A 72,089-nucleotide genomic window follows, 5' to 3' on the forward strand; every position below is an offset into this window, starting at 1 on the left:
ATGGCCACCCTGCTTCTGACGGAGAGGGGGCTTAGATCCCATGGGGCAGATGGACGGAGCTATCTTGCTTGCAGTTTTAGATATTCTGTTTTGGGGAATGGGTGTTGTCCATCATCATCATTTTGTTAGTTGTCCTGGGTGAGTTCAATGACCTGGAGAGTAGGTGTTGACTGCAACTCTGCTGAGATCCAGGGCTCAATTGGCACATGAACAGCCAGAAGATTTAAGTCTCTGGGACCTATATTTAACAGGTATAGTGCTAATTATAGGTTTAAATAACATGGCAGAAGAGCCATGAGTAGGGAAATTATAAATGAGTCTAACTCTGATACACTGGGGAGAGAGGTTAACATATATTCCAAGGGAAGACCCACTGACAGGGAGTTGGTTTCCTGGTGTTCTCTGCCCTGCCTTGGGTGTCCAGATGCCTCTAGAGCCCTCAGGAACACCCCTGCTATTTGAGGCACAGTTACCATGGCCGTCAGGGAGATCCTCCTGAGATGTGCGTAAGCGTAACCTCTGGAATGACCTCCAGACTCACTCTGAAATCTCTTAGCCGTGAAAACTCTTGTATTTGATATTTCCCCCTTTGGTCAGGGGCCTTCCTGGCACCAAGTGCCAACTAGTGATACAATTGGAAAAAGAATAGAAGCACATTTTTATAACTCCTACTACCACTAAGTTATGAGGTTGTAGCCAGTAAAAATAAGGATTTTGGAAAATATTCCAATACATATCTCTATTATGTAGAGATACTCACTACATAATAGAGAAGAAGAACACATTCAAAATGTAGGTATCACATAACCATAAAGATCTCTCTCTCTCTCTCTCTCTTCCTATCTATCTATCATCTATCTATACCATATCTTTGAAAATATACTAAAACATTTTTTCTGGGTTGTGGGATGACGAAAGTTATTTCTCTTTCATTTACACAGTCCTATATTTTCCAGGATATTGACACCGAATATGTATCATTTTCCAAACAAGAATGAAATGCAACAAAACATGAAGATCTATGTTTGACACCTATAGCAGGTTCAGAAAACTGACGCCACGGGGTGGACGGCTGAGCTCTAGGCACACTAGCCAGTTGGTCTCACCCAGTCGTTGCATCAGAAGTGCTGGGAGGTTCAATCCGACACAGACAGCCAGGCCGCATCCCAGATATTCTGACTCGGCAGGCCTGGGCTGGGGCCTGCGAGGTCACACCTCTAACAAGCTCCCGCCTCTGCCCTCGCTGCTGCTCCGGGTGCTCTGAGAACTGCCGATTTGGGCTTCACGGGTGCCAGGCTCTTTCTTGGCAGTTAAACTAATGGCACGTCTCACAGATCCACCCTGAGATTCCCATTCCCCTCTCTTTGAAATCTCACATCTCCCAATTGTATTGCCTCTATTTTATGAAGCATGTTCTTCAGGAGCTTCCCGAGCAGGTGTTCAGAGGTCTTTTTTAGTTTTTTGGAGAATTCTGCAATTTTTAACTCATTGCTATATTGTTTTCTGGCTTCTGGCTTTGCTGCTGAGAGGCCCTACATCCGCGGGGTTTCCAGTCCTTTGTAAGGTGACCTGTTTTGCTTACGGGAGGCTTTTCAGATTTGCTCTTTATCTGTGATGTGCTGAAATCCCACACTCAGGATTTCTCATGTGGATCTGCTTCATTCAGTTTTCAGTCTGACCAAGTTCTGCGAATAACCCCCTTGAGAGTCTAATGATAATTATTTTTAATTTATAGATCAGTTTGGGAAGCATTAGCATCTTTACAATATTGAGTCTTTCCATCCATGAACACAGAATAGATCCTTGCATTTATAGATTCTTTAATGATTTTCAGTAAAATGTTTGATAATTTCCTCATGAACAGCTTTACATTTCTTTTAGATATATTCCTAGGTTTCTTTCACATTTTGTTCCTATTGCAAGTGTATCGTTTAAAGAGGACTTTTTTTTTAAAGGAGGTACTGGGTATTGAATCTGGGACCTCGTACATAGGAAACAGGAGCTCACCACTGAGCAACATGTGCTCCCTTAAAGAGGACATTTTATAATTGGTTTTTGCAGGTGCATAGAAAAACTACTGAATTTTGTATACTGATCTTTTTTTTCTTGTCTTTATGTTTTGTTTTGTTGTGTATTTGATGTTTGATTTATCAAAGTTGTTGGTTACTGGTAAGTTTGAATATTTTTTTCTGTGAGGTCTCTTTGATTTCCTTTGTAATCAATTTCATAATCTACAAATAGCAATTTTGTTTCTTTCCTTCTAATTGTAAATCTATTATTCATTTTGATGTCATTCTGTTAGCTAAATCAGTGTTCCTGACTTTGAAGGCACTGCTTCCATTACTCCAATACAAGGTGTGCTAATTGCTGGAGGTCTTTATAGATATACTTTATCAGGTTGAAAAAGTTCACTCCAATCCCCAGTTTGCTAAGTATTTCATTTTTTAAAATCACAAATGGATGTGTCACAGTATCAACTGCTTTTCCAGCATCTGTTATGGAGAACATACAGTTTTTCTCACAGTTCTCTGTTAAAGTGAATTACATTCATTGTTCTTCTGATCCTTGCAGCGAGAGAGTAAAGCCTCACTGGTCAGAGTTTTGCTGAGCGCCTTGGGAGAACCATCCCTCTGCCATGCTCAGCAATACCTTTGGATGGTCTGGATCAACCAGAAGTGGGCTTGAGTGCCCCTGAAGAGATCTCCTCTCCTGTCCCCACTAGCCATCAATAAGTCTGTTCTGCCCATCACTCAGTTACCAGAAGAAGACCAAATCTTCTAGATCATCTTCCACCACCTAGACTCTCTTCTCTATATGACTATATGTTTCCTTGCATAACTCGGACCTTCATCTCCCTCAACCTTACAAATTCTTCCATGAATTAGCATGGAGTTAGCAAAATGCACCACATTCTCAACCTCCTCTTTGAACAGCCCCTTTATCTTCTTCGTGTAATGACATTTGCTCTTTTCCCTGAGCCTCTCTTAAAGGGTGGCTGTTTTCTTTCTACACTCCTACAATGGATCCCGGAGTTAAGGTAGGTATCTGTGGCAGAGTGTAGTTCCCAAAGATGGCTACAACAATATCTATCCCACTGCACATGCTCTTCCTGGGCTATGACACTAACACTCCTGCTCTGAGATGTTGGCTCTATCTTCCCTTCCCTTGAATTAGATGGACCTTTGTATCTCCTTCAATCGATAGAACGCGGTGGTATTACCACGTGACTTCCCAGGCTCTACAGCGTCTGCCTGGCCTCTCTCCCTCTGGGGCTGCTCGCCCTTAGAACCCAGCCACCATTTGGTGAAACAGCTCTCACGAAGGGCTTCTGTGGGACAGCAGCTGCCAGCTCCAGCCTGACTCACAGCTAACTGTCTGGATCAGGAGAGTAATGAGCCTTCAGATGTTTCCAGCCTTCAGGCTTCATGTTTTCTAGGTGAGCCCCAAACACTAAGGAATAGAGACAAGCCGTTCCAAAGTATGCTTGGACTGAATTCTTGACTCATGGAAACTGTGAGAGATAATAAATGAGTACTGTTGTTTTAAGCTTTGAGTTAATTTGTTATGCAACAATAGATAACTAATACATGTCCTTAATGTTTCTCATTACTGTTTCCAGATCATTATCCCTCCATACAAAAAGCCAAGAGTCTTCGAAGCTCACATTTTTAGCATATATCAAAATTACTCCCCTTGTCCCTTGAATGTTTGCCTCCTAATTTATCACATCCTTTTACAACAACTCACCTTTCGTACCTGTTGATTGCATTATATTCCCACAGAAAATATTTCCAATGCCCTGCTGCCTCTCATTTCCTTGAGCTTCCTACTTCCAGTGACCTTGTCCACCCTCAACCTCAGCTGCCAATGTTCCCTCCTCAGTGCTGTCATTACCAGTAATTGCAAACCCTCCACAGCCTCAACTTTAAGGAATTAACCCTCTGACCACAAACCTGAATCATTCCAATGCATTCCCTCTATGCTTCAACTTCAACAACATCTGATTCCGCTGGGTCCCCCAATAAATGAACCCTAACCTTGTTGTTGTCCTTGATCGCTCCCTCCCGCCTACGTGCCCCACCCCTTCTGACTTCCATTCCAAGCTTACGAGTCCTTGGTCGATCCTTGTCCTCACTTTGGTATCCCTTACCACACTCTTCCTTCGTTCCTGGAAAAATTTCACACCTAGTTAAATCCAATTCCACATCCAACAAGGTGAGGATGACCAAGGAAAAATACATGGTGATACTGACTGGTCTCACTAAATTCATGACCAGAATTTTTCAGAGACTTTCTGGTGCTTACTGCCAATCATCCAACATTTCTTGTATCTTTTCAATCTCTCACACTCTCAAAAGTCACTTTTAATCTCCAAAGCTTCCTTTCCTCTCCTCAGTCTCAAGTCATGACTTTTTTCCTATTTCTATTTCTCTGAGAAAACATGGACATCAAATGAGAACTTTCACAGCTCCCACCCCAATCTGCCTGAATTTGTGCATTTGTATTCTGCCTTGCCTTCAGTTACACTGAGTGAACCTCCATGCTCCTAATGTCAAGTCCCTCCATGTGTGTCACTTCCGTTTCCTCTTTTCAACTCAGGGATGCTTGAAGCATCTCTCTGCTATAACATGAAAGCTTTTCTCTTGACTGGACCATGTATGCTTGTTTAAAAACTTGAAGCATGGCTGTGGATCCCATGTCTCTGCCAGCAATGCCTCACTTTTGTCACCCTTTTAGAAGACTTGCTTGAAAATGCTCCTTATACTTGTTACCTCCATTTCATGTTCTCTCATTCTGCTTGAACTACTCCAACAAGCTGTCACTACTTCTACCAATTCACACAACCCTCACTTGACAAGATTGTCTAGATCTCCATGTTGCTTATTCCAACGACTATTTCTCAGTCCTTATCTTCCTACGTAACACAACATATTCCTCTGTTTTTGTTTTTACAAGTTTCTTCTTACACGTGGGGACTCTGTACTCTTTGCATGATTTTTCTGTAAGCCTGTAGCTCATATAATAAAACATTAAAGGCAAACAAAAAAGTTTCTTCACTTGGCTTCTGGTAATGATTTAAACCAACTCCCTTTCTCAGTGTTTCTGCCAATATAGATTCTCTTGGTGGAAAAATCCTTAGCAAGCACCTCTAGGGATTTCTTTAAGAAAGAGGCCTTTTTTGTAAGTGCAAATTATCTTTATTCTTATAAATGGAGCTGGTGAACAAGCATCAATTATTTTTCTCCCTCTCAAAACTCTCATTTGCTCATCTATCTCAGAAATGGAGCATTTTATGGTCTGCAAAGTTCTCCTTGTTTTACCAAGGCAGTGTTGTTTTGTTGTTTTGTTAATCAAAATTAAAGTGCATGCTAGGTTGTAGTCAATGTTTTCTAATTGGAATGTTCAGAGGACCTGTACCTAGAGCATGAATAGCATTGGGTGGACAGGGGGCCTCCCTTGGTGACTGTCACCTGGTCCCACTGTTTATTTACACATGCAACATATTTTTCCATGAAATATTTGTGGCAACTGACAAAGGCAAATAAAAACCAAGTAGATAATACACATTAAAAGTGGAAGTGACAAAAAGAGAATAAACCATGGATGGGGACATAAAATGGTGCCAGGAATGAGGCAAAATTGAACGAACTCGGTCAACCATAACCTTTTCAGCAGACAAAGTGGAAAAGGAAAACTGTTATTTATTTAATTCACTGTCCATGCACTGAAAATAAAATAAATTTTCAGAAGACGTACAGCAAATCTTTTATGAACACCAGAGAGGACTTCCTCACACGGTAATCACTTCGTGCTGTACATAAAACTGTTCTTGACAGCCTCATTTACATAAGCTCCAGTAATGTGTTCAGAGCTTCTTTATTTTTCACACTGACACTCATTGGATATATATTTTATTGCATTAAAGTGAACTAGAATATGAGCAAGGCTTCTTGGCATTATTGTCACATGGTCCGAATACCTAGCCTTCAATCTCCTTTGATGTAGAGATGGATGGTAAATATTTTCAGGGGAAGATAGCAATTCTTCCTCAGTACAGATATCTTAGCCAAGCTTTCAGTAGATATTGGATAGCCATGAGCTCAAGGTTGTATGTTCCAAAAGTGGCTTCTATGTTTCCCAATCCATATGACTTTACAGATACTGCCTTTGGAAAATTTGAGAAGCTTAACAAGCCTAAACAGAAATATACCTTCAGCCATTTCAATGAAACTCTCTCTTACACATGGGCAAAGAGATCAAGAAGACCAGGAAGACACCAGAAAGCCTGATTCATCAAGTAAGAGCAGAAAGTTACAGTTCTGTCAGGACAGAGGGAATGAGCTGAACAATTTAACATCTGCCTAAGATCACGGAGAACATTCAGTCCACAGAGGAGTTAAACATTCCACAGGAAAGAGCAGGATTCCAACATTATTATGGAAATGTACAATGTTTTGGGGAGTGCTAGATGGCTCCAACTTAAAATTGGGTGCCTTTTCTCCTTAGGAGTCTATAAGTGTCCTAATGTTTCCATCATCCCATGTCCCATTTATTTTCAGATACATGTAAAGCAGTTATTGTGAATGTGTATTTCTAACACTGGAGTCTTCTAGATCATGTTCAATTAAATAAATCACCGGTGCATAGCAAACAGCCTCCAATCACATAAAATCACTCCTGCCTTGTTAAAACCTCGTTTGTTATAGGAACTCTTAAAAACGTAAGGTGCCTCGGAGGAAAAATTATTACTACTCATATTGCAACAGGAAATAATGCTCCCTATAAATCAATACCAGCAGGGATGTTCTTATTAAAAAGGGATCCATAGGTCAATTGCTAATTTCCAGTCGACAGCATAATTTAGTAAGGCACACTGTTGCCTTTATGGTGGCCAGTGATCATTTTCAGAAAGAGCAGGGGTTATTTTAGCAAGGTTCTGATAGAAGCAATTTGCAATAGAAATAAAATAGAACCAAGGATTTGCATATCAACTTGTTCTGCAATATTTTCTTTAGCATTGGGTTTGAAATCAAACTATGGCAGTATTAGAGACCGGTGATTGTCATGGTCAGGCCAAGTTTGGTCGCAGAAGAGTTTCACAAAGGAAGGGCTCCTGAAGTCAGAGGACGGCTTAGCTCTCAGGGCTGTGTAACAAAGCACCACGGTCGTGGTGACTCACAACAACAGCAAAGCATTGTCTCACAGTTCTGGAGGCTAGAAGTCTGAAGTCAAGGTGTCTATAGGACCAGGCTTCCTCCAAAGTCCCCGGGGAAGCTGTCCTGGGCTTCTCCCTGGTTTCTGGCTTGCCTGCAATTCGTGCATTCTTCACTTCACTTGTCATGTGGCCTTCTCCTGTCTGCCCCTCTGAGGAATCCAGTTTCACCTCATCTTATCTAATCATGTCTTCAAAGATCTTATTTCCAAACAGGGTCACAGTCACAGGACTAGGGTTAGGGCTTGGAAATGCCTTTTAGAGGGGACCCACTTTAAGCCATCATGGAGGCCTAGGAGAGCCAGCAAGGAGTGACAGCACGTGCCGCCAAGCCTCAGACCACTTAGTCAAGATAAGGCATGTGGTGAGCCACGCAGCCTATTCTGTGCTGCCGACCAGCCCCTCTCAGGTAATGTGCATGCAAATCTCCTGCAGAGATCCTGCTAAAGTGCAGATTTTAAGTCAGGTGAAGGAGGACTGAGATTCTGCTTTCCTAACAAGCCTCCAGGGGATGCTGATGCTTCAAATTCAAGGAGCAGACTTCGAGTCTTGAGGCTCCAGACTGTTCTTTATGATTTTCAACCAATACTCCTTCTGTACTGAGGAGCTCCCATTTCATAATAGGACATTGTTAGGAAGGCATGGTGTCTCCTTTTTAATTGTCTGTTATTTTATCTCCCATGGAATAAGAGTAGGAATGTTTCTTGAGCACTTAGGATGTACCAAGTGCTATTGTCTAAGAGCCTTACATGCACATGGCATTTCAGTTACTTTACCCTTTATTTAATCTTTAAAACAGCCCTATGAGATTGCTGCTGTTATTAACTCTAGTCTCTGGATGAGGAAAATGAGACATGGGGTTTAAGTAAACTTCCCCAGGCTAAGCGGTCAGTGGTGGGATCTGGACTGATAAAGTGTGGATGCTTGAGCTTCTGCTCATGACACATGTAGCAGTTAGAGATTATTTATGAATACCAAAAAAAGAGAGATATTGATTAGGTTTGTAAACTAGTCTGTTCCTCGGGGTATGATACCCTTTGATTGTATTAAACCCTAAGGCTTTTATGCTTACTTGATTAAATTGAGATTAGGGCTTTGATTTGCCATTAGGGCATGCCCTCTTGGTGGATTATGTAAACAGACTTTCAATCAAGGACACAAAAAAGTAAGTACACAGAAGAAGATGGAAAGGGAGCTCCAGAGACATGGACGAGGATCCTGGGGTCCCAGGAAGGGAGATGAGCCATTCACCTAACAGCTATAGCTGACTTCGTGAAGAGACCAGAGCAGCTGAGTCCAAAAAGAAACGAGCCTTCCAGCCTATAGCTCAGATCAAGAGGAGCTTGGGCCATGGAGCCTTAAGAGGAGAGAGGAAGCTGGACGTCACAGGCTTTGCCCACCATCTCACTTCAACACGTGGCAAATGACTTTGGGTGAGAAAGTGCCTCTTATGGTACCTTGAGTTGGACTCTTTAGGGTCTTGTAACTGTAAGCTTCTACCCCAAATAAATACCCTTTATAAAAGCCAACAGATTTCTGGTACTTTGAATCAGCACCCTTTTGAATGACTAATATAACATGTGTTCTTTGTTAAACTTCCAAGAGATTGGTGATTTATCTTCACATTAATTGCATAACTCTTGAATTATTTTGCACAATTTACTTTAAGTTTTTCTGTCTGTTTCACTTATCTAAAAACTATTACTGAGTTTACCCTTTTACTCAATTTGATTTAAAGCATTACTTAGATTGCTGATATTTTAATATATATTTAGCATAGACATTTTAAAAATACAATGAAAAGAATAAAGAAACCTTAAATAAAAACTTTAGTCAACTTAGTAATAGCTCATCACTGAACTTACATACTTCTTTAACAGTAATAAAATCCATTCAATTCTGGATTTGCTAAACAATTGTACTAAATGGTGTCTTTCGTACTGTTTATATCCATTTTGTCACCTGCATATGTATAGATGTATAGTAGCAATTAATTTTTTATTGAAATGATCTTACTTTTTCATTTTAGAATTAATGTGCTGTTTTTTATAATTAAAAATTGCTTAATTGAAAAAAAATTCTATGAATCTCCTTGAATCCCCTATCTCAAATCAACCATCAAGCATTCAATAATATTTTGGTGTGTATATTTCCAGAATTACTTTATCTATCTATCTATCTATCTATCTATCTATCTATCTATCTATCTATCTATCTATCTATCTATCTATCATCTATCTATCTATCTACCTACCTACATGTATATGATATACATTTATTGTTAATATAGCATAATTATTATAAAATCCTGATTCTGCCACATACTTTCTCTATGTTATTAGTAACTTACCTGAACTCTTTGAACTTGTTTCCTCATCCAAGAAAGAGAAGAAAATAACAATTCTTACTTCATATGTTTATGAGAAAGAAATGAGTTTATATAAACAAACATCTTTGAAATGTACTTGACACATAATAAACAATAGCATTAATTAACATCATCATTTTCATCATAATTTGAATAAAATTTTGTGTTTTGATATTTTTCAGAAAATTTCTTCCCTAATGTCACAGAAACGTAAATGTCCTTTTCCACATCAAATAATGGTCTGTTTATATGAACTAAACTAGTGTAGTTTTTTCCCCCATGTTTGGAATTATTTTCTTAGAATAGACTGTTTAGGAGTGGTTACAATTAATTTTAAGACTTTATATATCATTACATTTATTTTAAAAAATTATCACATACATCTGATTGATTTTTCTTGTGATCAACCTAAGTTCCCTTTATTTAATTCTATTGGTTTTGATTTGTTTTTCAAGTTTTAAATTTATTTAAAATTTTTGGGGGGGTTTTCAATTTAGTTATACACAGTTTTCTTCTTTTAAAAAAGATTTATTTATTTATTTATTTATCTATTTATTTATTTATTTCCCCCACTGCCCTCCGTGCCTGCTCTCAGTTTCCATTCGCTGTGCATTCTTCTGTGTCTGCTTGTCTTCTCTTTCGATGGCACCAGGAACCAATCCCGGGAACTTTTAGAGTGGGAGAGAGGTGCTCAGTCGCTTGCGCCACCTCAGCTTGCTGGTCTGCTGCATCTCTTATTGTCTCTCCTCTGTGTCTCTTTTTGTTGCATCTGCTGCACCAGGTCTCCATGCCAGTCAGCTTGCCATGCAGGCCAGCCCTCCTGTACAGGCCAGCATGCCACATGGGTCAGCATTCCATTTGGGCTAACACTCTGCGTGGGCCAGCTCTTTCCTCAGGCCTGCTCTCCGCTCGGACCAGCTTGCCATGGGGGCCAATTTGCCTTCACCAGGAGGCCCCAGGAATCAAAACACTGGACCTCCCATGTGGTAGACAGGAACCCAATCACTTGAGCCACATCTGCTTCCTGGTGTTCCTCTTTTTGTAAAATTTGAACTGATAGAGCTCTTTCAAGGTCTGCTACTTGCTATCAATATTCTTGGATTGATACCAGCCCTGGTCCTTTGTGAAGCCAGCTTCAGTCCATAGCTGCTGGACAAGCAAAGCCCCTATGTCAATATGTTCTGCTGGAGTGAGGCGGGATACTCTTCAGTGCCGAATGGCTGACCAGTAGACACTGAAGTGATGGTGGCATAGACACAAAGTCACTAGCCCAGACTGCTGGGACATCTTGGCTTTTTCTGTCTTCCTCCAGCCTGCTCCCCTGATTGGGATGTAGTATCCTCTGGCCACATCCAAGGCAGCCGCGGGTCAGTGGGGTGGAGCTGCTCTTCTGTTCATAGGCACAACTCTGTGATCTATGATTTGCAAGAGAGAACATGGAGGGTTGTTCTGTTTCAGACCACCAGGTGCCATTCTAAAATCCAGCTTTACTGATGTTGTAGATAAGATAAAATCCTTGCCATAAACACATCTTGACACATATAATAAAATGACTCTAATTTTAAAAAGATAAAATCCTTGCAAATTCTGGCAAAACATTAACTGTAAATCAAAGCATTTAAAATGGAATGAGCATTCATGAGTTTTCATAGGCAGTACTTTGGAACTTTCTAATGAGACCTCAGTCTAATTTAGACCCAAATGATTTTCTTACTCAAAACCCCAAGACATTGTACTTTCAGGAAAAAACTTCCAAGAATTCTTAAACATTCTTCAATCTTTTGCAAGTTTGCTACTTCTTTTGATGTCTTAAAGGCCATTTTAGTTAGAAATTGGAAAAGCATGAGTCATACATCAGTTTAAATCCAAATCTTTATTCAGACCCTACTAGGGACTGCGTGATTATTTAGTTTCACAATTTTGTTTCATAGTTGGGAAACATATGGGTTCCAACATCTTTCATTATTTGCTGTAGTATCACATACGGTAAAAGGTTAAAGTCCAGCTTTGTGTTTTTGTTGTCTTTTTGATCTGAGGGTTCTTCAGCTGTCTTCCATGTGAAGATAATAAAATGACACTTTTAATTTTTTATTAGCACTTCAGCAATCCTTCACACACACTGTCTTACGTGCCCCTCACAGCTGCCATGTGAGGTAGGCAGGGTAAGACTCATAACTCCCACTGACAGGTGAGGAGATGGGGAGCAGACGCGGTAGGCGGCTCGTCAAGCTGTGCTGAAAGGCGGCTTGTGGACAGGAGCAGGGTGGAGGGGAAAAGACACTGGCTTAGGACACACTTCTGTCTTTTCCTGTCTTCGATACCTCCCCGAAGTCTGCATCTTTAAATAAGGCACATAATTGATCACAGAAAATAGCAGTAGCGCCTTATTTACCAACCCATTAGGCTAATTAGAAGCTGAGGATAATAAATGTGATGAGAAGACAGTGGTGGAGAGGGTAAGGGATGGCCCAGGCAAACGGAGAGGAAAAGGTGACAAGACAGTGTGTCTTAGTCTTCCAAAGCTCCCATGGCAAATACCACCCCATGGGGTCGCTTGGACACTGGGAATTTACTGGTGACGCTGTCTGCCCAAAGCCTGGAAAGTGCTGGTGCTGGCTGCCAATGCTCCTTGGGTTTTCTGGTTTGTAGCCCTACCTTTCATCGTAGGGATGGGGCTGAGACCACAAGTGAGCCCAGCTCTTGAGGACATCTTGAGGACATCTTGAGGACATCAGCCCATTTACGTAATTTATGCTCTATCGGCAAACGAAAACATTGAAAGGTTTTGAGCAAAGTCATGCTGTGCGTTCACTGGGTCCCATCTGAATTGAAGAAACCAAGCAACTTTTTAAGATTTCAACTATTTACAGTATATTGTTTGTACGCTGCTAAATGATGTATTTATCCATTGGTTTGTTAGATGCCAACAAGAAATATATAGATGTAGCAACATATAAGCTAATATTTGTGATAATGGTGAAATTCTCCAATGTTTAAATTCCCTACCATATATTGTGGGAGAAAACAGAACTGAACTTAAAATGAATAGGACTACTTGAGTGTTTATTTCAAATTCTAATTTTGCTGAGAGTTTAGCAGTGGCGTACTAATGTTATATCTTCTAGTTCTCATAATATCATTTTTTTCTACAGATTTTTTTTGTTGGTTTCCCAGGGTTCCATTGCCAACAGCATGGCCATCTATTCCCATTTTTATTTCTTTTTTCCCAATGCCCAAGCATATACATTCTTCTCAAATTTGTTAGAGTTTATGTTTTCCACCCTGCTCCTCCTTGAAAACATAGAAGGCTGATCAAATTCTTATGTAACAGAAAGATTTTTTTCACTCTCATCTAAAGGAAAATTCAAAGTTTCCAGAGTTAGTTGTAATTTCAGAATTTTGTACAGATCAGTTTCATTCATGACCCCAAACCACAAATGATAAAATGCAAGAATGCCTCACAGGAAACCTTTAAGATGCAGTAATAGTTCAGTTAGTTCATCCCAGTGTGCTGTGGTTCTAAGAAAGGTTTGTGTTAGAGCTAAAGAAAATGAGAAGATGCACTGATGCTGCCAATTCACAAATGCAATGAGTACATTTAGGCATTCCTGTCATAGTACATGAAAATATTTTAAATCATGCCAGCCTTATTCTAACCGTCACTGAAGCAAATACTATAAGAAAAACCTGTATGAGGTAGAATGAAAAATGAGCCCAGTTGCAAGGCCACTAATGGTGCATCTATCACTTCCTGCAAACTTCTCAGAAATGTGAAAGTAAGTCTAGTACAGAAGAGTTAGAGTATCTCTGTGATTCCCAGAATTCCCTGCAATGTCCAAAGACTGCAAATGCATGTGAACAGTTACTCAGAGCTCCATCAAGCCTAGATGATAAATTCAGGCGTTTTCATAAACAGCTCATGCTTTGCTTTTCACTTTTCCTCTTTCTTTCTTTCTATGCATGTATTGCATTTCTACTTTAGGCCAGAGCCTAGACTTCTTCTGGGAATTTAGAGATGAATAAATCGGGGGGGGGGGTGGGGGTGGGGAGGGTATCAAATTTACCTCCAGCTCCTACTCATTAGTCTGTTATTCACATTTTCAAATCTTTGAATTTGAGATGTAGGCAGAATGAAAATACATATAATGTGATGCTTTAAGGGCCCATTGCTTATATTATAGTTTTCTTTTCATAATTATTATCACCATAACATTTTTAGTAGTCTACAGTTTTAATGTATACTTTGTATCTTTGTGTGTGAAGATCTAATTGTTGTTTGGCTTGATTTTTAATTGAAGGTACTGACCTTATGCCTGACCGAGTAACATTGGCACCCAGTTTTAGAGTTATAAGGGTAGTAGCAGAGTGATTGTTAAAAACCTATAATCCTTGACCTCAGTCAAGCTGAGTCAGTCTGTGGTTTAGAGCATCTTGATATTTTTAAAACCCACTAAAGTGGATTTGCATTTTTTAAAGCATCAGAGACATCCTTTTTTTTTTTAATTAGAAAAGATGTGGGTTTACAGAACAATCATGCATAAAATACAGGATTCCCATATACCACCTTATTATTAACACCGTAGTATGGAATATTTTTATGATTGATGAAAGCACATTTTTATAATTGTATTATTTATAATTATACAAAACCCTGGTTTAACTTAGGGTTCACTGTTTGTATAGTGTAGTTCCTTGGATTTTTTAAAAATTATTGATACCATGTATACAATCCAGCATCTCCCCTTCTAACCACATTCGTATATATCATTCAGTGCTGTTAATTATGTTCATAATTTTTGTGCTACCATCACCACTATCCATTCCCAAAATATTTCCATTGTTTCAAATAGGAACCCTGAACATTTTAAGTCTTAACTCCCCATTCCCTATCCCCAATGCATCTAGACTCTGACTCTGAGTTTGCTTATTCTAATTATTTCATATCAGTGAGATCAATCAATATTTGTCCTTGGTAGTGTCTGGCTTATTTTGCTCAGCATAATGTCTTCAAGGGTCATTCATGTAGCATGTACCATAATGTTTTTTATTAATAATATTTATTTTTTTAGGTTTACAGAAAATAGAGAGTTCGCATATACGTATCCCTTCTCCTTCCTATTTCTTAACATCTTGCGTGAACATGGTATATTTGTTCAAATTGATAAACCAATACTGATACTTATTAACTAAAGTCTATAATTACCATTAGAGTTCATTTTTTGTGTTGAGCAATTCTGTGGATTTTGACAAACGTGTGATGCCATGTTTCCACCATTACTCTATCATACAAAATACTTTCACATCCCCGCTCCTCGACCCATTCATTCTTTCCCTCTTTTCCACAATTTCATATAGTTGGGATCATACATTATGTAATCATTTCAGAATAACTTCTTTCACTAAGCAGTATGCACTTAAGATTCTTCCATGCCTTTGGGGGACTTGATAGCTCATTTCTTTTTAATCACTAAAAAATATTCCATTGTATGGATGTGCCACAATTTGTTTATCCATTCACCTATTGAAGGGAATCTTGTTTGCTTTGGTTTTTTTTTTTTTTTTGCAATTATGAGTAAAGCTGTTATAAACATTCAAGTACAGGGCTTTTTGTGGGCATATTTTCAGATCATTTGGGTAAATAGCTAGGAGTGTGATGCCAGGTCATATGGTACGGCTATGTTTAGCTTTGTGAGAAATTGCCAGGCTCTCTCCCACTGTAGTTGCCCTATTTTGCATACATGAGTGTTCCCGTTGCTCTCATCCTTGCCAGCAGTTGGTGTTGTCAGTTTCGTCACTCCAATAGGTGTGTAGAGCTATTTCATTCTTGTTTTGATAGGCAATTCCCTAATGATTTATGATGTGTGACATCTTTTCCTTTGTTTATTAACCATTTGTGTATTTTCTTTGGTGAAGTCTCTTCAAATCTTTTTCCTATTTTTAAAATAGATTTTTTTCTGATTGTTTTTTTTTAAAGATTTATTTTATTTATTTATTTTTCTCCCCTTCCCCTTGCCCCAGTTGTCTGTTCTCTGTGTCCATTCGCTGTGTGTTCTTCTGTGTCCGCTTCTATTATTGTATTGTTGTCAGCAGCACCAGGAATCTGTGTCTATTCTTGTTGCATCATCTTGCTGCGTCAGCTCTCCATGTGTGCAGTGCCATTCTTGGGCAGGCTGCACTTTCTTTTGCGCTGGGCAACTCTCCTTACCAGGCGCACTCCTTGCGTGTGGGGCTCCCCTATGTGGGGGACACCCCTGTGTGGCAGGGCACTCCTTGCATGCATCAGCACTGCATGTGGGTCAGCTCCACATTGTTGAGTTTTAAGAGTTCTTTGTATTAGAATGGTGTTTTGCAAATGTTTTCTCTGTGAGTTTTCACTCATTCTCTGAACAGTGTCTTTAACAGAATAGTTTTTTTTAAAAAAGGAATTCCAACTTACCTATTTTTCCTTTCATAGATTGATCTTTTGGTATTGTATGTAAAACCTCATCATTAAACCACAGATCACCTAGATTTTCTCCTATGTTACCTTCTATGAATATTTATAGTTTTGAATTTTACATTTTGTCTATGATCCATTTTGAGGTAATTTTTGTGATGACTGTAACGTCAGTGTTTAGATTCATTTTTTTGCAGTTGTGTCAGCACCATTAGTCAAAAAGACTCCTTTCTCCCTTGAGTGGCGTTTGCTCCTTTGTCAGAGCTCAGTTGGCTAGATTTGGGTCTATTTCTGGGCACTTTATTCTGTATCATTGCTCTTTGTATGCATTTGCTCATCAGTACCACAGTGTCTTGATTAAAACTTTAGGCTCAGGTGTCCTCAACTTTGTTATTCTTTTTCAATATTTTGTGTTGGCTTGAGTAGTCCTTTCCATCATTTGTATTGTGCTTTGCCAAAGGTGGATTCAGCCACTGTGTCAGAAGATGAACCTCAAACTGATGACACATAAATGGAGTTTAGGACATTCCATGAAGTGACCTCTTCATCAAGGGTAACAGTAGAATGGAATATATGTTTTACATCCAATATGGGCCAGGAGTTGGCAAGGAACTTTTAGAACTTTGTGCAATGGCAGGTTAAGGAGAAATGCCTATCAACAATTCACTGCCAGACAAGTGTTCAATGATTTTTTGCAATGGATATATGGTTCCTATATACTTTTGGATTTATTATGAGTCCAGACTTTAAGAAGGGGAAAATTTTCCTCCCGTAGGATTCCAAAGCTTTTATTATATCCTCCAGCAATAAAAATGGCAGAGAGCAATGATATTTTGACAAAGATTGAACAGAGTAGTTGGGTGAGACAGAAATCACTTCAGAACAATTTTTAACTTTAAGGATAAAAATAGATCCTGATACACAACAAAAGAAAAGTTAGATAATTAGGACCTCCTTAAATTAAGCACTCTGTACCTCAAAGGACTTTGTGAAGGGGGTAAAAAGGCAGCCGACTCAATGGGAGAAAATATTTGGAAATCAAATATCTGACAAAGGTCTAATATCCATGATATATAAAGAGATCCTACAACTTAACAATAAAAAGACAAATGACCTGATTTTTTAAAAAAATGGGCAAAAGACCTGAATAGACATTTTTCTAAAGAAAAATAAATGTTGAAAAAACACATGAAAAAATGCTCAGCATCACTAAGGATTAGGGAAATGCAAATCAAAGCTACAATGAGATATCATTTCATACCTACTAGAATGACCACTATTATAAAGACAGAGAACTTGTTGGGGAAGATGTAGAGAGATAGGGACCCTTGTTCACTGCTGGTGGAATGTACAACAGCACAGCCACTGTGGAGGACTGTTTGGTGTTCCTAAAGAAGTTAGATATAGATCTATCATGTGACCCAGCAATACCATTACTAGGTATATGCCGAGAACTGAGGGAAGTTTCACAAAGAGACATCTGCAAACCAGTGTCCATAAGGACATTATTCACAGTTGCCAAGAGATGGAAACAACCTAGGTGTCCATTAACTGACAAATATATAAACAAACTGTGGTACATACACACAATGGACTATTATTCAGCTGTAAGAAGAAATGAAGTCATGAAGCATATGACAACGTGGATGAACCTGGAGGACATTATGTTGAAAGAAGCAAGTCAGGCCTAAAAAGACAAATATTGTATGAATCCGCTATTATGAATAAATATAATGAGTAAACTCATGGAGTTAATAGCTAGAATGTAAGTCAGCAGAGAGAAGAATGTGATTAGAGAAAGGAAAGCTGAGGCTTAATCTGTGTAGAACTGGTAAAAAGTTTTTTTAAAATGTTTGGAAATGAATGGAAATGGTGATGGCACATCATAAGATTTGTAATTAGTAGTGCTAACAAATAGGTACAATGGTGGTTTTTTTTTTTTGAGTAATGAAAATGTTCTAATATTGATTGAAGTGATGAATGCACAACTAGGCAATTATACTAAATCCACTAATTGCATAAATTGTATGGTTTATGAACAAACAAAATATTAGGGTGGGTTGGGGGAAACACACACCAAATGTAAGATATGGACTAAAGTTGGTAGTAATATTTGACTGCGTTCTTTCATAACTTGCTACAAATGTTTCACAAAAATTTAAGGTATTTGTGGTGGGGTGATGTACAGGAGCCCTGTATAATGAAATGCATATTTGTTTTGTAAGTTCACAACTTTTACTACATACTTATTTTTTATGAATGTTCATGTATGAATGATATACTTCAATAAATGTGTTTTTGGACTATTGTTTCCAAGTTGTCTTTAAAATTTTTCTTTAATTACAGAAATTTTATATTTGTATGTAGTATATTTCTTTGTAGTATAGTATAAATTTTATATTTCTATGTAGTATATTGATTCTTTTCTTTTATCGTGTATTTCTAATGCTTTTTGTGTATTTCTAATGCTTTTATGCTTAGAAGTTCTCTTCTCATCAAGTTTTTCACTGCTTGCCCCACTGAATTGTTTAATCCTCTTGGAATGTGTTTAGACCCATTATTCCAGTGACTATGCAGCCACCTTTTTTAAAAAAATCAAGTCCTACTGAATAATCAACTGATTGAATAATCCCACTTTCCCAGTTGTTTGTACTTTTCACTATTATCATATATGTCTTAAGTACACTTGCATAATTTCTGGCACATTCATTGTGTTTCATTTATCACCCTGTCATTTTTTGGACCAGTATCACATTATTTTAATTATTGTACTTTCATTATCTAGTAGGTTAACTGTCCATTCATTAGTCTTTTAAAAATTTTCTTGGCTACTTTCCCTTATTTCATCTTCAAGATCAAGCTTAAAGTAATTTGGAAAAATTCCAAAATAAAGAAAAAAATAAATAAAAGAACTAGCTAGGGTGTGATCTGGAAACATACAACTTTGGGAAGGATAAAGAATTATTCTGAAATGTGCTATCATTTTCCAGTAATTAAATTCTTTGGGTCCTCAGTAATATTTTCAATTTTCCTTCATGTAGGTCTGACGTCTTTCTTATATTGTTATTCTTGATGAATTTGTGTGTGTTCTTATTGTGAATGCATTTCTATTTCCATTATGTTTTTCAAACTGACATAGATGAAAGTGCTATTATTTTGTATATTGATGTTTTATCTTTTATCATATCATAGCTCCTAACCCTAAAATATGTGTTTACCCTCTTGTTCTTTCCAACAGATAATTATATTACTTGCAAAATATGATAATTCTATTTTTCTTCCCCGTTTTGTTTTTCATTTCTGTCTTTTGCACTGGCTAGATCATCAGATCAATGTTAAATATTAAACAATCGCAAGGATTCTGATTATGTTTCTAACCTTAATGAAAGTGTCTACAGTGTTTAAATGTTGTTTGTTGTTAGTTTGAGATAGATTTCCTTCATCTTATTGAAGAAGTATCCTTCAAATTCAAGGTGCTAAGAATTTTTTAAAAGTAATTTTGAACCTTATCAAATACAATTTGTCATTTATAGTGGTGATCACTAGTTTCTTAACCATATTGCAATCTTGTATTATCCTATTTCATCTGAGATATATGACTGGGCTCAACAACATGGACTTGCCCTAACTAAGGGTGCTCTGGTTCTGCAGCTGCTGGGTGCCCAAATTGCCAATAGCAGGAATCAGTGCTGAGCCCCCAAAATGGCACCCCTCCAGGGGACCAGCAAGTCACAGGATAGGAAGTTGATTACACTGAATTTTTTCTATCATGGAGGGGAAAACATTAGCTGTGTCTGGAACACACAGGCATTTTGCATATGGATTTTCTTCCCTCTTGGAATGCTTTTGCAATTATCATCACCCAAGCATTGACTCTGATTAGGGAACTCCTTCCACAAGTGTGGCAAAGGGTTCATCCCATAGAATAAACTAATGCTACTACATACTCCATCATCTGGAAACAGCTGGCCTGATAAAATCATTGGAATCAACCACTGAAGATTCAGGGGTACCCTAACTGGTTGCAACACCCAGAAAGAAAAAGGTTCTATCTTAAAGATGGGATATGATTTGGACCAGTATCTGATAGATATGTGATGCTGATATATTTTTTTTTTCTCTGTAGCCAGAATACATAGGAAGAAGTTGGAGTGGCTTCTCACATTATTATATGGAATTACCTGCTCACGGAATGTTTGCTTTCTGTGACCTTCAAACTACTAGTTTGGAGATCCATGGTTCTCAAGGAAAATATGCCTCCAACAGATGCCACAACAATGGTTTCATTGACTTGGAAGTTGAGATGAACACCTGGCTATTTGAGCTCTTTGTGCCACTGAACCTCTTGTACGACACTTCAGAAATGAACTTTACATAATTTTAGGTTTTGTCTCTTTTTATGAGACTTAAATTTTCCTTTGATTTCTTCCCCTTTTTTTTTCTTGAATATATCATCCAGGTTTTGCCCATTTTATTATTACTTCAATCAACTGTCTCATATTTGTTCTTTAAGGATTTTCTATTATCTAGTTCATTACTTTCTGCCTTTATCTCTATTGTTTCTTCTTATCCCCTGGTTCGTTTGAGTGGTAATTTTACTTTTGCAGGTTGAAACTAGATTTTATACAATTTCTTTCTTCTTTGATAATAAAAACTTTCAAGAAATCCATTTTTCTCAAATTTAGATTTCTGGGTACTAAGCATTGGTTTCATTGTATTAAGCTTTCCTTCAGTTTTAATGAGGCTGAATATCTTCAAGTGTGTTGTCTATTCTTACCTTGAGAAATCATATTATTTGCCCACTTCTTTTAAACTGAAGTGTTTTTCTTTTGCTTACTGATTCAAGTTTCTCTGCATATGTACAGATATTGATTTTGATCTGTCAGATGTGTTGAAGTGTTTTTCCCCTCAGTTCATCTTTTAAATTTTGAATATTTACCTACATAAATTTTAGTTTTTCTCACTTAAACTTTATCTCACTTGAATTTTTCCTAAATACTTAATAAATTATTCTATGGTCACTTATGGAACAATTCTTCACCCAGTGATTTAGAATGCTGATTTGATCTTATACTTCCTGATCTACACATTATATATGTACAGATATATACACATACAATTTTGGTTGTCAGGGAATCTGCTATTAGATATTTCAAATCAAGTTTTACATGCCCTCTATTTTAAAAGAAGGGAATTTTCTGCTTACAAAGTTATCCATCTGTGAGGTTTCAACCTCTTTTTTCATGGAAAACTAATTCCTCATGATATTGTAATGTGGATTAAGGGGAATTAACCATGTGGAAGGGAGAGGGAAATGGAGAGTGCAATTACTTGTACCTTCAGACCCTTCTCAGATACTGTCTGACTTCTACTTGATGGCAGACTGTTGTGGGATGCCAGATTTTATGGGTAACACCAAATGTCAGAGCTTGAATTGTGCCCCTTCAAAAAAAAAAAAGGCCCAGATTCGGCTCCCAGTCCTGTGAATGTGAATTTCTTTGTAGAGAGGAACTCTGAAGGAAATTCAGACAGAGATGGAGAGCAAGCCAGGGAGAGAGAGAGGACCAACACAAACCGAGAAGAACCGTGGAGCTCTGGCCACCCACCAGAAGCTAGGGCCGAGGCATGGAAGGATGACACCTTGATTTTGAGCTTCTAGCTTCCAGAGCTGTGTGGTAATAAATTCCCATTGTTTTTTGTGTTTTTTTTTAAAGCTTTTTTGCCTTCCCCTCCTTCTCCCCCTCCCCGCCCTGCTGTTTTTGCTGTCTGTGTCCATTCACAGTGTGATTTTCTATATCTATTTATCTTTTTGTTTTCTCTTCTCATCTTTCTCCTCTAGGATTCACCAGGATTCAATCCTGGGGACCTCTGATGTGGAGAGAGTTTCCCTGTCAATTGTGTCATCTCAGTTCCTGGTCTCTGCTGTGCTTCACCTTGACTCTCCTCTTCATCTCTTTTCTGTGGCATCATCATCTGGCTGCATGACTCACTCGCGTGGGCACTGGCTCACCATGGGGCACTTGGCTTGCCGTGTGGGCACTCGTGTGGGCACTCGGCTCACATGTTTGCACTTGGCTCGCCATGCCAGTACCCACATGGGCACTCGGCTTGCTGCACAGACACTCAGCTCATACCTTGGGCACTTGGCTCGCCACGCGGGCACTGGCTCGCCACATGGGCGCTGGCTCGCCACGCGGGCACTGGCTCGCCACATGGGCGCTGGCTCGCCACGCGGGCACTGGCTCGCCACATGGGCACTGGCTCGCCACTGGCTCGCCACATGGGCGCTGGCTCGCCACGCGGGCACTGGCTCGCCACATGGGCGCTGGCTCGCCACGCGGGCACTGGCTCGCCACATGGGCGCTGGCTCGCCACGCGGGCACTGGCTCGCCACATGGGCGCTGGCTCGCCACGCGGGCACTGGCTCGCCACATGGGCGCGCTTTCTCTTCTTCTTTCTCACCAGGAGGCCCCAGGGATTGAACCCAGGTCCTCCCGTATAGTAGGCAGAGGCCTTATCACTTCAGCCACATCTGCTTACCAAATTCCCATTGTTTAAGCTAACTAGATTGTGGTGCTTGTGGCAGCAGCTCTGGCAAATGAAGACACCAAGTCACCTTGGATACATGGTTGCCTGGTGTCCCATCTTTATTTGGTCTCTGCTGGGGAACAATGGTGAACTGCTTTTAAAAATACAAGAGTTACTTGTCACAGAAGCCACTCTAGTGACTTTCACAGTGATTCTCATATCGAGATTTTCAGCACATCCAAACAGTGTCTTGCAGCTTAACCTTTGGAAAAGGTCCTTTGGAAAACATTGGCCCAAAGAACAGAGCTACTTTCATTATGGCTTGCCCCAGATGAATGGCCTTCTCTTCCTTTGGGTGCATGCAAAGGTACAATCAGAACCACACATTTGGTTAAGAAAATCCAAACAGGTCCAGGAAGCATGTGCCTCTTTTTCAGTGTTAAGACCAAGGTGTGATGCATTTCCCCATTTTGGACAGGATTTTCCAGCATGCTACAGAAACAGATTCAATTTTGCCTGCTCCTGAACTTCATTTAAATGGAATCCTACTGCATATATTTTCTTATGCCTTTAATCACTTATGGTTATTTTTCATCCATGATGTTGTAAATAATCCTTATGTAGTCATTCTTTTTGCTGTCCAGTGTTCCTTTTTATGAATATACCAGTTATAGTCTACTACTAAAGGTCATTTTTGTGCTTTACAATTTTGGGACTATTAAAATGCTGCTTTGATTATTTTTTTTGATAAATAGATGTGGGTTATTGGGTATTCTTGTCTTTTTAAAGGGAAAACATTCAATATGTATCAATTAAGTATGTGAGCTATAATTAAAAAAAACAAAGACAAAAACAAAAGTGATTTGCCAGGGCAAGGAAAGACCTCTCTCTTCTTAGTTTCCTAAGAGTTTTTAATCAGAAATGGATGTCGAGTTCCATCAAATTCATTTCTTTCATCTCCTGGCACATATGTATGATTTCCTATTTTATTCTATTTATTACAGTTGTAGCAGGAACTCCTGTGGCCATATCAAGTGGGCCTTGGCACTGTAGTGTGTTCACGCAAATTTCCAACTGCAGATACCTGTAGCTCTTCCCCTTGGGCTGCCTTGGCAGCTACAGAAGGCTGTTCTGCCCATGCTGAAGCTTGAGTGCCTAGGAATTCAACTACTCACAGCCCTCACCCCTGTCCTAGCACCAGAAACACTCAATCAACGACTGAAAGGAGTTAGTATTTAAGTACTCCGGCAGGGTATTTACTCAGAGGTGTGTGTTTTAGACCATTTGCAGAGTGGACTTAAAATTCAATTGCTTACAATGGTAGCTGGCTTGGTAATTCACTCTCCTTTGTTAATTGTCTTCTCACCATCTTACTTCCCCCTTCCCTGCTGGCAGTTTCTGTACCTCCCAAATAAATTAGACTGAAATCCTTGTCTCAGGGTCTGTTTCTGAGGGAATCCAATCTAAGACAGCTGTGCATGATAAATTGGTACATTGCTGATTTTTTTTATCTGTCTGACATTATTCTTCGGATGATATTTGCACCTATATTCCTGTGTTAAATTGGTCTGTACTTGAACTTTCATTCCCTGCTGTTGTCAGGTTTGCTCTCAAGTTAATGCTAGCCTCAGAAAATGAATTGGAGAGTGTGATATGTATTTTTCTATTCATTATAATAGTTTGGGAAAGACTGAAATTTTTACTTCCTTGAATATTTAAAGGAATGCTTGAAGTCATCCATGGCTCTTATTTTTTCTAGAGTTTATCTTCTATCTTATTGTGATAGAGTAGAAAATTACTCAGTTATAAATTGCATGTAGGTGTCAGGATCTTTGCTAATTTGCCCCAGTAGGTACCCCATATTTGGACTCCAGGTACGATTGTACTCAGCACCTAATTACGCTTATTGATTATCCAGGTCAAATATTCAGCTGCTCTCTCATCTACCAAAGGACAGAGGTAAATGCTTTGTATGTGACTTTGACAGTGGGACTTATTTCTGCCTTTTCTCCAGGGATGAGGTATTGCTTTTTATTGACTGTTTTGACACAGAGGAGAAACTCCAGGACTTTCCTACACTAATAGCCATTAACTCACAGGACAGGAAACAATGCAGAGTTTCTTCCATTGTTTTTTTTTTAAATATTTCCTTCCATTTTGTAGATTGTCTTTTTTTTTTTAAGATTTATTTTATTTGTTTCTTTCCCCTTCCCCCTCACTCCAGTTGTCTGTTCTCTATGTCCATTTGTTGTGTGTTCTTTTGTCCGCTTCTGTTGTTGTCAGCGGCACAGGAATCTGTGTTTCTTTTTGTCATGTCATCTTGTTGTGTCAGCTCTCCGTGTGTGCGGTGCCATTCCTGGGCAGGCTGCACTTTCTTTCGCGCTGGGCGGTTCTCCTTATAGGGCGCACTCCTTGTGCGTGGGGCTCCCCTACGCGGGGGACACCCCTGTGTGGCACGGCACTCCTTGCGCGCATCAGCACTGCATGTGGGCCAGCTCTACATGGGTCAAGGAGGCCCAGGGTTTGAACCGCGGACCTCCCATGTGGTAGACGGACGCCCTAACCACTGGGCCAAGTCCGCTTCCCTCTTCCATTGTTAAGGTACATATTTCAACATATTTACGTGTTTTTGGGTGCCAGGGGACTGAGAATGGGCACAGGTAAATATTCAGTTCATCACCTACCCCTTAAGTCTTAGATGAGAGCACTTCAGGGGCATTCTGTGACTCCAGGAAATAGTGTTAGCTCCTAGCCATTGCTGGATGACACAGCAATGGCCTGATACCACAGCAGGAAGTGGGCATTTATCGTCCTTTGACACACCCTCTGGCAACTGACCTCAGTTCCCTTTCGGGAAGTCTGGAAGTGCCATTCCCAGTGTGCACTAAATGCTGTTGTTGGGACCAGCTCAGTGGCACTCAGCCACAAAGGGACTCTGACTCTATGGACTGACTCGGGGGATGGAATCAGAGGCCGGCATGTGTGATGACATCATGCAGTCTTGAAACTCTGTATTTTTCAAGAAATGGAGGACTTCTTTTAAGGTTCTACAAATCAAGAAGGCAGCCCTCCAATTTCCTGTCTAGAGGCCCCAGGGCAGCGAATCCTTCAGAACTGGGCTGGAGTGTTCCCTTCACCTCTCCTGGTTGACTTCTCTTTACAATGGCCAGGCATATATTTCCTCCTGTGAGGAAATGTCGCTACTTGACTTCTGCCAACACCCATCTCCATTGAGGGGCCTCATTTAAACCCTAGTGTCTTCCCTGGCATGGTTTTCACATATCCTGGCATGCCATTTCCCACAGCTTTCAAAAGGAACTGTCTTCTCGACCTCACTGGGTGTAACTCGGGGCTGGGATACCTCAAACAGAGCAAGGGGGTGCAGACGGTGATAGATGCAGATAGATGCAGACCAGAATGCAAAACACAATGGCCACAGCTGTTCACAGCACGTCCCCATCCCATCAGAAGTCATGGCCACTTTAGTAGAGTGAAAATAATGCATTTTTCATTGAATCATCTGACTGCCTACATCTAATAATATAATGCAAGTTTAGAACTTAATTAAATTATTGTTTTATATTCATTCTTTTTTGCCATTTGTACTATGTTTTGGAATGAAACATAACTATGTTTTTTTTTTCAAAATATAGGTTGCAAAATCAATTTAATGTTTTGTGACAAGCATTACCAAAAAAGAAAGAAACAGAACAAATTAGAAAATATTGGAGTGCATTGCATGCTCAAAATAATTTAGGGGTGGTTTCACAAAACTTGTTTCTGCTTATATACAGTGAAATACAGAGAATATTCAAGGGTTCTTTAGATTTAACACAATTTCAAAGCTCATGTGGTAGACAATTTATATAATGCCTATTTATTTTTAATCTCTCATATTTGATTCGTCTCTCAGTTGGGGTACACAGGACAGTAAACTTTTCAAGAAGAGCCCATGCATGCTAGTTTTCTCTGAGCCTTGCCTATTTCAGAATGATTTGGTTTGTTCTTTACCAAAGAAAATAGAAAATATAACTTAACTGAGTATAAAATTATTTTATCACCATCTTTCACCCTATAAACTCTGTACTCTTTTATCCAATGTCTTATGGGATTTTTCCTGGTGAGAACTTGAATTTTTGATAACCTTTTTTTCTATGTATGTGTTGGAGAGCTCCCCCTCCCCCTTTTAATTTCAGCCAAGAAATAACTGTCTAGATGTGAGTTCCTTTTTTTCAGTTTCTCTGACCTTTCAATTTACATACTCATGACTTTGTTTCAAGTCATATTTATAATTAATATATCTAGTCTGGTGCTACACTTGAAAGACTTCCAATTATCTTTCAGTCTTTCCTTTTGCTCCTCAAAACTATCAATTGTAAATTAGCATCAAAATGTTGAGTTTAATGCTCTCATGCCTAATATATCCCTGCATCTTGTGTACAAACTTATAACCTATTTGAAAGGCTCCGTGTCGCTCCCGAGAGAGCTTTGCTTACGAGATCAACGACACAGTGAAAGGTCAGACTGGAGGAGCCGCGGCCTGATTTCGGAGTAGCAGCCCACATGGGGTTTCACATGCTCCTCTCCGTCCCTCCGCCCTTGTCGGCTTGTCGGCTTGACCTCCCATCAACATCCTCTTTGCCTACTGGACTCCTGCCCTGCCTTTCTCCACAGCCCATGAACAAACTGAAATGGGCTTCACGTCAGGAGTTCCGCTCCTTCCTCTGCCTGGACCACTGCTCTCCAGGATCCTCCCGTGATGGACTTCTTGCCATTCAAGATTTGCTTAGGAGTCACCCGCTCCAGCAGCTTTCCCTGCCCATGGCGGGTCACATCCCACTGTGCCATCTTATTGGACCTTCTTCTTAGCACTTATCCTCCTCTGAGACTCTCTTGGTTTGAATGTTTCAGGCCAGTCTCTCCGTAGAGACAGGAAAGGCCCTTGTCCATCTATTTCATTGCTGAAACCCTGAAGTTGCCAACAGTTCTGCAGTGGTTGAGTGCCCCTCAATTAACGTGAGGTTCTAGAAAGAGAACTGCTTGCACTTAATATCTGAAAACATTTACACACACATTTTGTAGTTTAGCAGTCTTAATTCTAAGAGAAAAATCATCAAAGTGTATGTGTCTCAGACAAATTACATTCACCTTTCACAATTTATTTCTTCTTAGAAAAATTGTCATTAAGTTAGATTGAATAGTTTGTCTTTCATAAAGGATCAATTCCAGGACCACTTATTTGGATGGCATCTGGGTAACCTTTGCAAAACCTTAATTTAAACTATTAGTGCCCATTCTACAAATTCAACAAATATTACTTTATATCTGTTATTCTGTGCTGCACGTGACAAATTTCAAGGAAACATTTTCTGGTTAAAATACATATGTATTTTCTTTGTTCCCTCAAATACATGTAACCTGATGTATTTCCCTAAACATGACTTGCTTCCAAGGTCTTCAAAGCAAATCAGCTCAAAATTAAAATAATCATGTCCTCTGAGGGGCTCAAAAACATTTAAGCATTCTTCTTTTAACCCAGGGAATCACAATCAAACCAGTTTCAGAATTGATGAATGTGAAGGAGCATATCCATAAAATAAATACACAAATGCAAACATTTACATAGAGTTTCAGTGGGTTCACAAGTTAATAAATTTCACCAAGTTCATTGACGAACCCAGATTAAGAGTTCTTACATTAGACAATTTTTTAAAAACCCATCAGGTGTTTTACTTTGCATTGTTTCATCTGTAAACAATCTATAAGTCTTTAATAAAGAACCAAAGAATTCAACCCCAATTCGGGTAAGCATGGTCTTTCCGTCTTTTTACTCTCTTAAAGACAGTCATTATAACCTTGGAAATCAAGGTTGAGAAGAAGGTCAGATGACTTATTTTTCAATCTTTATATTCATTCCCATAGTCATGGTTACATACAAAGTTATAGTCTCAGAGCGACACACTATAGGGTGAAAAACACTGACAGGCCCCCTTGATATGTTATAGTTTGTTCTGAAATTTATGGTTCCATATGGAGTTCAGAACAAAATAGATAGTTTTCCATGTCCTTTCCCAAAGAGGACAATGTGTCATACCTTTGGTAGTGCAGTGACGAAGAAGTCTTCATTGAGTTGGACTCGAATACAATGAGTCTAGTAAGATTTCTTTCCAAACTGGTGAGGTCCCTCATTTCAAGAATGGTAGAACTAGTTGATACAGATGAAAGTCTGTCTCAATTTAGAATCAGCCAATCTCATTCCCTGAAGCAAGTTACTTGGTAGATTTTTCCCAGCTTGCCTGAATTTGAATCGGTATGCTAGCTTATGCTTTAATGCATCTAATCTTAAAAGACCAGATGGGCTTGTCATTATTTTATGCATTTTTAAATATTAAATTTTAAAGGAAAATAAATTTCTAGGTTAATAAAATAGTACAATCAAAACTTTTATTTATTTTTCTCATTAGACTGAAATAATAAACCAACCAAACAATAGAAAATGGCAAAGATTTGGCATAAAACATTATTTCTCAGAAAATAATGTCCAGAATGTTATGAAAATATGGACATTCCTCATAGCTGAACAGCAGAATATCAAAGCATTTGCCTTCAAATCTTCACTTTAGGCCCTTACACTGGGAGCTGATGCGCACAAATAGATGTTCTGGTTTTGTAATGAAAGAAAACAGAAAAATCTCTCAGGAAGGAAAAGTTAGGTTATTTCTATTGAAACCTATCTATATTCCATGGCGTATATGGAACATAGTAATAATTCTGCCCATTATTCTTTGCCAGAGTAGAAAACAGGCTCTAAATAAAAATCTGATTATCCTATAGCTGAAAATAAGAGTGGAATATTTAAAATTATAGTTCATATAACTAGTGGAAACTAAATACATTATTTTCTTTAGTCAGGGATTTGCAGTCATCTTTTGCATATTATATTTAGCCAACAACCAAATTTTAATTTTTAATTAGGAGACATTAAAATGTAATTAGCAGCAAATAACAGAACGACAAAGTTACAAAAACTGATAAAGGTCAAAGGAAGCAGCATTTTTTTCCATAGCAAGAAGTGTTCTTCCATAAATTTAGGGACTTCATCACCTTCCCCACATTAATCTTCAAGGCAAATTTTCTAGAAGCATTCCTTGATGACAATAAAAATAAGGATGACAATAATGCAGGAATAACTGTAAAAAGCAGAGAGTGTACATTCTTCAGACTGAAAAGACCCTCAAATCTCAGTAAACGCCATATATAAAGGGAACATAGCAAATTCCAACACAGCATACACACAAGAAAATTAATTCATTTTTCAGAGACTGATACAATTCTTAATGTGCATTTTCCAGAAGAAAGCAGAGGGCGACAGAAACCATGTGCAGTTGTCAAACCTGTGGAAATGAAACAGTACCCTAGAAAATTCACACAATAGACGAATTATAAATGAAAAATAAATGCTTTCTCAAAAAAAAAAAGCTGGTTGGTGGCCTGACATATTGATATTTATATGCATATAGTATTTATATATAATGATAAAAATCAGCTTGCATGAGGGTCATAGTATATCTACTTTGAAGTTATATCACACGTACTATAAGCAATTTACAGATTTGGTCAGGTTTGCATATACAGGAATTGCTAAGTGAATTAAAATGCATTGAAATAGGGAACACTCAAAATGTATTTATATAAACTTCCCAGAATCGACAGGGATTGGCCATAATCAACACTTGCCACCATTGAACAAGAAGTCTAACAACAACAACAACAACAACAACAAAAAGAGAAAATAGAAGAAAAATCCAAGAAAGAAAGGGAAAATTAAAAGAAAAATCTTTAGTTTGATATTCCTTATTTAAAATAGCGTTCTCTTTGTGACTTGCAGTTGTTGATAATTTTGTTCTTGCCCCAAAGTGGGGGTCTTTTTGAGCATAGTTTATGTTCTGTATCCTTTTGATCTCTGTTTGCTTGCTAGAGATAATGGGTCTTTTAGTAGGAAATCAGTGGTATCCATAGCAAATATTTACCCTACTGATGACGTTCAGGCCAACCCCTGAGCTGTCAGTGAGATGATGCTTTCAGTTGCCAAAAGAAAATGAAAAAAAATAGATCTTGCTATCGGAAAATGTCCTATCGCTTCACACTAATTCTCTTGAAAGAAAAGATCAGTGATGTGCCAAAGAAAATAGTATCAACAAAACGTGTGATAGCCTCTTCGTTTATGCTTCCGGAAGCAGGTGCTCCTTGTGTAGGTAATTAGAGTACAGTGGGTGCAGAGTGGTGCTTGGAGTTTAGGGTCAACTTTGCTGTCCGCTCCGTAGATTTTACAGGCGATTTGCTCTTTGCTTTAAGAAGAGAAAGTGATATTGGAAAAAAGTCAGCACTTTAGATTAAAGCAAAGCACCCTTCACAAAGCCACAAACAAGAAGCAGGACAGAAAGTCCATGGCTTGTAGCTATCCTCGCACCTGCGGAAGAAGTTATAAGATATTCGCTCATCTCGAAGATTTCCAATGCTCCTTATTAGGCTGTTTTAAACACATACACATATATACTTAATTAGCTCGCCAGCTTGGCTCTGGTGCTCATGAATGTCTTGGCATGCACTGCAAACAACAACACATACAAAGTATTTCAGTCCCAGGAAGTCGGTCTCCTTTGTTTTGTCTGTTTTCAAACAATGCCATCCCACGGCTGGAAACACGGAGAGGAACCAATCCAAATACCTTCTCCTCAAGTTGTTCCTTGAGGATCATTCCCCCTAGTCACTTGGTTGTCCCTATATTTGTACCTGGAAGCAACCCCCCCACCCTCATCTTACTCCTGCATATGCATAAAACCATGGGAGGTAACAACAGAGCGGCAGGCTTGAGAGTGATGGGAGAATGTGTTCTAGGGTGAGTGGGCGTGCACACAGACTTTCAGAGTCAGATCTTGCTAAGTTTTCCTTGAACTCTGAGGAAATACTAGCGCTATCAAAAATTTGAAATTTTGAAAGGGCTCCAGGAATAGGTAAGGGAGAGCATTAAATTGCAAGTTCTCTTCATATATGTTACCCAATAAGCTAAAGCTACAGATGACATATTAACGACTTTTATTGGTGAAAAAACAAAAACGTGACAGGCCTCAAAACATTTCCTTTTTTTTTCCCATTGGAGAAAAGTTGGAAGGGTAAGAATGATGTAACTCAATCTTTTTCAATATTGCAGCTAAATCCATCCTCAGATCCACACTCATAATAGTTAAGAATTGAGGCTGACACACATGCTCTCAACAAAGCACTGTTCAATAAATACTTGGGGTTCTAAAGTGGGCACTTAGCACTCCTGTTTTTCTGGTAGGTTACTCTAGCATTGTCATCTTTTTTTGCCTCTTTTTGGCCAGTGAACTCTATATTAAGACACTCTTTGCTAAGAGAAACCTGATGACTGAAGCTCCAGAAGTTTTGAGGTGGGCCTGTGGAGAGTGGCCCTTCACTCGAGCTGGGTGTCAAGGTTCAAAAATACAAAAAAGAATGTGCAGTCCAAGTGCAGCTCTAAGTACAGAGATAATGCAAGGAAAACATATATGATCTCTATAAAATCACTAGCATTAGAGCTTTCCAAAAAAAAAAAAAAAAAAGAAATGTGTTCTCCTTATCTTTTGAAGAGAGGTACTTCAACACAAGTGATTATTTTGGTGAAAAAAGGAGAAGAAAAACAAATCATCACATGACTCCCCCACATAGCCAATGAAACATGTTTCCATACAAAATAAGTCTGATATTGAAAAAATTTTTTAAAGTAATGAACCTAGATACATGATTCATTCTTTGAAAGATATTTTGCTAGATAATGGTTTCCTTTGGGAGATAATTGGTTTTGCCAATTGGCCCCAATTTACTGGAACTCTACGGTGTAGTACACTAAGCTAAGCTTTTCTTTAATCAGCCCTTCTTGGAAAATGCTTGATCCCCACATCCTTATAAGATGGTAAAGAAAAACTTACTTCATTTTGACTGAACATTGCTTATCATACTATGTCCAGCATGTGCAAGTTAAAGCAAAATTTACAGGAGTATTATAATTGGAAAGAAACCCAATTGTGTACCACAGACAGAGAAAATCAGAATATTTAAAGGCTACTAAAAATGTGAACTGCCTTCAGATCTTCAGATGTGCAAGGTACCATTCACACTATTCTGAATAAAACATTATTGTTTATAACACATGCTATAATTCATGGTCTGGTCTATAGACATTTTTTTTTTTTTTTTGGTAAAAAACGAACTATGGCCACTCATCATGGTCTGCTCCCATTTTGATATATAGAAAACATCCTACTTTTGTCTAATGAGAAACAGAATGACAGCCAGCCAGGAGCCCCAAGAGTTCTAATTTCCTCTGCTGCCACTCATTTTTGGGATGCCAAATATGATACTTATTTCTCCTCTGTTTTCTGAAATGAGCACAACTGTTCATGCACAATGGTTTCACTTTTTATTTTATTAGTATGCCAGATGTTGCGTTGGAATAGGATCACCTATTTTTAAAATTTGGTTTCTTTGGTTCTGTGCGCAGGCCAGGCAGACTACGGCCTGCTTCAAGCGGTCCTTGCCCTCAGAGAACCTGCTGCCCATTGCATCTGTTCCCACCAGCTCCTGAAATGTCTCTCTCCTCTGAACTTCAGAAGGATTTTGCCTTTGCCTCTCCCGTGGTCTTAACATGACTCCACTGACTTGTGATTAATTATATTCACATCTCATCTCCCTGATTAAACTCCTAATGAAAGGCAAGGGATGCAATTTTAGTAATTTTTTTGTATTACTCTCAATGTCGAGAAGAAAGACTTGAGTCTAAACTTTTGCCCTCAACATAAAATACCCTGTGAAGAAGAAAAGAAGATGCTATTATCTCATTATGTGCAGAAAATAGTGTACGGCAGCATGCTTACAGGAAGAGTGGCTGAAAAGAAGCTGGATTTCTCTCTGACTCAGAATGCCATTTCAGGACACCTTTCTACTTCCATTTGGTAATGATGCCTTTCATTTGTTTTTATGCTTAAAGGTTTTCATAGTGCTCTCTCATGCTTCATTCCCTGTATCTTTCTTTGTAAGGTAAGCGGGGCATTTTTCCATTTTGCAAATGGTAAAATCTAAGAAGTCTTCTTCGGAGCCTGAGTAGTGCAGAAATTTAGCTTCCATTTTTCATTCTCTATTTCAGCCCCTTTTTCTACCTCAGACCAAAGCTTGTGTTAGTAAGATGAAGACAAACAAGCATTACTCAAGAGAGTGTCTGACAAATGAAAGTTTGACCACAGAGAAATATTCAAAATGCCTCCAATATATCAGCTTCACTATAATTATTATTTCTGAAACTCACAGGAGATACCATCTATTTCTTAAAAAAAAAATAATAGTAAAAACAACCAAACAAAAAATAGTACTTGTGAGTTTAGCACCCTCAATCATCAGACCAAGGATGGAATAAAGTCCTATGATTAATATTTTCCTTATATTGCCTTTTGTGACAGCTGGGCCCCTGCCATATCATCATGAAGTCTTTGCCATGGAGAGGTTGAGACCCTGTTTTCCTGTCTCATTCAATTCAAACACAACCCCCCCCCCCACATACACATATCCCTGCATGTGCAACTTCTGCCGAGTCCAAGTTTCACCCTCCTTGCCATTTCCGTGTCCCTCCCATCTGCCTGCCAGATGCAAGGACTTGCCTCCCTTTTAGCACCATCCTTTTTGGACTACTCCATCTGTACCACCATTTCTTCCCTGGACCTATGATCATTTGCAGGAAGACACTGAGCAGATGCAAGGATCTGCATGCTTCTTGCTCACATCAATCTAGAAAGTGGCTGAAGTGTGCGGGGCATCATCTGTGTGCCAGGCAGCATGCAGTAATGTCTTAGTTAAGCCTCTCAACAACCAACCCCATGGAGTAAACATCATGGTTTCCCTTTTACGGATCAGCAAACTGCAATTCAGCAACATGAAATAACTTGCTCCAGGTTACATGGCAGTAGGTAATAAAGTTAATGTGCAGAGATGAACAAACAGCAATGTGTCAAGTCACCATAAAATTAGGACCTGCTTCTTGCTGAAACTCCTTAGAGCAATCAATGCTGCTCCCATTTCCCCAGAGCAGATAAATCAAGATGTGAGCCTATTATTTGGTTGAATACAAATCTTTTCAGAGAATAGGTGCTGGATAGAGCAGACCTTAAAGAAAATTTATTTGATATAAAACTTCTCTTTTCCTCAACGCTGTACTTAGCAGTATTTGATATGAAAACATTACCAGTATCTTGGTTTTCTTACACATTACTATTAAGTAAGGTTTGTTTTGTTCTTCATAGGACCCCATATGCACACTAAACATGATCATATTTGAACTTTTCATATCGCAGATTCTTAGGCCTTAAAAGTTTCTCAGAATTCACTTAAATATTTGATTGAGAGGTGGCTCATCTTGGCAAGACGTTCTTTGTTTTCCAAGCTTTAGATTGCAAATTTGATAGCCTGGGCCTCTCTTAGTTGGTGACGAGGAGGGAATGACAACCAGATCTCTTGGCTCCCAGAAAAATCAGAAAATTCAAAGAACGAAGTGAGGACTTGTGGCAACTATACACATTTAGCCCAATGGAATTGTCCCAGTTCTTCAAATATCCACTTCCTCTTAGCTTTGACTGTTTTGTGGTGGGTTGATGCCCTGTGAGAATGGGTAACATTCTCAGCTCAGGGCATAGCTCAGCACCTTTAGGCAGGGGTCATGATAGGATTTTTCTCCTTGTTTGGTTATTTAGCAGGACCCAAAAGGAACAGGGACAAAAAGAGAGAGAAGTTTCTTGCCTGCAGCGGCTCCACTGTCTGACTCCAGAATCTTTATTTTGTAAAATTTAATATTGGTGATGTTTGTCCGAAGACAAACCTAAAAATGGAAACATTCCAAGAGTAAAAAGAAGCCACTGTCGAGTAAGTTTTGTCTGTGAAAGGGCCAAGGTTCTAAAGAGCTGAGAGCCCACTACAGCGTTCAGAGCCGCACAACCTGCTTTGACACACTTCTCTTTTATTACAGATGTTGGCTTTAAGAAAGGAAAATAGCTGTGGGAAAATCTGAGCAAGCTTTTAATGCAACTTTTATTCAGGTTTGAACATACTAAATCACCATTTAAGGGGAAAGGTCAAATAATAGGGTGGCTTTATCCTATAATTTTTTGAGAAGGATATATTTTTATTAGAATTCTCATGGATCTAGTGCCAATTTCTTCCAGAAATCCATTTTTTAAAAAGAAATGTGTTTCACTCTGTCCTAACACATAAATAACCCATTTTATTGTGCCCTGGCATGCTGTTTGAATTTCCTTTACTGCTTTCCTTTAGTCAGCAAATTTATAGCTCCATTCTAGTTATGAGGCCTCTAACTGTAGCTATGGGAGAAAACTGTAGTTGCCCATGGACAAAAGGTGTAAATGACAAGGCACAATGGCTATATCCCAACCACCACAGAATGTTCCAGACTCACAGCCAGTGCTGTACCATTTTAGGGATTCTACCTTCCACTGTCACTGAAGAATGGGCACGGAAGTAATGGGCCTTTGAGGCCACCTGCATTTTTAAAACAGCCCGTTTTCCCTGCAACTCACTCATCCAAGGAAGTGCAGACGTGTTGATAAAGACAAGGGCCACAGCTAATATTTTTTTAACACTTATTATTTCGTTACTTCTGACCAAGATCCCATGACAAAATTATAAATACTTTACTGATAAGGGAACTGAAGTGGAGATGTCACTTGATGGAGTTTACTCGGCCAGTAGGCAGTGCATCTATACTCAATCCAGTTCTGTTTGACTCTAGAACTAAGATGGTCCAAATTAATTTGCATCATAATTTCATTTGGTCATTTTTCATACCTTGAAGCCACTCTACTTTCCCAACGCTGCCTATTTAAAAATGTATGACAAATTGGAAGGTAGAAAAATCTAAATTTGGTGGAAAAAAATTATGAACTATTTTCAAAGAAATGAAGTTTTGCTACCACATGTGTATATTAACTGCTTAAGTCCAAAAAGAGTAATTTATAATTAGCACTACCTTACTTGGTATGCAAAAGTTTGAATGATCACAAATTCTGCAAGCACACACACGTGGTTTTGTTTCACATTGTTGGAAAATGACAATCTGACTAAGGACTTCGATAAGGACCTTCCAGGTGGGGGACGGAATAAAGGAAAACACAAGGACAACTGGTGAAGATGAGGGGTGCCCTGCTTGCAGGACCACCCCCTGAGCACTAATCCCAGGGCATGGTGGGACCGCTTGCCCCGAATTAGGAAGCCGAGACAGAGCGGCCCACAGTCAGTGACTAAGTAGGAAAGTGGCAAGAGAAAGGGATTAAAATAATTCTTGAGTTAAGGAAGTGGGGTCAATGGAGCTCTATTTGAGCAATTGCTCACTAATTTGAGAAATAAAGAATATCACTAACCACCCTCACTGTTTTCATATTAAAGATACCCAGGTACAGTATCATCAAGAAAAATTCCTCATCAAATAAGGAAGAACATCTCATTTTTAAAGGAAGGATAACTGAGGAACTCAAACCCAAAAAGAAAGAGTAAAGAAACATAGCTATGATGATTTCAATTCCCATGTAACTTCTATATTCTTATGTAAATTGAAAAGTATATTATGGGAACTCTTTACGTTCTGTGCCAATCTTATGTAAACCCAAAACTGTTCTAAAAATAAAGTTTATAATTCACAAAGTAAATTAAAGATATCACTATAATTTTTAAGTACAGTAATTTGCCTAAATTTTAAAAATTAATTTTTATTGTTCAGCAGTGCTGCTTTCTAGGAATAAAAATATCTGAGGACCTAATGCCAACAGCATATACAAAAACTTCAATGATATGGCCCTGGAAAACACACTTGTCTTAACATAAGGAAACTATCTTAAGATTTTTACGCCTATGTTTCCCATGTTTGAATAAACTGCTTTCCTTTTTTTCTTAATCTAGCTTTTCCAAAATTATCTCAATTAGAGTGCTTCAAAAATTATCTTCACAATAGAAAATGTCTTCTAACCCATCAGAATTAAATAATTAACAGCGATACTTAAAGCAGGAGAAATATCCTATTTACCAAGGCATGCAAAGAAAGTGAGAGAAGTAAGCAGGTATCAGTGATTGTTTATCAAGCTTCCTAGAAATAATTTCTTTATTAAATATAATTTATTATGAATTAACATGACTGTTGCCATGGATGTGTGATGAAGCACTGCTCAAGTGCTCTTTTCCCGTCTTCTCTGTCCATTAAAGCACAGCGAGTCTGAATAGTGTTCTTAAAGATTGAGTAGATGACATAAAAATTCATGGGTGCCCTGGGCAGCAGCAGCAGCTTCGTAAACGTTGTGCACTACACACAGACGAAAATGTCATTTTTAATCCCTCAACATTTTTTGAACTCCAATTACATGCCAAATAGAGGTAAACAGGCAATAGCATCCAACAGATCAAACACAATTTTTGTCCTCAAAACACTTAGAGTATTTTCAGATGGTTTGAAATAGAATGAGTTTTTAAATCCTGAAGTATGTCTTGATGTAGGGGCTGTGATCCCATTATTTGCTCCCTAAATGTGACATTTTCAGATCAGTTAGTTACAATGTTAGAGGAACTAAAAGAAAGCAATTGCCTTGAAAGCATGAGACTTTGTTTAATCACAAAAATTAAAAATAAAATATTTTGTTTATTGCTAAAGAAGATGCTGTGAAGGATGTCTCTATAATATAAGGCATGCAACTAAAATAAGGAAAATATTGGGCCCATAACAGACTCTCTCTTTGCACAGTGCTTTTATATTATAAAATTTGGAGTACCTGACTACATTATTTAGTCTCCATTAAAATTTGTTTGTGTAGGAAAAAAATTTTCTTAATTTCATTTCAACTTTATTTTCTCAACAGCTCCAAAGTTTTCAGTTTCATAGGATAAGAAATTGGATCATAACTCCTAGCTTTCACAGTTTGCTTTAATTTAAACAGTAAGCATTTAAACCCCTTTTGTCTCTGTCTTATATATATGGATATATATATGATTCTAAATTCATGCAAAATTATTTCAACTTTTTTCAATTATGTAAAACTGAATTCTTATTTATAAGTCTTCCTGTGCGCTGATTTTCTTTGGCTTTGCCAAACGACTGCAGCCTAGCTAATCATTTTGGTCCCTGTAGGAAATGGGGTTGTATGGGACATACCACTGAGAGGAAAAATGATTGTATGACAGGGCATTTGCAGAGTTTAGAGGCACTTGATTTATTTTATAGACATGAATGTACTAAGAACAAGTGTATTATGTTAAGAAAAACAGAAAGAATAATTTGATGTTCAGTTCCCCACCCATTCCTGGGAGAAATAATATATAATGTCTCTAATTTCAGGCTACCAGCAATTTCTGAGCATGCCACTTTCATAATAGTACTTTGTGAGTGTATATACATGTGAATATGCAGATATGTATGTATGCTTGTGCATATACATTAGCGTATGTACATATTTTAAATTTTTCATGATCTCCATAATCACACAAGGCCATTATTTTACTTTGTCTTTCTTTGCTTATTAGCTGTATATGTTTGATATGTTCACTAATTTATTTTCTCTCTCATGAGCTGTCTGACCTTTTGTAAAATTTGGGATTTTTAAGTAATGTTCTTTTTCTTCTTATAACATAAATAATAATAAGTTATCACTGTACCTATGTTGTCAATAAAATAAAACAATAAAAAAATTAAAAACCATCGCTTATTTTGATCTCTGATGGACATTTTTCATGTACCTCTGTCTTGTAGGTTTTTCTATGTGCATCGTCACCTCAGACTGACTTAGAGCTCTGTCCACTGAACTTTTCCACATTATATTATATATTGAGTCTTTTCCAATGTCATTAAACATTTTCTGAAAGCATAATCCTAGAAGCTGCTTAATATTCATTCACGGATTTAACGCGTTCATTAGGCAACTTCCCCTCCTTGGGCATTTGAGTGTTTCCAATGATAAGAAGAAGTCAGTGGTAAACAATCCGCCCTGAGATCGAAGCCTGCTTCGCTACAGACCTTGGAATTTCCTCCCACAAGTAGGGTCTGAGTGCCAAGTGCACTGCACCTCTAGAGCCCTGCGACGAGCTTTCCTGCCAGACTGCTGCAGAGGAGCCACTGGCCGTGAACTGGTAAGAGCAGAATGCCAGATGCCCTGCAACTTTACGGACAGTTGTTCATTTTGAAAATCTTTGCCAAGATTACCAGTGTCAACTTAAAAAAATTAGGGATTTTGACTGGGACTGCATCAAATCTTTAAGTGCTTTAGAAAAGCCTGACAAATTACAATACTGAGACTGGGCATCCGAAACAGTGTGTCCACTCATTTACTCAAACCTCAACAAAGTGCTCCAGGGGGCTTCATAGTCCACCTGCTTTTTTCTGATTTTTTTAAAGCTAGAGATTTTTATACCTTCTTGTTGCTACTATTGAGGATTATGTCTTTTGCTCCAGAGATTTTCTATTTGGTAATTGTTGACATAAAGAGAACTGATTTAATTTCATACTTTTGCCTGTATCTTGTATTCACCCATAATATTTTTCATAATTCTTAGTGATGTGGAGTGGGTTATACAATCATAGCATCTGTAATTATTGACATTTCCCCCTCTTTTCCTAAGTATTAGACACAAATATTTCCTTTTCTGTTGCTTCACTTTTTACATTTACTTAAATAAGTATTTTAAATTATTTACAGTAAAACATTAGTATTTTCATTTGTGAATTATTTTGTAACTTTAAAGCTGCAAAATTCTCAGATCTCTAATTTTATACTAGTCTCCCTATACTTGATTTTTCTTCTCTGTCCAGTCTGTAATTAGTCAGAGTTTATTTGGATACATGTTTTAAATTGTGATATTGTATTTCCTTCTGGTATTTATTAATTAAATAAATCCTTCATTCATTAGTTTACTTTTGACTTCACTAGCTAGCATATTATTTTATATGATTTTGTAGCTTTCCAGGCTTCCTTTTTATTTTCTTTAATCATTATTCGTAGTTATTTTATACTCCTCTATTATCCTCTTAAATCATGGTTGTTTAATAACATATTTTAATATCTGGTGGTCAAGGAGGAAGAGACTAGACAATTGCTGAGCTCACTCCATGTGCCAGGTTTATTCTGCTAGATAATTAAAATGCATTACCTCATTTGGATCTGAAAACGACCCTTGGGAGTTAAGTATTATTATCTCGGTTTTATAAATAAGGACCCTCAAGTTCAGAGAAATTTTTTGTGAGCAATTCACTCACAGTAGCAAGCTAATAAAGAGTGACCCTAGGACACAAATCTGCATCTATCTGCTACAATAAAATATGTCATTATTTTTCTAGATTGCTATTTCTATCTTTTTTCTCTCCTCTTAAAACTTTTAGACCATACCTCACTCATTTTTGTCTCCAGATGCATTTATAATTATTTTACAACTCAGAGGGTCTTTTCTGAAAGCTTGAATTTAAGAGACCAGCCAGGTAGTATAATTATGGCTTCCAAATATATGTTGTTTGCTCAAGTCACACAGTTCAACTTCTCAAAAACCTTTTGGAATTTTATTGTACCGGCAGTAAGGAACAGGGTACAAACTTGGGCAAGACGGCTGGTGGCTATTGTGGCAGGGGATATAGAAGCACAGTTATCCTAAATTAGCGGCATTGCAATGTGGAAAAAGGAAAGCTCTGAAGTGTTAAACAGCAAGGCAGGAACCAGGAGGAACACACAGGCTCCTTCACGCGTCACCTCCAGGAGCCCGCCGCGGGCCAGCTGGTGAAGCCCTCTCCTGCCACCGCCGCCCCTTCGCTGACGAGAGCAGCGAAACAGAAGGCCTGCCACCCTCTGCATGCTGACACCAAGGACACAGCTCACAGCGACCATGTACTGAGGATTTACGAAGCTGTAGCCTTGGAGGTACATTATTCCATTTGATCCTGGAAACTGAGAATTATACTCCGGTTCCCAATAAACAGACGCGGCTCTGGGGGATGGAGCGCAGCTGCGACGTGAACTCTGTTCCACCCTAAGTCCTGCAGCAGCTCTCCTGGAGAACTGTGAATGTCTGATGCACATCCCACCCCCTTCATTTCTGCCCCTCTACAGCTGGGGTGAATGCTGTGCATTAGCAGAGTTGGCAGAGCTGAGCCGTGGGAGAAGGCCCCTGCCCTTCTTGTCCCTCGGTGGCTAACAGTTAAGTCTGACTGGCCACCTCCCTGCCATCTGGACCCTTCTCCAGAAGCTGCTCCGACGACGTCTCCTGAAGCCACAAGTCCTGTGGCCGGAGCTCAGGACGTCGGGAGCCTGCTCTGTGCCTCCTCAATTTCATACCCTGTAGTTACAAGGGCAACTTAACTTGGCCAGCCATGAACAGAAAAGCCCGTCCTGCTCTTCCAGTTACTGACTTTCAATGAGTAAAGGTAAATATGGCTTGCAGGAGACTTTCAGCAGTGTAGACTCAATCTGCATAATGCCCTTGCAGGTTCCTTGGCTTGTACTTTCCAAGTCGTTGTCTCTGATCTTTTTTTTCATCTTACTCATAGACACTTGATTTACATAGCAGCCATTTAACTGATAGAATTACAATGATCAAATTAATGTAGCCTTTGTACACAGCCAGGTTGGATCATTTCAACCAAAATCAACATTAAGGTCTGAATTATATGATTGGTTCTCCACCTCAATGCAGTGCACTATTTACTCATATATTAAATCAGAAAACAATTTCACTGCAAGACTGTCAGTCCAGGTATACCCGTGACCCTCATCTCTGTCCTCTGACCAGCTTTGAAATTCTGCTTTAAGATCATTTCTGTTAAATCTGGCCCCCTTTGGAAAGTTGCCATGTTTATCAGCAGCAGAGAAGCTGCGGTGAGCTCCTGGCTTCTAGCAGCTGTAGCAGCAGCTGCCTCTCAACGCCCAGGCTCACATCATGGTGAAAACACAATAATCATATTTCCGAGTTCAGAGAACTAGCAATCCTGCTGAGCAACTACAGACTGCACACATGGAAACAACTACAACCAGAACCAAGGCCAGTTTTCTTACAAGTACCAGCTGCTGATCATAGGAGGCAGCTTAGCAAAGGTCCGTCCCAATACTGCAAAAAACTGCAAAGGAACAGGAAATCTCTCTCTCACATACAAACACATGCAGACACACACACATATCTCATAGTAAATGATACAAAAATCTCCTCACCCATAACACCTTCTAAAAGCCAACAATTCTCATAATGGACTGTACATAAAATTGCTTATTTCTATTACACTCAGAGAGCCCAGGAACATGAATTTTTCCAAGCACGGTGGTTTGAGCAGCATAGGAAGTTGGCACTTCACACTTCAAGAAATGCTGTTTAGGAGCCTTGACCAGTTTTGGAATAATGGCACAATGATCTACCTATGAAAACCCTAAGAAGGTGGAATTTTACTCTGGTCCTGTGACCTTGGAAATGAGTGAAGTTTAAGAAATCCCCTTCCTCCATGCTTCGTGGTGCAGAAAAAATCAATAAAGCAAAGAACCCCTTTCCTCTGTGATTCAGGCAAGAGTCACATCTGCCCCTCACCCCAACACACGCCTTGTTTATCTGTGACAACGCCAGGCAGAGGCTCTCCAAATTCCTGTTCTTCACCTCCTGTTTACTTTAACTGCCCACTGAGCAAGGGGAGCTAAACGCTGGTTCACCAACTTTGGTTGAGATTGGCTTCTTGCCCCAGGCTCCTGAAATTCAGCCACCCCAGTGCACCGGGCTCTCAGCCCCACTTCAGAGCCCACCTGGAGAACAGACTGCCTTCAGCAGCACTCAGCAACTACTACCCCTTTTCATCCCACTTCCCCGCTGCTCCACGCCCCATTCTCTCCAGCCTTGTCTATTCCCCTCCATAAAAGAAAATTCCTTTTTCCTTAAGCCTTGAGAAACTTGCTCTTACAGCGCTCTCCCTCTTGCAGAGGTCCCTATCCTTGTACTAAGCCTTTCAAATAAAGTCTCTCCTTTCTGAGTACAGTTTTTACTTTTATGTGAGAATATAATTACAATAAAAACAAAGTACTGCCTCTCTCTCTCTCTTTTCCTTCTTCCCCAAACCTTCATGAGCTCTCCAGTGCTCTAGGCACTTAGGCAGGCTGGGAGGGAAGCAAATGCAAGTTGTAGTATTTGTAGCCCAGAAGTTACAGTTAGGGTCATCAACAGCCATGGTTTGCCTGAGACTGAGGGATTTCCCAGCATGTGGGGCTCTCTGTGTTAAAACCAGAAAGCCTTGGAAAAATGACTACAACACAAGGCCTGCTGAGAGCTTCCAAGTGGTGGAGGCCTACCAGAGGAAACAAACCAATTCTAAGACAAAAGAAGAAAGTTTTAGAAACGAATTTGCATTGGGGAGGAATTCTGCAAATGGGGAAAGAACCACCCAGAGAAAGCAGCATCTACAAGAAGCAGGCAAATATCTGGAAACATCCAGGCAATACCAAGCAGGAAGTATATGAGGCTTTGGAACGCAGAAGCAGGCAGGAAATTAGACAAAGAAGAGTTAGTGGTGGTGGTTTGAAGGCAGTAATACTTGCTCTGATGTCACCTGTTCCTTGTGTAGGAATTGAAACGGGAGATGGGGACCTGTTAAGAACTGTGCAAATCAATGAGCATGTGAAGAGGGTCTATGTTGAGAAATAAGCGGGTTTCTCAAGGTATTTTGAAGAAAGCAGCCCTAGGAGTGAATGGCAACTCAAGGTCTCCTTCAGACCCACGACGGCCATATTATTAGCAGTGTTTGGCAACATTTGTTTTTGGTGAGAAAGCTAAGATAATAAATTCAGTTTTGAATGTTTGAGTCTGAGGTGTCTGATGTGGATGTCGCTGTATAATATATCAGTCCCAACAGAGCCTCAAATCACTTTGCCATTGGCTGTGCTGTGTTTGTGTCACAGCCCTCAGGCTGCAGCGAGACAGCAGCGGGGCTGTGGGTCAGTGCAGACTGGAATGGGGTGTCCAGGGCAGCTCCCTCCTCGCGTCGAGTGCCTTGACTTGGGCTTCGCTCAGTGAGTGGGTCTCACAGTTGTCACACTTCTTACGTGGCGCCCAGGCAGAAGCTGCCAGAGCTTCTCAGGGTCCAGTCTGGAATGGGCGTGGCACCGTTTCTGTCATGCCCTGTTGGTCTGAGTCGTCCCAGGCCAGCCCAGCTTCAAGGGGAGGGAGCATGGACTACACTGCTCAACAGGCAGATGCCCACAAATGTGCAGCCACTGGGCTCACAGGGCATGGATGTGGAGAGGTTTCAGGCAAGAGTGAACCCTGGTCTGGATCTCCATAAGGAAATCAGTTAGAAATATGAATGGGAAATTTTCCACAGGAAGGTTAACTAAACCACGGAGGGGGGTGAGATGAGGGAATTGAAAATGGGAGAAGAACCATGTTTAAGAGAGGCCAATAAAGGAGAGAGAAGAAATGACACTAACTACCAATGAAGGGGAAACTACCCTGAGAAGATGGGAGTGATAAGAATGGCAAGAAGCGATCAGAGGACAAGTGCTGCAGAAAAACCAAAAAGAAAGAGCTATAAGAGGGAACCAGAATAGGGAGTTTAGGAGACATCAATGGCTTGCAAGAAACCATTTCTGGTAGGATTGATAAAAGAAAGATTGCAGGGCACCTCAAGGAATGCTGGAGGCGATAGGCGAATGCCTTCTTGAGAAATCGTCTCTTGAGGCATGACGAAGGTCTGGAGCAGGAAGCTGTATTTGCAGGTTTACTTGCCTTTGTGTAGTGCACGTTTGTAAAGGTGTGCGGTAAGGGATCAGTAGAAAAGGAGAGGATTAAGGCAAAGGAGACAGCAGGACCGGTGGGGGTGATAAACGGATGAGCTGTTTGGCTTCTGCCTGGATTAGTTGTACTGGATGAGACAGGAGTGAGCAAGCAGAGAATGGTTCACTATGTTGGGGTCTTTGGGGATGTAGTGGAGCGAAGTGGAGGGTAACTAAGTCACCTCATTGAGAGAGTGCATCCAGCTGAACTTGAGGCTACTCTTCTCTCTGAAAGGTTTCCCTTCTGCTTCTTTGCTTAACTTTATAGTCCCTCTTTCTAGATGGCCTCTCTGATTCCACTGATGGACTCAGAAATTCTTCCTCCTGAGAATTTCTTTAGACTATTTCCTAAACTTTCAATGCCAACTACTACTTTCCCCATACATAATATTAATAGGCATCTTCTCTCCATTTCTAAGCTTCTTGTTAATGGAGGGGGAAAAAAGAAGCAACATTAAATTCAAAAAGGGTTTTGATGGTCATGAATACACAAAGCTGGGAGCAGTCAAAAGAATGGGAGATGGGAAACTCTTAAGGAATTGCCAAGCCAAGGATCATTTATCTGTTTTCTTTATCGCTCTCATTATTGTGGTTGTAATTGTTTATTAACAAATGAGGGTGAAATTAAAAGAATTTTTTAAAAAGTATCATAAAGATAAAAAAATTTTGAGCATCAGGGTAGTTATATGCTCATCAACTTTCAGGAAAATATGTGGGAAAAATTTGAGACACCCATGTTAAGTAACAGATAAATCTCTTTCTTGAGATATGTAGATGGTGAAAGGCTATCATTTTCTTCATTTTTAAAATTATAAACTTTAGCTTTTGAAAATGGTTAAATTAATTGAATGATAAGTTGAAGAATAAATTATTATATGTGTTATTTTCTTACAATACTTTTCCTTCAGAGAGACACAGCAATTCCTTGACAGAAAAATAGTATGAATTAAGAGTTGAGTGTGTCTATGCCAACAATTTAGTCAACTCAATCAAAGACTATGAGGAAAATAAAAGGCTTTTTGTAACAAGGGTTGATATTACAGTGCCATGTAAACCATAATGAAGCATATCTCATATTGAATTTTAATCTTTGTGACTTGCCATGTCTTGCCTTCAATAGGATGAGAAATATAAGATGCATAATAAGCAGAATTTACAAATGTCTCATTTTTTCACAAACTAAAATTAAAACTCCTGGAGGAAAGGAAGTGCATCTTCCATTTTTGTGTCACTGTGCCTGGCAGTATGAGTGCTTTGAAGCGATGGAGAGGTGCATAGATGAATGAATGAATGAAGCGTAGCTATTGAAATAAGTTTTATTTGAGCAAAACCTGAAAACCGTAAAGCAAATTGAAAAGTTAGAAAATGTTTTTGGAGGTATACAAAATATTTTCCAGTAATAACTGGTAAAAAATTGAAATTAAGTATTTTGAGATACTTCAGATTAATCTTTGCTCTAAGCATGTCCATTTTAGTGGAAAAGGTTTTTTAAGGCATACGGGCTTCCATGAGTCAGCAGCACCTTTCTCCTTTCACTCTTGCTCTAGAAAAATCAATTTTGTCCCTAAGAGCAAGAGTGGTGGTAGGGTGGAAAATGAACAGTGAATTTTATTTAAAAAGTGTCAGAAGATATCTTGAGTTTACCATTTAGCTGCAATGCGAGCACTACGGAAGAGTCACTAACTTTTTAGAGCATATCATTTAATCCAAAAACTTAGAAAAATTTATAGAAATAAATAGAACATTTTACTTTAGGCTTAGAATCGTTCATTTGGAACAGGTGAGGTGTTCGATCATATTCCATGGAATGGATTTATGATATCAAGCTTGGAATAGTTTTTTAGGCTAATAATTTCACAGGCATGATTTGACGTTGTCACCAGTGAGGGCCCAAGGTGCCTGCGGAGGTTGCCGCACAGTTGTGCGTGCTGTCTGGCTTCTTTTGAAAGCGTGAATGGGAAGGGGGGGCATTGTCAAATAGTGATCATGGAAATCATAGCTAATATAATGAAGAGGAAAATAAGAGAAAGCCACGCCCACGGGGCTTCAGAGAGGCGAAGGCATCTGCCCTTCCTCCTCACAGGTGGGGGTAGCAGCTCCCCTGCATTTCAGGGCCAGTGCACCTGGAGGGGCCCCACGCTACGAGCCTGACAAGTCACATCCAGAAACACATCACGTTCAAGAAGGAAACCAATTTGGTCTCCAAACAAGCAAGGACCTAGAAACACGTCTCATTCAGGATCTTCCTGGAGATGGGACCAGAGTTTTCCCAATTTAACCGTTGAAGAGACCTTGCCTGACAGCAGTATAATTTTCTATTTCCAATAGGGATATCAGTAGCCCTTCCAAGAAGAAGCGTAAAGGCAGAAACTTAAAGGAGCTCACGTCAGTATTTCTTTCTGCTCCTTGTCTCCTATTCCATCAAGTGTTCAGAAAGGAGCACAGAATGGCAACGGGGCTGTGTAGGGTTCTACTCCTTCCAAGAAGGCGTTTCTCCCACATCAAGGTTAAAATTTCAATGAGTCTCCACTGGCTGAATGAATGCATCAATTAATGCTATTCAGAGAAGCTTTAACTTGCACAGCTGACGTAGGAAGTGTGTGACTAAGCTTCTAAATTGGCAGGGATGGTGCATTGACAGGATTTGCCTTTTCTCTGTGCTGCTTGCTGCCTTTCACCCCCCTCACTTCCTCCCAGCATCATCATCACTTTCATCACATGCAGCTGAAGTTTCTCCTTCAGCATCAAAAGCCCTTGGAGAGCAGCCCTGCCTAAAGGCAGGGGTCGCTGCAAATGGGGATGATGTGGTGTCTCTTTCATTTACATTTTGATTAAGTGAAAACTTCTTAATTTGGGTCATTACTGATACATAAATCTGGAGAGAAAATGAACATGCATTTAGGATGGAACCAACATTACATGATTTATTGTTCTCATAATGTGCAAATACAGAAAAAATAAAAAGAGTCCTGCTCTTAAATCTCCCGGACACCGAGCCAGGCTAGAGACTAACGTGGCAAACTCACGCCCTGGGTGACGGCCGGCCCCGGCTCTCCAGGGCTCCCGTCCCATCATTGTTTCCACAGTGGCAAGGACCGGCACGGGTAAGTCTGTCTACCCTACTGGACTGATCTTCCCACGGAGGGTTTGTGAGTGGTAAAGTGAAAGGCTCAAATGGTTTTCCATACCTGATTGTGGACTCTGTTTGGGGATTCTGGCCACGGCGTGAGGGCTGGCGGTGGCGCGAGCTCGCTGGCTGGCGGAGCTGTGGCCGCCGCTGGGGACGGCCGAGCTGTTCCTGCGGGGCTTGGCGTCCTGCAGCCACATGGGCGAGGCCTCGAAGGCCTGCATCCTGCGGGCGTGGCTGCCCGCGCTGACCTTCAGGTAGGCCTGGGCCTTGTGCTCTTGGAGCTCTCCGTAGTTGGCGTCGGTCACCCTGCACTCATACAGGCCCTCGTCCTTTTTCCGCACTTTGGAGATCTGCAGCTTGTGGGAGATGTCGTTGCCTTGGACTTTCACCGTCTGAAAGGTGGCAGGTGAAAAGACAAGGGCCCCGTCAGACCAGCTTGCTGGGAACTCGGTCCCCCGCGGGCGAAGGTGGGAAAATCGCCCCAAGGCCGCCGTCAGGGAGCCTTCCGTGTTCTGCACGGTCAGATCAGATCTGAACGATCATATTCTACTGACTGGATTCACAGAATCACGGGAGAAAGCGCTCAAACCCACCAGCCCCAGATTCCAGGAGCCACGAGGCCCCGAGCCCCACAGTGCCGTGGCAGCTCTGTGGTTGCTCCTGGGGCTGACCTCCCCTTGGGCGTTCAGCTTAGCGAAGCACAAGCGGAAGGCGGCCCTGTCCTAGCGGGTGGAGCCCTTTTTAATTCACTGCGGGCTAAAGACCAAGTCTGCAACTCGGAAAGATCACGGAAGGTATTGGCGCATGACAAACTTTAGATGAGGATGCATTTTTTCATTTCCACGTTGGGAAGACTACTAAGGGTCCTGAAAACACAGCCTTTAAGGTTAATTTTTCAGCTCAAAATATTTGGTGCGGTCTCGCCTACACCCGTGAGTGCAGACTTCACCTTACGTCTTATGGCTCTGAGACTCCCCTCTGCCGTCATAGGGAGTTCTGAAAAGTGGAACTTGGCATAACAGCAGTTGAACCCTAGTTTGGTCTGCAAAATTGAAACCTCTTATTTATTTTACTAATTTTTATGCCAGATTAATAGAAGATTTTATATCTATTATGTATGTATGCATATATACCCATAAAAATCTTTATCAGAACAGTTAGATTTGATATACATCATCCATTATCCATGACTGAAGACTGGTGTATTTTATAAGATATGCAGGATTTAATGATTTGACTGGTTTTGAAAGATAGAGAAAAGAAATGACTAAGGCACAAAGGTATTTATTCTGTTCCTGTCCATACCACCTTCAAATGGCCATACATGGATTAGAAAACTTGGGAAATGCTCATCTGCTTTTTACACAGAGAGTAATGTGCAAATAAATAGTTTTCGACATTTGAACCATAACTGGAAATAAATATATGCAAAATTATATAGAAATATACTACTACTGTAAAAATAATGGAAATTAGTGGATTTGAGGTATAGATCCTCAGTTGAATTGCTAATGAAGTCTGAGGTAGTTGGAGTATTTCAATTATTATTATGCCATTTTATAAAAGAGTAAGTGGAGGCCAGTGGGTTTGAGTCAATGATTCTCAACATTAGCTGCCATTGGAATCCCCAGGAGCCTTTTACAAACCTTCCCACTTGGCTTAATGCAGGACCTTTCCTTCTACAGGTCTTAGGCTGTGGGCTAACCAGACCTGTTTACTAAAAGCTCTCCCAGGAATGCTAGGGTGATAATCACTGGCTCAGGTTCACATCACACAGCAGGTGGCCTGGGAGCAAACTGCTTTCTACCTCAGTTTGTGTCTAGGATGCTCTTTCAATCCAGCAGATTTCATGAACTATTGGCAAAGATCATACCATTAGTGGGTGTGTGTATGATTGTGAACCTGATTATCAGGACATGTGGGGCCATTTTTGGGTTGATGGGCATAGGAGAAAGGGGAAAGATGACTAGGCAACAGACAATCTATCCACTTCTATGTGTATATGAAAAATTTGATAAAATTTAGTTCTTAACAACTGATCTGACCAATAAAGCTTTTCTGACATTGTAAGTAAAAAACAGTTCCTGTGATATAAGAATAATTGAAATAGAAATATTGTAAAAATTTGTTTATAAATTGGAGTTTTTGGCTTATAATATTTAGTTTTATTTGACATTTTCTTCCATCTTGAGAGTATACATTTAGATATTTGAACTCGTGTCTTTTAGTACAATATATTTTCAACATTTTTGTATGATGTAGCACTGATTTGTACCACTTTATGCTTTAGTGGAAGAGCTTCAAAATAAAGATCCTTTTATAAATGTAAGTCATTGCATTTTTAGATTCCTAAAATATAATCTCCTTTTTATTATACAGCTATTTCATTTCTAATAATGGAAAATTGTTTACTAATTTTCAACAAATTTAGTAGTTTTATTGATACAAAGTGATTGTGTGCCTGCATTTGAGGTATTAAAAAAGGTTTCTTCTTTTTTCAATTTCACACTAAATTATTAAAAATGATGACCAGTAGAGTAGAAATGCATCGCTGTATTTTCAATAGTGCAACCTCTTCCCATTATGTTTTTAATTTTGAACTCAGGCATTAGAAACACATACATGTCTTTTATCGGGATTGTGAATGGCATTCAAAAGTGGGTAATTTTCCTTAGAATATTAATTTCCTGTTGGATGCTTTAACTTTTCTGCCTAGGAGGAGTTTTGAACGTTAATATTTTGCTCCTTGCTGAAGGATAATTTTCATAATTTTGAATGGATATTAGCAATGCAGCCCTGGAATTTGCAGTTATATAACTGTAGAAAGAACAAAGAAAAAAGTGCCACACACCTATTTGAGTGGCAAAGTGAGTCTCTAAGCTCATCATTTAAACAAATACACGATTAAAATCTATAATTTTATGGTGTCGAACTTAAACTTGCTTCAGTTTTTATGTGATCCATGAGACTCTTCCTGCATTTACAAAGTTCTTTCTCGGGGACAATAAGTTAGGAATAGCTGAAGAGGCTTTTAGAAATCTAAAATTCATTGGTTCGTTATCCCCCTTGGGCCCTCCTGGCAGCCGACATGGACGCCCCCTGTCGCCTGTCCCTGCGATACTCACACTGATTTTGGTTCCGTCGTTGTCCGGGTCTCTGTCGGGTAAGAGCTCCACCTGCGGGAGAAGGAGACAGACGCTCAAGTGAGACCCCGGACCCTTCCCAGGCCCCCCGAGTCCGTGGCCCGGGAGCTTTGCAGACCCCAGCCTTGGCGGTTGCTGGACCGCCTTCGAGGAGGCGACTGAGGAGCGAGAGGGGAAAGAAGGAATTCCGCCCGCGGCTCGCGGCCTGGCCGCCCGGGGCCCGCGCCTCCCCGCAGCGGGGACCACCCGGTGCCCGACGGCGGGGGGGGGGGGGGGGGGGGGGGCGGCCGGGGGGCCCTCGGGACGCGCCGCCGCCCGCGCTGCCCCGGGGCTGTCCCGCGCCGAGGCGCCTTTCTGGCCCCGCTCGGGCGCAGCGGCTCGACGCCGCCCCTCTCCCTGCTCGGCGCCTCCGCCGCCCGCCCTGCCGCCCGCGGCTTCCCCGCCCCCCGCCTCTCCTCTGCTGGCCGCCTCGCCTCCTTTCTCCACCGCTCGCACCCCGCTCCCGCCTCTTCCCCGCCGCCCCACCCCTCCCCGCTCCTCCCCGCTCGGCCGCGTCTCGCCCTCCTCCCCTGCGCTCCGGGGCCGCGGGCGCCCCTCCCTGCGTCTCCTCTCCCGCGCTGCTCCCGCTCCCCACTCCCACCAGTCTCTTCTCGGTGAACAGCAGCTGTGAGGAACTGGCCCGGGGGGGCGGGGAATGACGACCCCCAGGACCCCCCCTCCCCACCGCCCTTCCTGAAAGGAGACGAGTGTCCCGGGACGCGCCCACGCGGCGGTGCCGGCCGGTCCTGGGCAGCTCCGTCCACAGCAACCCCAGGAGGAGGGGCTTCCCAGGTTTACCGGGAAAGAGGCAGCGACTTGACTCCCCCTTGGTTTTACCCAGTGCCCACCGGACAAAGTCAGCCTCGTCCCAAGAGAGCGCAGAGGGCCCCAGGGGCGCCCGGGCGCGGGGTGGCCGCGCAGGTGGCAGGGGGAAGGGGCAGGCGCGCGGGCGCTGCGGGCGCTGCCACTCGGCTACCTGCGCGCCGGCCACCTCGGCTGCGGGCTCCAGGTCCTCGGGCCCGCGCAGGAACCACCACTGGATCTCCAGGTACACCGAGGCGGAGCCGCTCTGAAAAGCGCAGGACATCTCCACATTCTGTCCCTCGGTAGCCGTCACGTTCCGCGGAAACTCGGTGAATTTTGCTGCAAAACAAAAGCGCATCCTTTTGGAACGTCTACCTCACTCTAGCCAGGGACTATTTCCTTCAGGGCGCGCTACATTTTTCTTGGACTTAGGGGAAAAACAAAAACAAAAACCCCTCTGTCATCCTGACTTTGCTTGGCTCCCAATCCCCCTTTCTTTGACTCCTCCCTGTTTTATTTTTGGTATCATGCCTAAATCACTCTGTTGATGACCAAGTCCAGATAATGGAAAGGTTAACGAGCTTGCCAGTAATTCCTCTCAGTTAGCCAAGCTGCTCACAGTTAGATCCAAACACCAATAGCTTCTGTCAGATTGCAGTAGTCCCCAAAACTTAAAGGATTCAGTGCAGTACAATTTAGACAGTCTGTCGAGTTGATCTATGGGGAGAGCCTCTTTGCCTCTAAGTTTCCAAACAAGCTATGACTAACCGAATGCTTCTTGTAATAGAGAGTGGATCATGATTATCTGTCAAAATGCACATTCCTGATACAGCAACACAATTCTTAGTCATTGTAATTCGAAGCCTAGAGCAGGGAAACAACATGCAGACTTTCTAAGCTGTGTCTATTTCTTTCTCTCCCTACCAACCTTCGTATTTGTTCCCATCGAGCCGTGTATCTTACATTGCTATCATTGCGGGCTGCCACAGCCAGACATCCCGGCTTAGTAAAAATTATAGATTATTTTTGAAGTCACGTCAGAGATTTTTTTCTCAGCCTTTTCATTACCAGCCTTGCCACTGCTGGTTTGCAAGATTCACGGTGAAACTTGCACAAATAAAACACCTCCTTCCTCCCAAAGGCATCTCCTTAACATGGAATGCTTTGGATGGTTGTCCTCACCTTGCCTAAGGGACACTTTGCAAAGGGCGGACAATTCTGTAAAAGTAGTCTTGGGGAGATTTGTGGCTGGGGAGTGCACGGCTACAGCACGCTTGCGGAGAGGAAGATGAGGGGGCTGCGGGGCTGGCCCCGGGTGGATGCACTCTGCCTCCACTTTTTTAGAGGGAAACCATCAATGCCTCTTTTCAAAATGTTATGAAACCCCCAATTTGTCTCTACTGAAATGGCACTGTCTACACTCAAAGGAGCTGGGAGGTGTTAGGAGATACCCTAGTCTGAAAAGGACTTTTCTGCTCTAGCTGGAAGGAGAGCGGCATGCCTGCCTGCGGAGGTGATGCGGTCTTCTGGCAGCAGGGCTGGGATCGGTTCACGGGGCCGGAAAGATCACTGCAGCCTGCGAAGCCCGCGAGCAGCTGGATTCAGCAGGGCTGGGGCTGCTTGGCATGCAAGTCGTGCCTTTTTGTGGGTCCTCAGAGGAGTCTGTCCTTTGATAAACACACATGCAAACGGAGGCCCAGAGACCCAGGAAAGGGAAACTCAGCCGGTTCTGCCTGCATGGCGAAGGCAGACCCAGTTGCGAGACCCCCGACCCCAGCCCGCGGTTTGCTGGCGATGATTATGTATGCGTGAGTGGTTACCTGTGCACACGGATGGGAGGCCCCACTCCACAGAGCCCCGTGCCGGGGTCTGCGCTCACCGAGGAGCCCCCCTCACGGCCAGGCACCTGCGGGCTCTGTTCTTACACCCAGCTTGCCTACAATTTCGTGAACTTTTCAAGCAATGCCCAGCAGAACACTCTGCACGTCGCCTGAAGCCCACCGCTACTTGCTGGGGATCTCACCACATCTGCCTGGCCATTCTTTAAAGGCAGGGAACACACACACACACACACACACACACACCCCACAAGCGAATGCCTATTTGCCAACGAGTGCAGACTTACCTTGAGAAGAAAGCCCTTGCTGTACAAATAAAACCGAAAAGAAAACAAATCCAACAGACGCCAAAAAGATCCCCATCATTCCAAAAGGGGAGGGAGTCACATCGGTGTAGCCAGCAGCTCAAAAAGCCCTCAAAGAAAGGAGCGGAGCGTGCCAGCGGGCTCTGCCTCAGAAGCCTGGGCGCGACCCCGCACACATCCTGCCGCCGGCTCGGCGAGCGCGGGCTCCGGGGAGCGGGGCTCGCGATCCGCCAGTGTCCAACGCGCTGGCTGGGCGTGCGGAGGCTCCGCGTCCGGACCCGGGCTCGACGCGCCGGCAAGTGGCTCCGCGGCTCCGCCGCCTGCGCGCAGCTACCTGGCAGCTCGTCCAACGTCAGCCGCGGCTCGGGCTTGCGTCTCGCTGCCCCCCCGCCCCCCCCAACACCGAGCCGGCTCGGCAAGTGGGGAGTGGGCCAGGGGGGCGGGCTGGAGGCCCGCGCCCGGCTCCGCGCCGCAACTTTTCCCTGGAACGGCTGCGCGGCGCCTTTAACCCGCTGCGCGCTGGACAGCTCCCCGCGGGCCCGGGGCGCGCCGCCGCGCCTGGAGGACCTGCCGGCTCGCGTTTGCTCGGGCGGCGCGGGGCATTTATTCATTTTCCCCACTGGACCCCCCCACCCCCACCCGCCCCCCGACAGGGATTGAATCTGTCTCGCCGGGGCGGATCGGATCTCTGGGTGCTTAGCAAGACAATACAGTTGCAGGGCTGCCGTGTGCGCTGGGGCTGGGAGGGGGCACTGGAGCTGAGAGTTGGGGCATCACTGGCAAGGCGGGGAGGGAAGGGGTGAGATGAAAGAGAGGGCTTTAGGTGATGGGGACAGTCCTTGGAGAGAAATGTCGCTTAACCAGTTATTCCCTGCTCTAACTGGAAGGCTCACAGGCTAGTATTTCGCACGGATTTACTGCTGCACCGCCTGCAGCGGGAGAGAAGCGGTTCAGGCAGGCACCATATCCCTGGCGCTGGCTAATGGAGAAGACAAAAAGTACAGAAAGTCACGTACTGAGAGAATGTTTTTCAGAGAAAAAGCTCGCCATGATGTGTTTATCTTTTTTTGCCATGCACCGCTCTCTCTTTCCCTCCTCCCCTCTGCAGGGCCGTTGGGAGAGGGGGAGGGTTCGACTACAACCCAGGTCTTCCTCGCATGATTTTGTTTTGTTCTGCTATTTTGTGTGCATGATGCAACAATTATGCAATGTTCCCTGGGATTATATGAATAAGGAAGATTGTTCAGAAGCAAAAAGTACACTTACAGTAAGTCTTATAATTTGGAAGAAATTTAGTTACCTGCCCCGGAGAAGGCGTGAGAGGACGTTCTATTTCTTAAGAACCTTAGCAGCAGTCTTAAAGACTCTGTCCTTTTGGAGGCTCAACACGAGGCAGTAAATTTAAATCTTTTGAACAAAATTAAACTCATTTGCCATCTTAACAGGGCACCAGCTATTTTATTCCCATTATTATTTCCAGATAACTATGCCACGAATCTTTGGAAATATGAGTCAGTCTTAACAACGCTGTCAGGAAATCAATGCAGTATATATATTTTCATTTACAGGTAAACAATTTGTAGTTGGCTAGTGCCTTCCCTGGTCAGAAAAAATTAACCTCCACATAGCTGTTGTCTTTTTAAATCACATATCCTTCCACTGCTGAGTGCAGCGGTAACTTGAAAGACTAGAAAACTAAAACATTATGGTTTACATAACAACGTTATTTATTTTCCAAAGATATATTTATTTTTCACTGTGGGGAAGGCAGAACTTCATGTTAAGACCAACCAGACTCTATCCTCCAGGATTCAGCAAAGGCTTTGCAGTGTGTCATTCCAAGAAGAGAAATCTCTACACCCAGCACAGCCTTATGGAGAATGTGTTCAGAACACAGAAGCATAGTGCAAGTTAATACACCTACCCCTGCCTAAAACTTTATTTGCAAAAATAACAACAAAACTTTGCAGGTATTATATCCTCACAGCTTAGTAATCTTCAGTCTTAAATTTTATAACTGATAGAATATTCTCAATATTTACCACAAGGTTTTAATTTTATTCCAACATTTAGCATAAGCCTAAGTTTAACATGTTATGAAAATGATCTGACTTCAAGGTTATTTGCTGTTAGAACAGTTTTCAATGTAAAGAAAAGAGAACATCCATTTCAGGCAAGAGAAGTTCTGAATTAATTTAGGAAAGCTAATTTTAGCTGCTTTTAAGGGGAACTGGAGCAACGTAACTGCAAATACATAATGAAAGTAAATTTTTATTTTATTTTATTTTTGTCTTTATTTTTTTTAATGTTACATCCAAAAAATATGAGGTCCCCACACACCCCCCACCCCCAATAAAAGTAAATTTAAGTGTCTGAAAAGCTTTGACAAGATGGATAAACTATCAAACTACTTTAAATAGAAAACTATAGGCAGTTAAGCTACAGAAAGAAAGAAAGAAGGAAAGAAGGAAAGAAGGAAAGAAGAAAGAATTTGTCCTTTTTCTTGTGAAAATGCCTGGTAGATACTTTGTTTTCAATTTTGCCAGAGGGGGCCAACAATTTCATCTTAAGTATCTGCTATATCATCCCCAGGCCAGTAAATAGTGCTGATAAACACATTTGCATTATTACCTTTATAGCTTTTGTCTTAATGAAGACAAAATGTCTCTATATTAAAAGTTTAAAATGCTAAGAAAATTTCCTTAAAAGGTAATTATATCCAGTATATCAAATGACAGAATTCTAGTTATTAATTATGTCCCATTATTTTATAAGTTCCTGTAAAATAATATATACTCCTGCTAGAAAATGGACAATAAATGACCAGGAAAGACATCTTGTCTGTATCTGGATATGGGAGAAATGTGTTCTGTCCTTTATTTCCTTCCTTCAAAAGATTGCTGATGCCTTATCCTCTAGAAATGACTACAAATCTTGTCTTCAAAAAGAAAAACCTCTTCAAGAACTAGTGTTCCAAAAATAAAACCTTACTATCTCACCTTCTGATTGTTTTCTAGCCCTTTGAATTAGCTTTTGGTCATTATTTTGCTTTTTGAAAAACGTGAACATCTGTATCACTACAGTTTCCACCCCCCAACTCCTTTAAAACTCATAAATTTGAAAACACCCCAAACCTTCTCAGGCATAATTCAGTAAATTTGAGTAGATTCCATTGCCTTCTTTTGGTATCTTATTTAGACTGCATTATATTCTTCTAAAAAAATATTCAAACTTATTTGACTTTCTCTTTCAAATACACTGTTTCCTTTTTGGTGCCCACTGGGTTTCACATAAGCTTTCAGAGCCATTGATTCACTCAAGAGCTTAACTGGAAAAGGGGTGTTTAGGATCACCCTTTCCTCCCAAGAGGGCTGTGGAGAATTTTTGCAGCTTGAAGTTGATGGGAATTGCTATATTTCACTACCCAAAATACAATAGGACTTTTCACATTACATTTTCATAATCTGTCCTAAAGTAAGGCCAAGGTGCCAAATATAAACTTAAAAGAACATTCTGAATATTTGGAAGCCACAAAATTAGGTATTTCTCTTTAAAAATAAAAACATGTAAAGAACTGGAAGATAACTTCCATAGAGCCAAAGGGCTAAACTTCATTTCTTTATTTCCTTACTGGCCTCACAGTTAGGTGAGCTGGGACACTCTCCCATCCCTGCGTCTGAGGATGCCTTGTGTTGTGTCCTCCAATACCTTCTTTGGGGATGCTCAGAACTGTGTGTAGGAGAAAAAATTCAGGGAATTGAGGAAAATTCTCATCCACATTCAACCTTATTCTTTTGTTAACTTTTCTCATCTGGGGAAATAAAAGGTAGGGTTCAGACAGTCTTTAAATATGGCAGCAATAAAAAAAGTCCGCAGAGACACTCGACTTTAACAGGAGAAGGCCCCTAACCTATGTCAGTCAGAGGTGAACTTCTAAAATTTGGTTTCTACTGAATTATACAAGCCAGGGTCATGGCCACGCTGGGTTTACTGGTGTCTTCTACATGTCACAATTTCGAAGATGGGATAGAGTCAAGGGTTCATGGCAACTGCGGAAGAAGCAACATAAACAAAATCTCTTTCCAGACACGTATAGAATGTTTTCAGAAAATGACTGAATTTCAGAACTGAAACAGGACCCAGTAAACAATTAATTAAAACTACCCAGTCAACTCATGAGGGACCAGCGGCTGCTAATTAGAACCAGTTATTTATGCCCTCCAAACTAATCAATGTATTATTTCTTCAAGATCTTAAAATCCAAAATGCCTAAAATGAAGGGTAGAAGATTACATATTTTAAGGCAAGCAAACAAATGTTGTCATCCATGCCCTGGGGTCAACAAATTTTACTGAAAAGGTGGCCACTGAAAACAAAATTTATTACATCGACACTCTCCAAGACACTGGTAAGCAAGTCCCCTGAAATTCCAGACCTTGAAATACTGCTTCAACGCCTTTAGGACAACCTCTTGTCTTATATCTAGGGTTTTATAAAGTAAAAACCTCATGGAGAGAGAATAACTGGTGGTCGTTGGAAGCAGCCATTTTAAAGAGCCAGGTGGACTCTAACGGCCGGTTGCATGGCTACTGTTCATTTTCGTCTTCCCGACGGCAATTCTCGCTTCATCTTTTCCTCTTGTACATGACTGAAATGTAAATTACTTAGATCTGGCTTTTATTCTCTGGCGCTCTGTAACTTTGTAGTTGAAGTTCAGGCAGTTAGAACTCAAATTATTCATGAGGTCATGTTATGTCATTTTAAAATGTAACATGTGGCCCAGATGCAACCTCTAGAAACTGGAAAGGGAAGCCTAGTTAATATCACAGACAAGATGCACAAACATGCTTACCTTCAATTTTTTTTCTCTTATGAGAATTTAAATGGGCCTAATTTAAATGGGTCTGCATATGGCTCAGGAACCCGACTTAATTTCTTCATTAGCAAAAAGTTAACGTGAGTATTGTTTTCCCCTCACCTAGAAGCTTCATAGTGGGAAAGGCTGAGGTTGTTGTAGTTGAATCTACTATCTTAGGATGTTTCTTCTTGCTTCAAAATTATTCTGAAGCTGAAGCTCAGGATTTTCTCTATTATTTATTAATTTCAATATATGCCTTTCTAGCTTAAAAAAATCCTGTGGATTTGACTAGACATGAATAGCTACCTTCTACATCTATTTTTGTGCAACAGATAATTATTTGGGGAAAGAAAATGAAAATACTAGAAAAGTAGCAATTTTTAGTAGAGTATAATTTCCAAGCTTGCCCATAGTTCCATGTCTGTATTTAAAATTTGAAAGAAATAATAACTTATAACAGTGCTGTTGAAATCTTTCAAGAACCACAAAGCAATTTATAAACATTTAAATCACCTTATATTTTTAAGTATGCATGTTTCCTAATTAAAATAGTTTCTGAGTCTTACAGACCTGGGTTCAAGTTTTCTCTCAGTATTTACTATCTCTGAGTCCTCAAGCAAATGACTTAATCACCCTACACCTCACTCAGTTCCCTGGAAATAACAGTGGCTGTCCCATACTGTTTTTGCAAGAATAAAGTGAAATAATGCATGCAAATCCCTTATCAGAGTGTCAGATATACCTAAGTACCAAATAAAAGCCAAATATTATTTTTATTGACATTTACCTCTAATCCATGCTGTCTTTGACTCCTGAACCTGAGGCTTTATAAAATTCAGACCAAATGGAAAGGAAAGTCTCACTCAACATGCTAGTGATCTTTTGGAAAGACTATCTAGGATCATTTGGAGCATCTCCAGAGACAAACTGTGGTGAATGACAAGCTGTTGGTATTGGAGGAATAAAGAGTGGGTATTTGAGAGGAGAAACGGAATGAAGTCAAAACAAGAAGACTGAATAAATAATGAAGTAGAACCTTGAGACTACTATTTATAAATGTATGTGAAAAGGATACCAAGGCAATGGACAAGAGTTCTGTAATTGATTAACCTTGTCCCAACATGAAGTTATATTTGGGAAGGGGCTTTGGTATGACTTCCGGATATAGGGAACCCCTTTATCCTCAAGTAAACGAAGTTAAGTGTGTTAAGCAATGACTATTAAATGATTCTGTAGAGTAATGAAAGTAATTGAAGTTACTCTGGTTGTATTAGGGAGGGATTCTAGTCATCATGAAAACTTGATTCTTCTTGAATGTATAGAATCCCAAGCCATTAAAGAGAGTATCGCAGAAGTTCTAGCCTGGTTGAAAGTGTGGTGGCCACAGTGGGTGGTCATGGCTCAGGTCAGTTATTTCACTGTAACGCTTTGGTTTTCCAGGGTACCCATCTTTGGATGTCAAATGAGATGGTCACCCTAGTTTACAGAGAGATATGAAACTGTCAGGCTCATAAGTGGGTCACTTGCGAGGTATAAGCCCAAGCACCATCTAAAATTCCTTTAAATGGCCAGGGTTTGGCTGGGAAGTTAACTGAGGCTGGATGAGAGGAAATGTTGGTCCTAAGTCAGTGTTCTAAATCCAGAGAGTGGGAGTCGGTTCACACTCTTTTGGGAGAGACCTACAGGCACTGTGAGAGTAGCCTCCGATGGCAAGGCTGAATCATCAATTAGTCTTGGTAGTTGCTAAGAAGGAGCAAAAAGGTCTTAACTTAAAGAAACAGATATAGCGAACTGTAGTTTAGAAAAATGCTTTGCAATTTAATATGGAGGAAACAAAAAGATTAAAGAAATTCCTGGACTTCATCCTGTATCTGAAGGGCTTGGTGCTAATTACCGAGGCGAGGTCATTACTCCAGGTCAAGAGGAGACTCGAGGAACGGGTGTGTGTGTGTGAGCGCGCACATGGTAAGCCACAGCAGTGATGTGCAGGGGTGGGATACAGCAAGAAAGAGGAGAGTAAATGCAGGAGTAAAGGGGTATATTTGGAGGGTTAAGCTGGCACTCATTCTCTTGCAATTTTTTGGCCAACTGACTCTTCTGGGCCATAAAGCTGTATATACTTATTACCCACGCATTCTCAGGCTGTTCTGTGGTTCTCTCCACTGTGCCTTAGGGTTCTCTCTTCTAAGATTGACAAACTTCTCTACAGCTTCACCCTCTTCACTAAATTTTCTTACATTTAGTCCTTAAACCCAGTTTTCTCCAGATGATACCACATCCTCAGGAAACTTCTCTCCTATAGTGATCACTTTGCTTTCGCACTTCAAATAAGTAAAGATCAGAACTTCCAGATCTGATTCCTTCACCTTGAATTTAGTTATGTCCCTTTGAGGCTCCTGCCATTCAGCTTTTGAACACGTCTCTTCTTACTTACAGACTGTCCTTATTTTATTGAGCATTTGGAAGTACATCTCTTTATCTGCTACTTATGAATTGCTACCATCTCTCTTAGCTACTTCAGCCTTCAGTTGGATGATGCTTTCAAACTTCTGACTTCTCAGATCTGTGGTTTCACATTAAATAAATATATTATTATTCAACCGCCTTCAGTTGGATGATGCTTTCAAACTTCTGACTTCTCAGATCTGTGGTTTCACATTAAATAAATATATTATTATTCAACCTCCTTCAACCACACACTGCCATTGTTTCATCGTAGACTTTACCATTTTCTAGAATGACTGTAACTGGGAAATAATGAATTTGAGCACTCCATCTCTTACCAAAACATTTTATCTTCATTTTATTCCACTACTCTTAAGACATTAAGTTGGTCCATTTGTTCTCAAACCACATCCCAATGTTTCCTATACCAGTCCCATCTATATGACACTACCCTGCCTTCACTTCCTTCTCTTTCAAACATAGATCCATGGGGCTATCACTTCAGATGTCTGGACCTCACTCCTTAGGTCAAGGAGCCAATATAGTCACTCTGCTAGTGCTGAGTATATCAATCCCAAAATTCATCCAGAAACTAAGGAAATAGCCACTTGATTGGTCCGTAGACCTACCAGGTACAAAATTACATTTTTAACCTGATCCCAATAAACTCCCACTCTGGTGACCTATGGTGGTATTTTAGGTCCTCAGGCAAGGTGTGTCAGGGACTTCTTCAAGGGGACCCAGTCACCCCTCCAATCCAGGGGATTGGGACTTGTAATTCAACTTGTGTCTGAGAATTCAGTGAGAGGAATTTTTTCCCTTTTGTAATGACCTAAGTCAAGTTCTTATTCATCAGACCTAATGTTTCTCCAGTTGCTTGGATTGAATAGTATTTTGGAAGATTCGTCCTCTATTTTATTTCTAGGGTTGTCATGATCAGTTGGCTACCACCAGAGATCTCTGCAGGTTCATGTCATTCCTTTGGCTTATCATTGTACTTATATGGGTAAGTTCAGTCACCAAGTGAACATTCCCATTAAAAAAGAAGCCCATTCCAGTGGTGCCCTAAAAAAACCTGGCACCTTAGAGCTGGGGTCATAGAAACTGGTGATGCCTCACTAAGGCAGTTCTCAGTGAATGGAGTGTGGTGTTTTCTGAGACCTCCCAGGGCATAGTGGGAAGGTTAGTGTGTTTCATATAATAAAAACACACATTCCTATCTTCTAATCCTTTGGTTATCTTTCTTCTCATTAAGAAAGTTCACTATTTTGACCTTATTCAATATAGGCCATCTTTAAATCCAAGTTTCAGTCACCCAACCAAGCAAACTCTTAGAATCATTTTCAACATCTCATGCTAGCACAGTAAATCATGAATCTCATTTATTGACCCATTTTGAAAGGTTAATAAAAATTTGATAAAATTGAATATTTATTAGTGATTATTGCTTTTTAAATCCCTTAGAGCACAAAAAAAATAAGAGAACTTCCTGAACATGAGAGAAGACTGATTTAATGCTCATAACAAAGAAATTTTGAAAAATTCCTGAATATGAGTTCAATATTCTGTTAAAAAATATTAGACTAGTAAAATTATTTTAAAAAGATACAATTTACAATGGAATAAAAATTTCAAATACTTAGGATTAAATTTAATAAAATAGTGCAAGATCAATATATAGAAAACTAAATACATTTAGAGAAAAAAAAGGTGACCTAAATAAAATGAGGTATTCCTACATATATGGACTTGACGTCAAATTAATACGTGTAATTATGCAATTCCAATAAAAACTTTAAGAGGTTATTCGTATTAATTGACAAGCTATTTCAGATTTCTTTTGGAAATAAAAAAGGTCAAGGATAAGTAAAGATACTATTGTAAAAGAAGAGATATGAAGATGTGATCTACTGGATATCAAGATTTAGTGTAAAGAAGTAAGACATTGCCATGTTAGCATAAGGCTAACCAATGGACACATGAAATTAAAATAGATATGCTAGAAATCACTCTGTGAATATATGGATTTTTACACAGGACAAAAGTGAGATTGTAGGTAAATAGGCAAAGAAGGTCTTTTCTTATCTTCTTGGTCAATTGGAAAACTGCATGGATATGAAATGAAATATAATTCCTAATTTACACAATACAGAAAAAAATGCAGGAAGATAATGATCTAAATGTGAATATTAAAGTTCCTAGAGGATACTGCCCATGAAAATCCTCTTGATTTTCATATAGGGAAAGAGTGTATATCCAAGGTTCAAAAAGCACCAGTCATAAGGAGATTTTAATTTCATTAAAATGAAGAACATTCATCCACTAAAAGATAATAATACTTGAGTAAGAATGAAAGAGAGTGGAATAGAGGATTGGAACATACGAAACTATCAAAGAGCTCATATCCAGACTATAGTTTCCACAATCAAAAAGAAAGGATATCCCACATTTTAAGAGTGTGCAAATGACTTAACATTCACTTCACAAAAGAAGATACCTAAAAGGTCAATAAATATATGAAGAGATGTTCAATCTTTAGGGGGAATTTTAACACAAATTAAAAGCACAATGACATATTGGTACACTCCCATTAAAATAGCTAAAATTCAAAGATTATATTCCCAAGTGTTGGCCTGGATGTCAAACAGTAAAGGAAAGCTTATCCAATTTAGGGGGAGTACTATCAATTAGTGCTACCATTTTAGAACACAGGTTGACATATCTACCATGTAAAAGACGCATTTAATACTCTGAACTATAATTTCACTCTTAAGTATATATACAGTAGGGATGTGCATATATGTGCACCAAGGAGACTTGTGAATGGGCATTCACAGTAGCCTTACCTTTAATTTCTCAAAATTGGAAATAAATTGGATGTCCATTTATAGTAGAACAAGTAAACAGTGATGGATTCATATAGTGGTATACCAAATATCGAAGACAATTAACAAACCATAGGTGTAAAGAACAAAATTGTTAAATCTTACAAACATTATTAAGCACAAGAAATCAGACATGGAATAATGCGTACTGTATGGTACTACTGAAGAACACTTTAAAAAAAAAGATAGAACTACACTGTGGTGCCAGAGGTCAAGACTGAGGAGGAAAGAAAGGGTGATGTTTGGGAAGAGGCCAAGGAAGGTTTTATTCTACTTCTTGACTTAGGAACCAGTTATATGGGTGTTTTCTATGTGATAATTTGTTGATTTGGGCACTTTTTTTCCTGCTGTTTTCCTTAATAGAAAATTAAATGATAAGAACTTCAAAACCACTGCCATAAACCTAACTCCATTATAAATTCATTCTCACCAGCCTCAAAGATGCCTGTAAATCTATTATTTTCATATTAATAATAATAACTATTATTTTCCTAGTTGGTTTACTCCACCTTCCTCACAGTTACTATTTCAAACTTTTGCTAGCTTCTTGAAAACTTCAAATTTTTATAATGTGCTATTCCTACTTCAAACACTAAATAGAAGCTCTCAGAAGAAAAGCTTATACAACTTTCTGTCACCAAATATACAAATGTACCTGCAAGGTTGAAGTTAATTAATTAGAGATGACAGCTTCATTAGTTAGAATTAAATCAGCCCAGAGTGATTAAAGTCCCCAAATAACAATACCTGAAGAAAGACTGAAGTTCCTTTGTCTGTCATGTAAACAGTGGTTGAGGGCTCACCTGATATTCTATCCTCTGAAGCTTCAGAGAGGGAGGGTGTGGCCGTGTCCTCAGGCTGCCACTCCTACATTCAGGAGAGCAGAAAGGGTAAGACAAAGGACAAACTCGAAGGTGGGCAGAGCACCTACTGCTGCTGAACAAGGCACATTCCTCTGTATCTGTTTTTCCATTTTTTTCTGATTCTATATAGCTCACTCCACAAAGACCCTGTGGAGGCACATTAGTCCCCCAAACAGCCCTTGAGTTTAATCCAAGTTGAAAATGGTTTAAACTGTCTCTCTCTCCCACTTGCTGTACATCTTGTCCACGAAAAACTCCACGGAAGTGTAGCCTGTTCCAATGTAACCCACACATTCATTGGAGCAGCAGCCCTCTTTATTGGATCTCTAATATATCCACACTCATTCACTACTCAATCCAGTGTAATCTGGATTTTGCCAACAAAAATTCACTAAATTTATTTTACAATGGTAGCTAAAAACTTCCTTGCAAAATAAACGCACTTGGCATTTTTTGGTACTATCTAATTTGACTTTTCAACATCATTTAATCCTGATCATGAGCCTAAGGTTTTCGGTTTCTTCCGCTGATCTCTGAATATCACACTTTTCTGATGTTTTCTGCTTGTGGCAGTCTGAGATTATTTATGAATCCCAAAAAAGAGAGATTGTGTTTGTAAATTGGTCTGTTCCTCTGGGTATGATACCCTTTGATGGTATTAAGTTCAAAGGTTTTAAGTTTACTTGATTAAATCTATCTAGGGCTTCTGTTTTGACCATGTCAGTAGGGTGTAACTCTGGTTGAGTCCCTGTCCCCTTGGTGGGCTGACATAAATGGACACTCACAGGAGAAGACACGTGGAAGAGAGAGAACTTGGTCATTTTGGTTCTGCCATGTGACAGAAAGGAGAAGGAGCAAACAGGTAAAGCCCGGGGAAGAGAGATGAGCCAAGTTGCCTGATAGTTTGTAGCGGAAGAGAACAGAGCAGCTGAGCAGATGAGAAGGCCTGAGACCAGGCAGAGATCATCTGGCATCTTGCTTCAACTCATGACAGCTGAGTTGGGTGAGAAAGTAGCCTTGAGTTGGACTCTTTAGGGCATTGTAACTGTAAGAGTTTATTCCAACAAATATCCTTCATAAAAGCCAACAGATTTTTGGTACTTTGTATCAGCAACCCCTTTGACTGACTAATAATACACTGCTATTACTCACACTGTTTTCAGCATCCGCTTTTTCTACCTTCCAATGCTGCCTTCTTTTCAGTATTTATCCAATCCTTAATATCATCCACTTAAATTTAAATTACTTTATTGATAACTCCCAGACCTATATCTTTAGTCCTAAACCTCTTTCCTGAGATCTAGTATGATCTGACTATTGAAAATATCCACTTTAATATCTCCCAGGCACACTAAACTCAACGTGTCAAGGATTTATCTTGTGATCTTCTTCCCAAATCTGTGCTTACTTTGCTGTTTGCAAACTCAGGAATGCCATTACATTGTAACTCATTCTATAATTCAGAGAGTTGGGAATTATCTTGCTTCCTTCTGGCTCTCTCTCTTTTTTTCTTTTCCTGCATCACAATGAGTCAAGTTCTGTTGGTTTTTATCAGGTTATTATTCCTTGTCTTTCTTCCCTTATCTTCAATACCAGGTCCCTATAATTTCTTACTTGGATTACAACACAACCTTTCAACTCAATTCTCTACTTTCACAGTTGCTCTGTTCCAACTCTTTTCTACTCTGCAGTAGTAAGATGTTCTAACATGCAAATATGAATTTGCTATTATTTCAACATTGTTATTACAATTATGGTTACAATGACTTTGAGTGGCTTTCATGACCCGTTCCTGTCTACATCTTAGCTTATCTCTTGTCACTGGCACATTTGAATTTTATGCTCCCTTTTCATATCTTGTAAAGAACTTTGCTTTGTAAGCACACAGGCTGTTTTCTCTTGCTGAACAGCACCTCTGATACATCCACCCCTTCCATTTCTAGTTTTCACCTGGATAACTCTAAAAATACATAAAGTTAAAACTTGGACATCCCTTTAGGAAACTTTCCCTGATTCTTCATTATGAGATACACCTGTTCTGTGGTTACAAGTCACCACGAACTTCTCTTACAAAATTTGCCATACTTTTCGGTAATTGCTTATTTAGTTTGCTGTCTTTCCAGACAAACCATTAGCTCTGTGTGTGCAGTTTCAGCTATTTTGCTCATTATTTTTTCTACAGGACTTAAGTCAGTGTCTGGCAATAACATAAATTGGCCCTGGGAAGGGATATTGAATACTATACAGTAAAAAATTAACATTTAGAAGTTGAATGTGTTTTTAATTCAGTACCTAGACCATTGCTGGGACAAATAATTCCTTGTTTAATTATGAAACTGGGCTAAATCTATTGTTCTAACTTGGAGATATTTTAGAATATGTATCCATATCAGCATGTAATATACTGGAAAAGAAAAAGGTGTGAAGACATTCAATGTAGGAAGGATATACATATATAAAATAATGAACCTAGATACACCCTTCACAAAAATTAACTAAAAAAGAATCATAGACACAAATGTAAATGCAAAATTATAAAACTATAAAACCTTAGATGAAAACATAGGAGAAAATCTAAATGACTTTGGGTTTTGTGATGAGCTTTTAAATACAATGCCAAAAGCACACTCTATTAAAAAAAATAAGCAAATTGAACTTCATTAGTTAAAAATTTCTCTTCTGTGAAAGATAGTTAAGAGAATGAACAGGAAAACTTCAGACTGGTACAAAATTTACAAAACATACTGAAAAAGGACTGTGTACAAAATATTCAAATATCTCTAAAAACTCAATAACACAAAGAACTTTTAAAACTCAGCAAGTAAACAAGCAACCCACTTAAATACAGGCAAAGGATCTGAATGGAAACCTCATCAAAGATGATATACTGATGGCAAATAAGCATATGAAACATGCTCAGCATCATTTGTCATTAGGGAAATGCAAACAAACAAGAAGATGCCACTACACACTTAATAGCACGGTTAAAATCCAAAAGACTGATGAAATCACCTGTTGATGAGGATGTAAAGTAACAGGAAATCTCATTCATTGCTGTTTGGAATCCAATATGATACAACTACTTTGGAAAACAGTTTGGTGATTTTTTTACCGAACTAATCATTATCTTTCCATACAGTCCAGCAATTATGCTCCTAAGTATTTAACCAACTGATGCTAAAACTAGGTCCACACAAAAACCAGCTTTATTCATTACAACTGGAAGCAAACAAGATGTCCTTCAATAGGTAAATGGATAAATAAACTGTGGTGCATCCATAAAAAGAACAAACTGTCAGTCATTGCAATAACATGGATAAATCTTAAAAAGCATATTATTAAATGAAAAAAGTGATCCTGAAAAGACTACATCGTGTATGATTCCGATATTATATGACATTTTGTAAACTGATTAGTGGTTGCCAGGGGTTTAGAAACACAGTGGGTGGTAATGGGAGGGCTCGGCAGAACAATCTAACTGTATTACCAATGTGTGAAACAACTTCACTGAATTGGGAGAGGGAGAGGTGATGGCCTAAGTAAGACGGAAACGAGTGGAATCTGTAGGACTAAACAGAAAAAGAAAAGAACATAAGCACAGTTCTCTCACTGGTGGTTGTTTCTTATGAGGGTATGGGTTCTGTAAACCACCATCCGTGTGTACTGGAATTGAACAAGCAGATGGATGAGAGACGGTGGGAATCCGGTTTGTCACTGCTGCAGCGGGAGCACACAGACAAGCAAAGAGGCCAGGATGACCATGTGGTAGTGGATTAGAGTCGGAGACATCCAAATGAATTCATATTTAACTTCATGTAGGAGCAGTTGGGTGCAAATAGAAATAGTTCATAGAAATGTGGATATTTATTAGTTCTGGGGGCTTTGTTGTGGATTTTTCAGGGTTTTCTATACGTAAGATCATGTCATCTACAAATAGGGTAATTTTCCCTTCTTCCTTTCCGTTTGGATAGCTTTTATTTCTTTCATTTGACTAATTGTGCTAGTTAGAACTTACAGTGCAATGTTGAATAACTGTGGAGACAGTAGCCTCTTTGTCTTATACTTAATGCAAGGAAAGCTTTCAGTCTTTCATCATTGAGTACGATGTTAGCTGTGGGTTTTTCATATAAACCCTTTTTCATTTTGAGGAAGTTTTCTTCATTCATAATTTTCTAAGTGTTTTCTAAAGGGTATTTTATCAAATGCCTTTTCTGCATCACTTGAGAAGATCTTGTGGGTTTTTTTTCCTTTCTGTTAATGTGTTGTATTATATTAATTGAGCTTCTTATGTTGAACCACCCTTACATACCTGGGATATATCCCACTTGATCATGGTGTAAAATTCTTTAATATGTTGTTGGATTCAGTTTCTAGTATTTTCTTGAGGAGTTTTGCATCTGTAGTCATGACACATATTGGTCTGCAGTTTTCTTTTCTTGTGATATACTGATTTGCTTTGGTGTGAGGGTGATGTTGACCTCATAGATTGGATCAGGGAGCATGCCTTCTGGTTTAATTTTTTGTAGATTCTGAGCAGGGCTGGTATTAATTCTTCTTGGGATTTTTGGTAAAATTCCCCTGTGAAGCCATCTGGGATTTTCTTTGTTGAGAGGTTTTTGATTACAGATGCAATACCTGTACTAGTTATTGGTTTGCTGGGATTTTCTGTTTCTTCTTGAGACAGTGTAGGTCTTTTGTGTGTTTCTAGGAATTTGTCCATTTTACCTAGGTTATCTAATTTGTAGGCATATAGCTGCTCATGGTACCCACATACAGTTCTTTTATTTCTATGATCTTGGTACTAACGTCCATCTTTTTATTTCTGATTTTAGTTATTTGTGTTCTTTCTCTTTTTTTCTTCATTGGTTTTGCTAAAAATTTTATTCATCTTTTTAAAGAACCAACCTTTGTTTTTGTTGCTCTCTCTTTCATTTATCTTTGCTCTAATCTTTGTCAATTTCCCCTTTCTGCTTATGAGTTTAGTTTGCTCTTCTTTTTCTAGATACTACAATTTTGAGGTTTCTTCTTTTTTAATGTAAGCATTTAAATCTGTGAATTTCCCTCTCAGTACTGCCTTTGCTGCATGTCATAATTTTGGTATGTTGTGTTTTCATTTTCATTCACCTCAAGATATTTCCTAATTCCATTTTACTTTACATAGTAATTTCTCTTCAACATAAAACTTCTTCGAACATTTATAATTTTGATTAGTAATTTGAATCCATTTGTTTTCCTTAATATAGTTTATCTCTATTCTCTGTCTTCCCTAAGTATTGTCTCTTTAGTCATCATATTCAACTCTTAACTTTCTGCTGCATTTTTAAATAGCTTCTTAAGATTTCCCTTAAAATCACTAACTCAGTTTTTCAAAGTGTCTAACAGATTTTGTTTCTAGAGTAATACTCAATTGTTATGGCATTACCATGATATTCTTTATCTTAGCTTGCTCCCTTTTCATCTCAGCCCATAGTCTTATGATTTAGTTTTAAAAATTTTACACACTTTATCTTTAATTTGCAATTAAATTTGAATGAACAGAGTTTAAGCTATCTAAAATTTGCTTTTTCCTTTTGTTTATCTCTCAAGCCAGAATTTTTATGAGCCAGAACTTTGTGTTCTCTCTACAGTTTCTCCAAGTTACTCCATAGAAGTCTCCATGGATATTTGCTGGTTTTCTGTTTACTCAGTTTGTATTCAGAGACTTCTCTTCAGACAGAGTTGTTCTACAATTGTGTGTTTGCTTTCTTTATGGTGTACCTGGGTCTGATTTATGTAAGTGATCCAGAGTTTGAGACTCAGTCAGACTTCTTGTTATATGTATTCCATGCCTCATGTATTTTTGGAATATATTACAATGCTAGATAAGTAATTATTTTTATTTGTTTAATGTTTTCTCTTTTACTAGACTATAAGGTCTAAGAGGGCACTGGCCACATTTGCTTTATTTACCAGTGTAGTCACAGCACTTAACTCAATGGGCACAGTAGAATCAAAATTATTTGTTGAATGACTGGTTGGGCAACTGAGACCAAGGGAAATCTGAGAACAGATACACAGTATTTGATAAAGCCAAAGTACTCATAAAAAGTAAACGATTTTAGATATAGAAAATAGATATATTTTTATCTGGAAACACTCTTAAATATCTAGTCTTTTGGTTAATAAAAATTACTGTTGATTGTAATACTGTATCACTAGTGAATTTATATAACAAATTGGTCTTAATTTAATTCACTTTGGCTCTTCAATGTTTGTATTTATTTTCCTTTCATTGGGTTGGAAGTCAGTTATTTTTGTGTGAAATAAAGTTGGTGAGGTTTTCCTTATTATGTCTATGGTAGGGATGTATAACAGTAT

General features: G+C 39.8%; 1 protein-coding gene across 3 annotated transcripts; it reads right to left on the bottom strand.

Moving 5' to 3' along the window:
- Positions 1–27,672: 27,672 nt before the first annotated feature.
- On the bottom strand, positions 27,673–55,411 carry VSTM2A (V-set and transmembrane domain containing 2A). 3 transcript variants are annotated; one of them, XM_058296584.1, is made up of 5 exons: positions 54,664–55,411; positions 52,711–52,877; positions 51,678–51,728; positions 48,611–48,944; positions 27,673–31,153 (listed from the first exon to the last, which is right to left on the bottom strand). In XM_058296584.1, exons 1-5 carry the CDS (start codon positions 54,740–54,742, stop codon positions 31,107–31,109), a joined length of 678 nt encoding a protein of 225 aa, XP_058152567.1. In that variant the 5' UTR covers positions 54,743–55,411; the 3' UTR covers positions 27,673–31,106. The 3 variants fall into 3 exon arrangements, with proteins under 3 accessions (XP_058152567.1, XP_058152565.1, XP_058152566.1); XM_058296582.1 differs by having other exon boundaries at positions 27,673–30,893; positions 54,664–55,398; XM_058296583.1 differs by having other exon boundaries at positions 27,673–31,015; positions 54,664–55,387.
- Between the last annotated feature and the right edge of the window lie 16,678 nt (positions 55,412–72,089).

Source organism: Dasypus novemcinctus, chromosome 5, assembly GCF_030445035.2.
Source record: "Dasypus novemcinctus isolate mDasNov1 chromosome 5, mDasNov1.1.hap2, whole genome shotgun sequence".
NCBI classification, from domain to species: Eukaryota; Metazoa; Chordata; class Mammalia; order Cingulata; family Dasypodidae; genus Dasypus; species Dasypus novemcinctus.

What these genes read in the sequence shown, in the direction of transcription:
- VSTM2A (XM_058296582.1), bottom strand. Translation starts at nt 54,742, where the DNA reads ATGATGGGGATCTTTTTGGCGTCTGTTGGATTTGTTTTCTTTTCGGTT. An exon ending in GCAAGGGCTTTCTTCTCAAG is followed by an intron (nt 52,878 to 54,663) that starts GTAAGTCTGCAC and finishes TTTGTTTTGCAG; the next exon opens with CAAAATTCACCGAGTTTCCG. An exon ending in ACGACGGAACCAAAATCAGT is followed by an intron (nt 48,945 to 51,677) that starts GTGAGTATCGCA and finishes GCCACCTTTCAG; the next exon opens with ACGGTGAAAGTCCAAGGCAA.